Genomic DNA, 72,089 nt, shown 5'->3' on the forward strand with positions numbered 1-72,089 from the left:
AATCAAATAGTTGAAAATAGAAAAAAATTAACACCAGTTATTCAAACAATAATTTTGTGTGGTCGTCAAGAATTGGCTCTTCGTGGTACATCTGATTCTGGACCACTCACTTTAAATGAGCCAGTTCACAATGATGGTAATTTTAGAGCTCTTCTGCGAATGCGAATGAACTGCGGTGATAAAATGATGACTGATTGTATTGAAAATGACACATTTAAAGTTATGTATTTAAGTCCTACTATTCAAAATATTTAAATTGATATAATTGGAAAAATAATTCAAAATTGTTTAGTGGATAGAATCAATAGGGCAAAATCATTTTCAATTTTAGTAGACGAGACGACTGATATATCGCGAATTGAACAAATGTCACTTTGTATTCGATATATCGATGAAGATCCTGAACATCAATTCATTTTACGTGAAGATTTTTTAAAATTCGTGTCGGTAGAAAATACGACTGGTAAAAATTTAGCCAATATCATTTTAGATAGTATTAAATCTCTTGGAATAAATCCGAAGTATATGGTAGGACAAGGATACGACGGGGCGGCTGCAATGAGCGGAAATTTCAAAGGAGTGCAAGCAATTATTCGAAAAGAATATCCGGCCGCGCTTTACGTACACTGTAGTGCTCATTCTTTAAATTTGGCTCTCTCTCATTCCTGTAGTATTCAACATATTCGTAACTGTATTGGTACCATAAAATCGGTAGGAAATTTCATTAAAGGTTCAGCAATGCGAACCGAAATTTTAAAAAAATACATTAAAGAACAATTTCCTGAATCTAAGTGGACCAAACTTACATCAATGTGCGAGACACGTTGGGTAGAAAATCATGACGGACTAATAAGATTTACAGAAATTTATGGGGCAATTGTTAATACATTGGAAGAATTACAGTTCACTCGTGATATTGAAACGTCATCAAAAGCATTACAATTTGGAAAAACTATTATAACCAGTGATTTTGTAATAAGTATGGTCTCAGCATCTATACTTTTTTCCTTAACATTGCCACTGTGTAAGAATTTACAGTCTGTAAATTGTGATTTAACCGAAGCAATGGCGTATGTTGATATTGTACTACACGAAATAAATGATATGCGAAGTAATATGGATAATACATTTTCCAATATTTTTAAAAAAGCTGAGGCTCTTATAAAATCAATTGATGACGAAGAATGTATAAGAATACCTAGAATTGTTGGACATCAAAAAAATCGAAGTAATATTGTCGTGAATTCACCTGAAGAATACTACCGTATTACAATAGCTATTCCTTTTTTTGACGACTTCATTGAACAGCTTCAAACAAGGTTCAATAATCATAAAAAAATAATTTCTTCATTGCACAAGTTATTACCAAAAACATGCGATAAATTTGAAATTGATTTAAATGATTTTGAAATATATTCAGAATTTCTGGATTTAAAAGTACTGCCACAAGAAATTAAACTGTGGAAAAGAAAATGGACTGACGAACTAGATGTAGACCGTCCAAATTCGGCTATCGAAGCGTACATTAAATGTAATTATGAATATTTTCCAAATGTATCTTTTCTTTTGAAAATATTAGCTACATTACCAGTTTCGACTTCTACACCAGAGCGCTCATTTTCTACTATGAAAAGGCTAAAAAACTTTTTACGAAATTCATTTGGTCAAGAACGTCTTACAGGTCTAGCACTTTTGAGTGTGCATAGACAAATTAAAATAAATCCAGACGATGTGATCGACAGTTTTGCAAAAAGAAAAAAAAAGACTGATAGACTTTGTGCTATAAAAATGTATTATTTTAAAATTTAAACTGAAAAATGACTCATAAAATTTTGTATTGTATTGTATTTTAACTTTAGTATACTTCAAAAGGTAAATTTTGTAAAATAATGACAAAGGTAGGTCATAACATAAAGTATATCTTGTTGTATAACCTCACTTAATAGTAAGACAATTTTTTTTTGTTTATGTTATGTATTAGTATTTTTTTTAAATTATTTAAAAACATATAATTTGGTTAAAACCCCTCCCGAAAATTTGTTCCAGCTACGGCCTTGATATCATTCAGTCTTTTTTAAATTAACAGCCATCAGTACTTCTAACCAATGAACATAATTTATGATTTGGACACAGTCTTATTCTGAAACTATCATTTAGACTAGAAATTTTACATAAGTGTATGATTTTAACGAATTACATATCAACTGATCGTAATCATTTGATCGCATACTAATTACCAATGATCGATGATTTTTTTAAAGCTTCATTAAAATATATTTTCAAAGTAATTTAATAATAGTTCTAGAATATGTTCGTTTTCTATGTAATAATTAGTAAGTTATAATAAATCATAACATTTAATTACATCTTTATTATGAAATAAACACCAAACCTGGCAATTTGTTATAAAAATTTAAAATCTACGAATCATTTTTTTTAGAGACCTAACTCTTAGATTTGCTACCACATTTACTATAGCAGCAAAAAAAAAAACTCTTAATTACTATGTCAAAAAATACAGTATTTAAAACTCTTTTTCATAACCTATCATTATATATAATATTTGGATATAAAGTTTCTATTTTAGCTACATTTCCATCATGATTGTTGATAACTTATTCGTGAATGATACGAACACGACTTTTACATTAAAATTTTTTATATTCAGAGCACTTCCAATAAATTTTATCTTTATACTCTATTAATTAAATGTAATATCCATGATAGATTAACATTTTGTTTGCTGAAAACGTAGTTTAGAGACATGATAAAATAAAAGTTATTACTATTTGTAGTCAATATATACACTAAACCGACTCAGTATCTCACACAATGCAATGTAATTTTTGGTAAAATTACTTATGATAGTTCAAAAAATTCATTTTAAAGAAAACACCCTGTTTGAAAAATAAGTAAACAGCTTAAAACATTTAAAATGTCCCGTAAGACCAATGTAAATTTTGGTTTTAAACATAATAACTCTAATAAAACTACGAAACACCACAACATATTATGTAACGACTTTTACCTGAAGCAATAATTTTTCGATAAATTGATTTGGCAATAAACTGCTATTCGATCAATTAAGGGGACACTCGATGTATATTCATCGATGTATATTTATGATATTAATAAAATTACTTGACCGAAAATCATTAATTATTTATAAAATTGGTATCTACAATTAATATCATTATTAATAATGATATTAATCAATATCTATATTGATAAAATTATAAACTAGTGCAATTTATTTTTCTCTAAAAAAAAAACCGTTTTCTTACAAATATTTACAATGGTCAAAGTTTTATGGATGGAATTAGTAAAGAATACTAAAATTCTTTGTAGTTATTGTCCATTCTATTCAGATATTTAACTTGTCAATAAAAGTATAAAAAAGTTTTATATTAATATCCTATGTACTATCATTAATGGCCTTTTTTGTATACTAAAAATTTTAATTTTTAAATTAAACCAAACCTTAAAAATAATTACTTGACTAAAATAAAAAATCAAGTTTAAACATCAATTAAAAGGTTTTAATTCATTAAAAACTCATTAAAAATTATGTCCATTTTAGTTTGAATTGGATCTGAGTTCTTTACACAAAAAGAGATGCAAATATAAAAAAGTACTTTGTATTTCAATTAAGATTGTTGAAAAATTAATATTTTTTTTTATTGCAAATTTTCATCTATATTTAACTTTAATTTTTATAAAATCAAATGTTGTAAAAAAAAATATATATGATAATTATTATAAATGACAAATTTTTTTACTATATTGATTTCTCATAAATTTTTTTTAAGACATCATACAATATGTAGATAGAAAACCCTATTAAATAGTTATTGCAATAATAATTGTATGTTTAATGGTTTTAAAACATTGTAGTTATTGTAGCACATATTACTTATATTTGTATAGATTAAAAACTAACATAAAAAGAATTAAAAAACTATCATCAAATAAGTCAATTAAAAATAGTTAAAACAGGTAACAAACAGGTTTAAAAAAAAAACCTAAATAAAGCAAACATACAAATAATTTCATAATAAATAAACAAGAATACAAAACTTAAAAGTATAAAGTATAAATAAAAATAATAGTGAAACAATTAAGTTACTTTGATGGCATTACACCATCACTGAACTTGATCATTTTCATAACTGGTTCATATTCCCCAGCCAAATAGAATAGATCATTGTTCTCATAAATAGCATCAAGACGTTCTGGTTCCTTATTTATTATTTGTCTGAATTCTTTAAGGGAAATTACACGGCATCCATTCATAATACTTTGTACTTCATTTATATCATTGTGGGGAGATTTGAATAATGCTCCCTATTATTATACGACAACATATGTATAAATTTATAACCAATATACAATAACAATGAAAAATATAGTATATCTATTTATTACACTTACTGGATAGGGTAAATCGCCAGTAAAACCACAAGCAGTTTCTTCTGGATGATAAAACCAAAATACTTTAACTTGCATTTTTTCCAAGTGTGTTTCCCACATGCAATCTACTTTTCCAATAAATGGTCTATCGAGACAACCAGAGGATAAAAATACTGCACAATCTCCTACCTATTAGCATATCATTTTTCATATGTAAAAAAGAACAAGTAACTTTCATTTAGTTAATATGAAATCTGCAGACCTTAATAGTTTCATCTCCTCTGGTTATTGATTTGTAGAACGTTTTTTTATTGCCACCACGTCCAGGTCGCTTATAACTATCACCTAACCATTTCCAAGTTTGTTGATCAGATAGAAATTTGGACATCTCTCCACAATCAACTTCACTCGAGTCATTCTAATAAAAATTATAATAATTAGATTATATAAATAATATTGTTTTTGAAAAAAAAAAACAATAAATCATAGTAACTTCTAAAAATAAGAACTTTTAGAATATGTTTTTTTCGATTAAAAAAATTTTTTAATCGAATTAAGTTGCATAGGTTATTTTTACTTTAATCAGTTAACTTTACAAAAAATGTATTAGGTAGAAATCAAGTTTTCCTAAAGATCTTTCTAATATTTCATAGAATAATCTTTAATCATTATTAAAATAGTAGGACAATATAACATATTAAACTAGCTGTTATCTAGAAAGGACAGAAATAAACGGAGAACTTTCTACATTTTTTTACTCAAAGAAACAGACACTGTTAAGATACTCAAAAAAATAAAAATAAAATGAAAATTTTAATCCTCTCTTATGTTATCATTATTGAAATAAAGTTGATACCTTAATAACACATAATAGTTGGACCTAAAAATTCTTTAGTTGATAAATCAACAATCATAATACTAGAAAAAGCAAAAAAAAAATTCTTAACATTATTTTTATTTGGTGATTTGAGTGAGAGGTTAATGATTAATCCATTACTGAGTAATGATTACTCTATGTATAAGTAGTATGGCTATACCTCTTCATTAGACTTATCGTCATCGTCATCATCAATTTTTTCTTTTTCAAGAAGGGTTTGGGGTGACAATTTAGGTGGTTCAGATAAAGACAAATTAGTTTCATTTTCTCGATGACGCTTGTGCTTTTTATGATGTTTTTTATGATGTTTATGTTTATGTTTAATTCTAGGTTCATCATGACTATGCTTATGTTTCCTGTGTTTGCGCTTTTTCTTCAGTCTTTTCCTCTCATAATCGTCTTTCTACGTATAAATGAAATATTAATAAAAATCACTTAGAAATGTAATTAACAACACAACCATAAGACACTCACATCGGCGGTAGTCTTTTCTACATTCGGTCGACCCGGACTGACGGATGTGCACTGACATTCAGCAAGATCGACCGTTGTAGAACTATCCCTCTCTGAAACCACCAATGAAAACATATAATCTTTGCCAAACCCAAACAAAAAAAAAACATTAACTTACCTTCTCCTGTGCGTTCAGGAGATACTTCTGAATCAGTGCTTTCGCTTCTGATTGATAAACCATTATAAATATCTTTTTGAGAGGGTAATGGTAATTCATTTAAACTATCATCACTATCAAATGATGCACTAGAAAATTTCCTTTTTTTAGGAACTACTAATGATGGCTTAGAAATTGCATATGGTGGCTAAAAAAAAATTATTTGTTTAAATATAATACAGACAAAATTAAATAAATCTTCATAAAACTCCAAATAATGTTATTAGTATAATTATAAATTTTATAAATTATTTATAATGTTAAGTACTTAATTTATTTTAATACAATTAAAAGATTATATTTCAATTGAAATACCTATTGTACTTATAGGAACTTAATTTATAAGTTATTTGATAAAACAATATTCTTTGTAAGAGAATCAAGTTTTGAATAGTATGCAGTGTGATAATTTTATCATTGACCACTTAATTAATCAAAGTGTAATATTGAGAATTTTACTTTCTATTTCTTTTAGTTCTATATTTTTAGCTATTTTATTAATCAGTATTTTTCATGTACACAAATTATTTTATAAGAGTGTCAACTTTAATTACCTAATTCAGACTGTTCAATAACAACAAATAAACCAGTATTTTAGAAGTTATTAATAATTTAATGTAATGGCTGAAGAAATCGAGGTGAAAGTTTTGTTTCTTTTATCACTAGATATTTCCAGGCACACCTAACTCTCGTCTAGATATAAAATTTTAATAACTTTTGAATTACTCGTCAAACAGTTGCTAACGATCAGTTATTTATTAAACTAAATTACTTTTCATTTCATAAGCTAATTACATATGTATATTATTACTAAAAGAAATGAAAAGTAAAATTCTCATTGTTATATATATTTTTTTATTAATTAATTAATAAATGATAAAAGAATCACCTTGTATATGACATACCATACACTACATACAAGAATGACCTAACAACGTTAATCATAGGGACATTTTACATTATTATTGATTTAACAAGTCTATTTATAATAAAATAAACTCACAATTCTATTTAAAGCATCTGCCATTCTCCGCTTCTTACAAACAAACTCAGGAATATCTAATAAGTCATCTGGATCTTTAAATTCCTCATCCTCATCTTCGACATCCCAATGTTTGATCTATGAATATCAAAAAATTATCAATTATAATATTTAGGAGAAAAAGTTATTTCACTAACTGAATATCAAAACAAGTTATTTGTCAATGCATATCAATATATTATGTAAAGTACATAACAAAAAATTTTAATTTTAATTAAATCAACGAAGTTGTACTGTCTAAGTCAATAATAAGATTTCAGCAACAATTTAAATACTTTAATTTAATGAATTAAATTTATAAAATTTTCTTACGAGGTTATAGATTTTAGATAACTTATACTACTATTAAAATACTAAATAAAAGTATGTGTCTTAAAAATAATTATAACAATACAATAATATAAAAAAAAAAAATTAGAAATTTAAAATTATTTTGGAATTAAACTTACTTTAACCTCAGCTTTTAATTTAGGTTTGATTTTATATTGGTTCCCAGAAGAAATTTCTGATTTATTTGTTTTAATAGTCGCAACACTATTTACTATTCCAGATGATAAAGGAACTTGTTTTTCTTTATTTTGATTTTTAGATAAGTGTTTGCTTAAAATTTCATCAAATGGACTAGAGTTTTTTCGTGGACGACCTACTTTTCGTTTTTTTATTGGTGATCTGAAGTCATTTTCACTAGTCTGAAAAAAATTTAACATGCTTAAAAATGAAATGGAAAATTTTGTAAAAAAATAACATACTACAATTAAAGATGTAGATCTTTTTTTAGCCACTTTTCCTTCATAAGCTTTTTCTTCATCAGATGACTTAAAAGAATCTGATAATTTAGCAGCTGATGAAATAGGTGAAAGAGTAGGTGGAGTCCTTGTTGAATCTTTTCTAGATGAAAATGGACTACAAGGTTCTAATACAGGTGGGGAGAGATCAGATGATGAAGAAATTGAAATTTTTTGCTTTACTCTTGAATCACAATCTAATTTTAAGCTATTTCTTTTCATAATTTTATCATCATCTTTCTGAAATTTCTTAGGACGCCCAGGTCCACGTTTAAAAGTTTCACTAGTTTCACTTGAATCAGATAATTTTCTCTTTAATGGTTTATTATTATTTTCAGAATATTTTTTTAATTTATCTTGTGCAAGTTCTTTATCTCCTTTCAAATGTTCTCTTGACCAAAACAATTCACTGCTCGATGGTGATTTTTTAGTATATTCTTTTTTAGTCGTTATCTCATTACTTTCTTTGACAAGTGGACGTTTGCAAAGCTCATTTTTCCTTTCAGATTTTACTAAAAGAACACAAATATAGTTTAACTTTGATATAAATATAAACAAAAATAAATCTATAATATACTTACAAGCTATCTTTTTGTAGTTGGAATACGTTTTGTGAATATTTTTTTTTTGAACAATTGTGTCCATAGAGTTTTCAGTTTCTAAAAACTGTTCAGCTAACAACAGCAAGTCAATTTTGTTAACACCTTTTTCTTCATTTTCTTCCATTTTGTTGTAACTATTATCATTTGTCTTAGTATTTAATTCTTCAACTTTTTTTAGTTCTTCTTGTTTTTCTATTCGTTCTCGTTCAGCTGAATCACGCTTTTCAAACTGCTCGATACTATTTAATAATAATTCAAGGCCTGTGATATCTGGAGTAGATGCATTTTCAGCAATGGATAACATAACTGAACAGGTTTGAGTACCACCATCACTAATAAGACGCCCTTCTTGATTTGAATAATTTGTGGTATCTATAAAGTCAGTGTTCTTGATTTCTTCAGTAAGTGGCTGGCCTATATCATCTTCTGTTTGTAAATCTGTTTGATTACTCGCATCATGTAACATAATTGCATTAGAATCTAGTGTTTCAGTCATAGAAAAATCTGTTTTTACTTCTTTTTCAGGTTCAGTCAATGCAGTATTACAATAATCTAATGAAATGGATAGATTCTTTTCAGTATGACTTGAGATAGTACTCTTTTCAGTTATTGACTGTTGCACTAGTTTTGTTTGAACAGTAACAGATTCAGAAACAGTTTGAATATCATTTATTTGATTTGGACATCCCGTTTGCATTTGAGCTAGAGTTAACCCTGAGTGAGGTGATTGTATGTGACCAATTAATGGTTGTGCTACAATTGCAGATTGCTGTTGATTAAAAATAAACATTTGATTTTCAGGTGAAGACAATTGTAACAATGGCTGTTGGTGTCCTGTATTTTCAACTATTGGGTGATGAGTATTAATGAGAGCAGGTGGATTTGAAGAACTGACTTGTTGTATTAAGTATGAGCCTAAATTAATACCCATATTTTTAATGCTTTATTTAATAAAATTAATAATAAAATAAAATACCTGCACTAGCAATGGAAGTATATTGTGGATGATTTATAATAGGTGATATGGTGGCCATCTGTTGAGATGGTTGTTGAATAAGTGTAAAACCTTGATTAGTTTGGCTTTGTGTGTCCTGCTTACAATAATCAAATGGCATTGTCATCACACCTAGACAAATGAGAAACATGAACTTATTAGTAAAAAAATTAATAAATAAGTAACAATTTAAACTTTAATTAATACCAGTAATAGAATTTTGGGGTAGTAAGAAAAATTGTCCTGACTGATCCTGAACTAATTGATAATTACCCACAGGTTGTATAGGTGGCTGATCTATAGTGGGTGCTTTACAAAAAATAATTCTTTAATGCTGATACACATTAAATAAATTTAAATGATGAGCTATACTGATACCTCTAATTGTGGTGTTTTGATAATTCCATTGTCCACCGATAGTGTTCTGTGGAATAGCACATCCGTTGGAAGTTGGCCATCTGTTTAATGAAGTTGACGCACTAGTGGCCATTGAACAGTCATTATATGATAGAACTAAAATTCAAAAACAATAAGTAACTTTTGTAGTTCATTCAGATATACAACTATAACTTACCCATAGTTTGCACTGGTGTTTGTGAAATTACTTCAGGCATCGATACTGTTGTGGTAGTGGATGTTTCTCTTTGCCTTTGAATTTCTGTAGTACTCGAAGTACTTTGCGTAAATCGTTGTCTGGCTACAGCAATTCCAACAGGTATATTACCTCCACTAACTCCAGCTGGAAAATTAAATAAAGAAGAAAAAATATTTATGCAATGCATAAATACTATTTTTTAATTAAATAATGATTTTACTTTTTATAGTTGTTGTTTGACTACATTGAATATTAGTGGAATCGTTCTTTTTTAAACAAGATGATGGGTTTGTTTGCTGAGTTGTAAATGAGTACTTGATTGAATTAATTGAGTCTTCATTTTTAGAAGTCATGATTGGAGTTGGAGCCACTTAAAAATATATACTAATAAATATTGTCGTTAAAGTAAAAAAAAAATATTGAAACATAAAGGTATTCTCAAATAAAATATAACTTTGAAATTTTGACAGCATCAACTTGATAAGACTACAGCAGTGTAAAATTAACCAATCAGCAATTGTAAACAAAACTTTTGTAAACTAATGAAAATAATAATTACAACTTTCATATAATTAAGCTAACATACAAATTAGAGAAATACCATCAATTTACAAAATATGTTAATTAAAAGTATTGAGCAGGTGAACTATTTTATTATTTCAATTTAACTAAAGATGTATGTAATTTATAATAAAATAGACAAGACGCGCAAAAAAATCAAATCTCAAAAAGAAAAAAGTCAGTTCCAAGCGATTTTTATTATAATTATTTTATTTATTTTGTTATATTTATAGTAAAAAAAAAAAAACTAAATACTACAAATGTTAAGTGTAAATGATATGTCATAATGTATATAACTCTAAATTTATAATCCATAATAATTTACCTATGGTCAAAGGTTTACTAGTTGCCAAAGCGGGAGCTTTACCAATAGGCCTCTTTCGTTTTTTGGATTCTTGTTGTAGGACGGATCTTTCATGAGCTCCATTGGGCGCTAGTTTTACTAATTTTGGCATTTCTTTAACTATAAAAACAATTATAAATGAATGTAAAAATTTTTATTTCACAGTCTCAATTAGATTATTACATTTTGTCATAAACGTAATTTTAAATTTTAATCAGAAGAGATTTTTTTAATTATTTTTATTTAAATAAAATTATATTATACTTCACATTTCCTCATTGAAATCAAAATAATATTTTATTTAAAACCTTAAAATATTATGAAAAAATATTAGATCATCTAATATAATGTTTGTAGATAAAATGGCATAATTTGTCCTATTTCCTTAGATAATAAAATTAATTAATTTCTTAAATGAAATATTTGAGAAGAGACATTATATATATATATATATATATTTTTTTTTTAAATAATTCAACACAAATAATAGTAAGTCTTCTCTAATTTTGAATATTTCAAGTTCAATGTACGATAACTGCACAGTAATTCAACTAAATATATTTTCCCATGTTTTTGGTATTGTACCACAAAAAAAACAATAAACTAAAAATTTTAAAAATTAATTGACATTTTCAACTGTTTTTACTGAACTATAAAATCATTAAATTTTAATGTTTTATTTCAAAGCAACATAAATGTGAACTTTCCTAGGATCACAGAATTAAAATAAACTTGAACACTTTATACAAGTCAATTTGATGATCACATAATAATTATTTATCGTACTTACGAAAATATTAGGTCAATTATTAGACAGATTCAAATTTATTGGTTGAAAACTATTTTTGTCAATCTTATTATGATGTGTGAAAGAATATTATTTATAATAAATTTATTAAAAAGAAAGAACACTTTTTATTTATTAATCATTTTTATTTGACTGACCGTAGCGATAACAAAAAAACTATGCTATTGCTGTAGACTTGAGCTGTTTAATATGAAACGCAAATAAAAAAATGTGACTTGTATGAAAATTTTACAAAAGTATAGAAAAACTAATCTGCAGCATTGCCTCAGTCATTTCCTGTTAACTATGACATAAAAACAACACTTATAGTATAACATTGTCCACTATCTGCAGACAAAATAAAGTTTTTACATAATTTTGTTAATTATCATTACAATTTATTTACAATTGCCCTATTTTTCTGTTAATCCAAAATAAAATGGTCTTACAGAAAAAAAATGTTCAATCGAATAAAAATAAAAAAATTATTCATAAGAAAAATCAATAATAAATAGAGTAAGCAAATTGTCAATTGGAAAAAAATATTACATAGTTTAAAAACTACAATTACTTCAAATAAAAGTCATTAAATTTAGTATGATCATTGGGTGGGTAGCACGTGCCCCGTTGTCAACTCTAAATATGCCATTGTACTCGAACAAGCAAATTTAAAGAGAGACCAGTCATAGAGCCATAACAACAACATTTGTTTAAATTAAGATTCGAGTTTTATCTTCATTTTATAATCCAACAATTACGAATGAATAATTTCATTAACCAATATCATTAAATGATTCTAAAATATTTTTGTCTATAATAATGTCCGTGTACCACACAAATGTAAGGAAATATTAATAATAAATACTCGACGCGAATATTAATTTCGTTGTATTATTGATTTTGAAAAACGAAAAAATAGTCCGGGTCAACCCCAAGAAACTCGAAATTATTAAGGCGTCACGAATAAATGTCGAGACACAGATTTATAATGGTAATTTAATTTTCGCACCGTCTAGGGGTTAAAGAATATATAAGACAATTTACCGGCGGCAACAACAAATCGATGACTCGACGACGTTGTTATTGAACGGCGAGTGAAAACCGGAGGGACTCTCTTCGATGATGTTCACACGGAGATCTGATCTCGTGTGCATGTACTTTGCGTGCACCGATCGTACACAGAAGCCGCTCGGGCGTATACATACATAAAAAAAAATGATAACATATTTACTGCGATGGATTGACCGTTACCACTCGGCTCTATAGTTGTGTTTTTAACAGCAAAATGGCGTTACTTCTGGACATTTTCCCTGTAAACCGACAGGCTTATACACCTCAGTTGAACTAAAGTAAATGGATACTCTCCTTACGTACACGTTATAGTGATGTTTTACAATATTAATGAACGTTACACTACACAGTGATAAATTTTAATTTAATTATTTTAAATAAATAAATCATCAGACTGTAGAAGAGATCTGAACGTTTGCCAAAAGACATTGTGTTTTTTTTATCGGCTGACAACGAAATAATGTTTAAGCCACCAATTATTGTCGACGACTTCTGACGATAAACAATATGAGCTCGATCTCATTATCGCCAACACACAACATACAACTATTGTTCAAATAGAAAATAAAACAGAAAAAATATATATAAATGCTTAATGTTGCAAATAACGCAAAAAATAACAAATTTACTTTGAACGCAACAAAAAATACTATACAGTTATAATATCTGTTAGTGATCACTATAATATGCTTGTTTGCATGTTTTTTCGCGAAGATAAAAAAAGAAAAATGATAGTCTACACACTTTTAATTCTTCTTTGCTACAAATACACAATATGATATAATATTACACCACAGTTTGAAACATTTCTCTGCGGACTTTACAAATAAACACAAATTATCATCGTTATGTGCAGCTCGGGTATACCATGAAAAGAAGAGCTTCGCCTGTACCTGGCCGTGAATAGTGAGGTACACTCGAATATAAAAACGACAATTTCTCAAAGAACGTATTTTCTTCTTATATATTTTTTTGTTAGAAACCTTTTGATGAATGGGCTTATACAAAGAGAGTGGTGGTTCCGGTAGTATTGGTAGGTAACCCCTGTACAGTTATCTGCCGTTCCAAAATACTAAGTGTCATCGAGCCCTGCGGTGTGTTAAAAAATAACAGCTTGGTGTAACGAACAGAATAATTATTTCCTCTTTCTTCAGACACTAGAAAACACTATTAAGAATGAATCAAATTCTTTAGTATCGAAGTAAAAATTTAAATAATTAACGGTTTCGTTCAAAAGAAACGGTAATTAAACCTAAATAAATACGAAACATAATTATGCGAAATTGACCTAGAAATATTAGGAGTTGGGGAAAAAAGACAGCCGTAATCTGAGAACAATAGAACGAAGGTTAATTAAACACCAAATGTGAAAAAATTATTTACATTTAAAAAAGAGGCGAGGTGGAAAAATAGATTGCACAGTAGCAGACAAGAGCGATTTGCTAATGCTACATTTTTCAATTATACATAAAAACGTTAAATCAAATATTACCTAATATGTAATTGAACGTATTGAAAAAGTTTTAGGAATATAATATAATATTACTAAATATTTCATCTTACTGGATTTAAAACATATTAAATCCAAAAGCAACTATTGATTTTGTATTTACATTTTAAACACCACATTCAATACAACTTTACTAAATCTACCTCTCTAATCATTTGCCTATTCAAAATAGGCGTTCAAAATAATAATAAATGCAACGAACTTCCGTTTTGAACGCCCTAACTTTAACCATTAATAAATTATTAATAATATTCCAATACTCCAGTTAAAAAGACTAAATTTTAGCTCTTAATACACCCTGCAAGTGATAAATCAGTAAATATTTTTTAAAGTTATTTATAGGAAAAATAAAAAATTCTAAGAAATAAACTAGATTGATTTAATTTTCATCATAATGATTACAACTCTTATGTCAGTATTCTATGTTGCTATTATGTAAATCAAGTTAATTAGGAAAAAAACTCCAAAATAGTTCCAAAAACTTAATAATATAATAAAAATTATACTACTAGACCATCTGCACGTATTTCTTTGAAAAATAGCTCTTAAATTTTAGAATTTAATGCTTATAATTACTCGATAGACGAGGATAATTAAGGTGATTCAAGCAACCAAATTAAAATTTTAACAGAAAAATAGTGTTATTTACATTTTATAAAGTTCAAATAAGTTTAAAACGATCATATTAATAGGTCAATCGACAATTAAATTTATTGTTTTCGCGTATTTTTCAATAAAGTTAATTGGTACACTTTACTATTGTATTGTTCACTTCAAAGTTCTGAGAAATTCGATTTTTAACAGTTACATGTTATCATTTAAATAAATAAATTTCGTATTGATTTTCTACAACTGATATTCTAAGAAACAGGATAACATATAAAGGTTTCAGAAAAATATGTTAATCTAAAAATGCATTCCAACAGAATTATTTACTTTTGCCGGTTGATGATGTAACGGAGATATTAGCGGTCGATTGTACGGCCTGTGTGGACGACATGGACGACGGTGCCGTAGCAGCGGCAGCAATAGCACGAACCAAGGAACAATTGATAGTTGTGGAGACTGACTGCTGCTGCTGTTGTTGTTGTTGTTGCTGTTGATGGTGATGCGCCGGCTGGATGCCGGTAAAGTGCGCTTGCGCCACTACAGACTGATTGCCGCCGCACGAGGGCGCCACTGTGATGGTGCCGATGCCACCCGTACCCGTGCCACCAGTGGCCGTACTTGCGAAGTAAGAGTACATCTCGAAGCCGGCCGTTGACGTACCGACTCTATTAATGGCGGGTGGACAACCGTTGCCAATTCGGTCTGCGAACAAAACATTAAAATAGTTTCAAAATTCAACTATTATGATCATAATAATACATAAAACTCGACAATTAATAGAATAATTAAAAAAAAAAAAATTAAGAATGAAACTAAATCTAATAAGTGAAACAAATTAATAGTTTGAAGAAACATTAAATTTAAAAAATTTGTAAGATAAAAAGAATAATATTTATAATTGTTTACATTTAAGATAAATTTTGCACATAGTTAAATTTAACAGATAATCCAGGAAAATATTAATAGCTCCATTACTGATAACAGTAATGTAAACATGAAATGCCCTCATGGTTTTGCCAATTTGACCTTCTACTAAGCGAACGCGAGTAAACCAGATTATACACAATATAATAGGCATATTAAACAACAATATTCTACAAACCAATTTTAAGGTCAAAATCATTAATCCTTAAAAATATGTGTATAGTAAAACAATACAACGTGGTAATTGTTAACCTAAGTCTTATTAATATAAAAACGATTATTTAAGGAATAATTTCAATTCATACATTTCAAAAATTTTAATTTAATTTAATGTATTCAGAGGTTGCTCTCGAACACATTTCTGTTATAAATTGTACATTCTTAGACATTTAATACACATAAAATATAATTTTAAAAATAGCGTGAATTTTACTAAAATAAAACTTCAACTTGGATTTTATACAAAAAAATTACCTAAAAATAAGGTTGTACAATGCAATATCATATTTTCATTAGAGTGCACGAAAGAAGTGTTCATAGAAAGTTTTTCTATACACATTTATTTTATATATTTTTAATGGGTTTTGTACTGTAAACAACCAGAGCAATGCACGTACTAAGATAACCTTTTGGATATTCCAAGTTTTAACACAGTCCAGCGCTTTAGACGTCATATCTTTTTTTTGTTTATAAACAAATACACATGATGTCGTGACTCTTAACTAGTTTACACACGTTAAAGTGACTGCGAGATCGATCTAGTGGTCATAAAGAAACGGTAAAAATAATAGAACTTATCAATTAGATGCTGGCGCCTCCGAGTTTCGTGACCAAATAAAGAAATGTGTCAAACTCTATGTCGATTACAGAGAGGCGGTAATGAAAGAACCTTGAGCCCTCACCAAAAATATAGAGATGATACTAAGTTAAATATTTACAGATTTTTTAATTTTGTATTCCCTTCCCCCTATCAATTATTCACTAGATTTTAGCTAATAATTGCTCGCTTAAAGAATTTAAAACAAATTTCTGTAGTTTTATTAAACAATTAACCCCCTCGTGTTTTTTTCATCAATTAAAATACAAATTATCTAACCACCATTTTTTTAGTACACACCAATACTACACACTGCGTGACGTGTCATTGACATTGCACAGTTTATTATCAAACTGAAATATCAATTTCACGATTATAATTGACCAAAGCCTATTAAATGTCATATTTTTTCTAATAGAACACAGTTCTAAAATAAATATTACTAATATGATGCCTTCTTTATCCAACAAGGTTACAGTGATTAAAATAACTCGTGATATCCATGTCTTATCTCTTATTGACGAGCCAAAATACTTTGTTTAGTGTTGTATCGATTTCGACATGATCGTCACTGTTGAGAAAATTCTGAATTGAGAATATCTGTATTTAAAAGTTATTCCCTTTCAGATATAACATACATATGTATAACCCCCGACAATTACTGAGAAGTCGGGTTATAATAACAATGGTAACATTAATTTCATTCTAGACACAAAAATATTCCCATTCACAATGTTCATGTATTTTTTTAAGAATACCTGTTATACGCGAAATATACATTAGTGGACATCTCAGTAAACGACCAAACTGAAAATAAATAAATAAGTATATTGAAACAACAGTCGTTTAAGGGCATTTTCAATTAAATCACAGAATATTATTTTTAAAACGCTGTTTTGCATATAATTCTGATTTTTTTAGAAATTACTGGTTGGAAAAAGTGTAATTTGCTTTAACGTATTTAATATATTAAAGACAGAAAAATAAGTTACAACCGCACAGAATTGTAAAAAAGAAGGGTTAAAATTCTTCCTTTTCCTGCGCCTAAAGTGCCGGACGGTAATGACTTGGAAATCCTGCAAAAGTTGACGCGGGTCACGAAATATGGAATTTAATTAAAATAAATTACTTTTCCTTTTTTGAGTAATTTACCAAAAAATAAGCCGTAGATACGATTAAAATTTTGTTTGCATAACACAGTGTTTCGTTCCTTCTTCGGCTATTAAGGTTTTCCGACCGAGCTAATATAATCACTGCAGTCAAAAGTTCAATCGAATACGCCCTCGTTATTAAAAAAAAAAAGTGAACACTCGTAAAATGCTGATTTCTTTTAAAAAAAATTCCAAGTAGAAAAAACTTGCATGGATTGGCGTACAAGAACGTAGTGTTGTACATCAATGCATTAAAACAACAAACAGTTTATTGGTCATTGTGTTAATGAAACCAAGTAGTCTAGCAATTAATACACGAGCAAAAAATACAACGGTTATAAATAATTAAGAGGATACTATAATCACACAGGAAATGACCGGCCATCGGATGATAAAAAACTAATCTAGATACGTTTTAGATGTAATACGAGTTGTCATTTAACCAAACATCTACGTCATTCTACAATTGACATAAAATGTCACTAAGTACGCATACAATACATCTTGCTCAGAATTAATCAATAGAAAATTTGATAGCCGTTGCAACTAGAACTTCCTTAAACATTACAAATTATTAGTCGTCATACAATAATCATATTTGTATTGCTATTCATCTGATACTACTATGTTGATACCTTCAAATACAAATCGACAAGTCTTCAAAAAAGCTAGTAGATTAAATATATCCAGAAAAAATTATTTTAAAGTATTTTTATATAAAGCTTACAATGAGATATTATTGTTTATATTTGATCAAATTTATTTTCTTAACTAAAGAATTAAGTACATTACACATAAAATTCATTACTAATAAATGAATGAATCACACCTATTATTGAATTTTACGACGCTAATAAGTTATAAGGTGAAGTTATAAAGTAAAACTAAAATACAATACAAAGTATGAAATTATTAAAACGTAGAAATTAATAAAAAAAACAATTTGATGGGGGCACACGGAAAAAAAAGGGAGTCAATTTTTTCAAACTTGAGATTTTGGTGACAAAATATTTAATGTCATAATGTACCTTTTAAGTCGACAATTTAGTGGAAAAATTGAATTATTCGAAAGTAATAGCCCTCAAAAATTCTGATGTACTGTAAAAAAACATAACGTTTTAAAATTAAAAATTCCATTTTATTAGTTTACAAATAATTGTCTCACGTTTTTTTTCATTGACCCCTTATTTATTCATTTTATTATAAAAAATGTTTTTTATTTACTTTTTAAATTCAATAAATACTAATTAATATTACAAAATTTTATATTATTTATAAGGGTATGAGTTTTAAAGGCTGAAAAAGAAGTAGAAAATTCAATATTCATGAATAAAAACGGTAACACAGTGTGAACATGGCATAGTTGGGTCAAGTATAATGATATCTGACAGTCATTAAAATCACTATCATAAGAAACGCTTCGATGCAAATCTGTAGATAGTGTTTAATTTTATGAAATTGGTGGATTATTGAAAAGCAAAATTCTAACTCAAAAAGAATTACGGAAAAATTGCAAAAAAATCATTACTACGTAATAAAATCTGAAATCGTAAATTTTAAAAACAAAATTGCTCGTTTTTTGACTACGACAACCATTTTCACGTAGAAGATAAGTTGTCAGGGCAAATTTCTTTTTTTTTGAACTTATAGTACATAACATTAGCTTTATTTTAATATATGTTTGAAGCTCGGAGTGTTTCCGGAACATTTTCAAAATTTAAGTTGAAAAAATTAAATTGTTGTGCAGAACTTACTATTTTGAATCCCCCGTGTGGGCAGGATTGTTTGTAACAATTGTTTGTAACAATGAGAACAATAGAAACCCGTTCCTGACTTACTGAACACCCTGTATAAAAGAATTATTTTAAATTGTTCATTTTTCAAAAAATTATGACAATTTTTAGAAAAATATGTCGAAATTTACCGATTCTAAATATTTGTTGGGGGATTTTCACTATTTACGGGGAACGAGGGAAAAATTTTCAATTTTTGAGAGTAATGTCTTCAATTAGATATGATATGTTATTTTTTGCCGTATCGTTGAGAAAAATCGGTCCAGTGAGAGCTGAGAAAAAGTAGTGACAGACACAAAAAAATATAAATAAAAAAAACACATCATGGTAAAATTAATACCTTCTCAATTTCGCATTGAAGCTAAAAAAAATAGATTGTGTTCCAATTTTAATTTCCATCGATAATAAGTCCCAATTGCGAAGAAACAATTACAAAAATGATATATTATGGAGAGTTAATGAATAATCAAAATAAAAATAAATTATAATATAATAAACATTTTTTATCAATACATATTTAATAAACGTAAGATATTTACTAGAAAAAAATAACATATGATTGGAATTAATGCAATTTCGGTGGTTCATACTCTAAACAATCATAATAAAATATTTATAACATGCACTTATACACCAATAAATTTGACCTTCAAATAAAGAAAACGAATCAAATTGACTAATTAATAATAATTAAATTTATTGTTCTTATATATCTAATTAAAACTTAACCGGAATAATTAATGAAAAATAATTTTCTATTAATAAAATTATATCTTGATAAAGCAATTATAGTAATTATGGAATAAACTTTTTTTTAAATTTAAAATATGTTGCGCTATATGCTTAACATATAAAAGTTAAAAATAATAAATAATAATTTTTTTTATAATGTTCAACTGTATTAACTAAACTCATAATAAATACAATTAATAATCCAAAAAGGATTAAAATATAATTTAACTTCTTCTCATCGGTTAAAGTAAACACAAATTTAGGAAAAAAGTTTTCTGCAGGTACATAACTGTTGCACAGTCAGACTCGAATATAATTCGATATTCATTCTATTGCATTATTTTTAAGAAAACAAAAGGGATAAAATTTCTTCAACACGACGCCTTACAAATCGATGAGTTTTTAAATATAAAATACGACTAAAATATATATCTTTAACTAGAAAAAAAATAGGTGGTGTAATAACTCGAGATTTTTCTATTGACAATATTTTATATGTCTCTACGATAAATATTAATAATGTTATCTGTTTTTTTAGAAAAGCAATAAGTAAAACAATAATAATAATATCGCGATTAGACTTAATAAGTCAACTATAATGTAAAATATAAAATTAAATAGAAGTATTCAGGTGTGTTAAAAAATGTAAAGGAAATAAAGACACGCAATTATACGTGGCTATTCCAAAATTTTTCCTTGATCAAATTTTTTTTATATTCCATGATCTTTAATTTAGTATTTGGAAAATATTTCCCCAAAATAATATTCTTTTTGTTCTATACGTTAAATAAATTGCATAATGCCTTTCTTACGTTATTACACTCATTGGTGTTTTAGAACACTGAGAAAATTGGACCAAACTGATAACATACGCATGTACGGGAGGAGTGTTGATTCGTTATGACGACAACGTTTTATCATTCAAAATTCAAATATATGGGTTTTATTTAAAAACATTCAACCCTTTCCGGCTAACATAATCTATTCCCTGGTACGACAAGAGAATAATAAACTTGTTGACTTGTAAGAATGATGCACAGAATACAAACATGTAAATTATTCTAATCATGATATTAAGGTGACAACTCGTACCTGGTCCAAAGCTCTTAAGAAATTCTTATGGCTTTATGACGATTTAGCCATAAAAACTTTATTGCAACTCCAAATTTTTAATAATTATCTAATTTAATTAAGACGATTGTTGGTAGTAATATATTTTAAAGAGCCCGTTGTCTCAAAATAAAAATTATTTTCATTAATTTAAATTAAATTTCATATCCAACAAATATTGATTATATATCTATGAATAAATACATACATAGAAATGTATTTATTTACATTTCATTTTTTCTGGATCAAAACTGCTCACGAGATAAAAACAATTTATTATTTTTTCGTATACTTACATATATTTACACAACGTTCTTAATAGCAATTGAGTAATCCAAGATTAAAGACAGAACATTTTTTTTTGTAAAAACTCTACCAGTGTTATTATGGCACCGTTAATAGTTCTCAGAAACAAAGATTAAGGTTAATGATAAAAGTAAATGGAGTTACAAAAAAAAATTTCAACTAAAAAAATTAATACACATTTAACGATATCTACATAATACAAAAGCATATAAAATTTACTATTTGTTTAGTATTTAAATGTTGGAATAAATATTCCATTGTCAAAACCACGTATGTAAACACACCGCTAAGTTTTGTTAAAGGCGATTAACTACGCAACTAACAATCTACACCGTGCTCGCTATTGGCACCACTGAATGACGGGCCGGTGCATAATCCACTTTACAGAAGCAACGGCGGTCGTTTCGGCGCCTGTCCACCGGCGAACTTGGAGCGCGTTTTCCCATTTGTCGTTCGCAAAACGCAAAAACGTTGGTTTATTTTACCAAGAGACGATAAGCAATCCAAAAACGAAAAATATTTTAACATAAAAAATCTAAACTAAATTGTATGCTCCTAAGCAAATACTTCACAGAGTTTTTTGTTCTGAAACCGCATTCCGCAATGCGACCGGCCGGTCGATCAGTAATTCACTATACATAATATAATAATATGAAGTTTTATGATGCATATCCTCTAAAAATACAATGTTATAATACAATAAAACTATTCTTAACCTCTCGTTTAGTGTAAGCTGCTAGTGGTTAAACAGTGGCCTATGAAATAATTTTGTTTCTTTTTTACAAGTAGTAAATTTGTGATATTCAAAATAATTATATTTTTGGGTATACGGACTATGTCCCACTAGGTTTCAACATCTTCAATAATTTTCAATTCAGCCAATATTTGGCAGTACTTTATTTAAATTTTTTTTTTAGACACACAATACAGAGTGATCGGTTTGTCATAAACTATTCAATTACTCTCAAAATAAAAACAGTATGGTAAAAAAAAATGTTAATTTCTTTTGGTTATATATATATATATTTGTTGATTTACCAATTTTAATTATGTTAATTAAATTTTTACTTTTTAATTTAGCTATGATATTACTTTTTAGGATCATCCTTTATAACTTAATAGGGTGTCACTTTATTTTTGTTAATATAACAACATACATATTTAACTAGCTTACAAAATATAAAATAATCTAATTAAGAAAATTACTGTCGATAACAACTATTGGAACAGAATTTCAGAAGTTTTTAACAATAAAAAGTTATGGCGAGGAAGTGGGTGCTACTATTTTTATCACCAGTCATTTCTCGGTCGTACTCTTCGCCCCTTCTAGGTATAAAAATAAGAATAACTTACAAGGTAGTAAATAGGAATGATTCTAAAAAGTAGTTATTGATTGATAAATTAAGAAATATACGTAACTAAAAACAACATTTTTCTTCAATATTGTATTTTTTTGAAGTGTAAATGAGTGGTTTATGGTAAACCGATAATTCAGTATAGCTAAAATTATTTCACACTTAAAAATCAACATGGTTCAATTTCTACATTAAAATTTGATCGTAAGTTCTATATCAATTGTCCAATAATAAAAATATTGAAGGTGTACTATGATTAACAAACACTTATGAACATTTACACAACATAGGAATAAATATATAGAATATTACGCAGTACAGTTGTATAGACACTATAGTCATATACCAGCCGTCGACAACGTTATGAATGGAGTGGAGTGAATAACTTCACAATATCTTTTTACCCACTGATACTACAATATTAAAACTTTAGTACAGCCTCTATCCGGTAAACTACGTTACTATTTTTTCAGACATAAATTAAGAATACTTTATATAATACTTAGTTTATGATCATTATTAAAGGAATAAAATATAAAATTTTATACGAAAACTAGTACACATGTATTGTTTTTTTAATTATTTTCACAAACTAATTCTATGTTTATACAATAAAACGTTTTATTATTATAATTACTGTAGGGTTTCAGCGGATAGGAATTTCTTACAATCGGATATCAGTATTTTCCAAATAAACACCACCAAAAAAAAATTTGAATTTTAGTTTGTTTTTGCATGCAAAATATCAATTTTATCTATTGCTCTTTAGAAATGAAAATATCTAAGAAGAGAAGCATTCAATACAGTCCACATACTTAAGATAAAACCACTACAAAAAAAAAAATAATAATAATAATAAATAAAAAATAACATGACACAAATTTATCAAATAATTATTAGTAAATTCGTCCAAACAAAACTTTACATAAAAAATTTTTATACAAATTATAAACGAATTCAATAATGCACAAACGAGTGCAATGTACACCTAGTCGTATTATGTAGCAAGATAGAAAAATCGATTTTAGCTTAAAGACGGTGAGAAAAAACAGAGCATTCAAGATATAAGGTTTAAGCAATGTACGCATATTACTTAAGGGGTGCTGCATAAGGCGCATCTGTAAGTCAAACGCCCTTCTACTTTTTATTAACTCCGAGCACTAAGTTTCGGCTTTATAAATCACCTTTACTATTCACAGCAGAAAGAACAAGACGACGTTTTCCAATCATCCAGTAAAGTTAAACTTGCATAATAATAACATTCTATACATATTAGTTTTATAATTTTTTGTACCACAAAGATTCAAATCTCAATTTAGAACAAAACGATAAAATACTTGAAAAATATTTACTTAGATACGACCTCAATAAACGAGGTTACACGAACTTAACATTTTGGAAATGAATATTGGAGTATATTTTTTCTAAAAACTACGACATATATATATATATATTACTAAAATTTCGTACATTAATAATTTATAGAGTGTAATTATTAGAAAAACTTGTGTTTTTTTAGTTAAGACTTTATACTGCATGGGTAGAGCAGAAATAAACAATGTTATAGCGTGTGTCGTGAAAGTCAACACATTATCTAAGACCAAGGTTGTTGTTGGTATGAGATATTAATACAATTCTTTAACACTATATAAGCGAGTCGCGTCACCAGATTTCTCGGGCGCGCACATCACGAACATACTGTTCAAGCAAAAATAAAATTGCGAGTAAAAACAATACATTAATAATTAAGCGTGGGTTACCAAATCGAATAATACATTACTTAACTCATGCTTTTTAACGTTAGCATACTACTTTATGAGACATAATAATGAGACGTGCATTATTGAATTTAAGGATATTTATATGCTATAAAGAATATAACAGACAGTGTAGAATAAATATGAATTTTTAGTCAATAATTTGACTATTTGTTCAATTAGTTAATCGTCGAACACTGATTATGTAATAGAAATTAACATTGTTTAGCTTTTATTTATCATCACCAGTGCTCGAATTGTAGGGGGGGGGGTGCGCAGGNTTTTTTTTTTTTATTGTGCACCCCAACTACTTTTTGATGGGAGGACGGTGAAAAATACGACCGCATTTTTTTTTTTAAATATAGATTTAAATTGTGATCTATTTTACAATTTAAAATATTTTGTAATAAAATAATTTTTTATAATTTATATGATATCATATTTCATTATAGTATGATAATGAAATATGATTTATTAATAAATACCAAATAAAGTAATGAGTAAAAAAAAAAAAAAAAAGTCTTCAAAATCTAGGATCACAGTTTTCAAACTGATCACCCAATAACAATATAATTTTTTTTAACATTAAATAGAATCCGATTTACTTTATAGCATCTTTATCAAAATCACAAAGTAGCGACAATAATTAGGAAAAACATACATTACACATGCCCGTTTATTACTAAATAAATAATATAATAAAAAAAATTCTTTAACCACGAATAAAAAATTATACGTGGAATGATGTTATGCATAGACAATATTGTAAGATACTATAGTAACCCAGATATTTCACTTATAGACAAAAATACATCAATAACATATATAAATAACAATGATATCAAACCGCAAGTAAAAGCATTTAAGGTCTAAAAATATTTTGTTAGGCTCGCGTTTTTATTGTCTATTGCAGAATTCTTAATTTCAAATTCTTTATTTGGTTCGGACAAGGCTAAAATTTAATCGGACATACTTTTTTTATTTTGTTTAACAAAAAATATTGATTGAATTTTATTTTCTAACTGGGTAAATTAGGTTCCATAACGCTGAAAACGAATTGTTATGTATATTGAGTGAGTATTAATAAAACCTACTACGTGAATGTTTTTATTTTTTCACATTACTCATTTGTTTTTTCTGTATATAAAACTCATATTAAAAAATAAAAATAAAGTATGTTAATAGAACTATTTGTTTTATTCTAAAATTAAACTAAAATAGGATAAACAACAAAATACTTATTTGAAATTTAATATGTAATATTTTAGCCTACACTGAAAATTAACATTATTAGAACACATCGAGAGAATCAAAATACTTAATTGTCACATTAATATAAATGATGAATTACAAATCTTGTAGTAGTTCCATAATGTCATCATAAAACGAAAAGCTGTCATTCTGAAATTACCAATTAAAAAAAAAAGTCACCATCTTTATCTTAGTGTGTTGTTATTATTATTTATTATATAATATTGATAAAATTTTAAACAAAAGTCGCAATCATCACACCCGCATTTTGATCACCCGTATAATAATTAACAATATAAAACGGTCGTTCGTTACTATAAATGAGCTATTATTAAAACCATGGGGCGTATATATATGGCCTATAGTCCATAAAGAAATTCGCTTGAAATACTACCCGTCTGTCGCATACAGGCGGAACGACACCCTATGGATATTATTACACACCTCAGGCCACAATGTCCCGAGTGTACTGAAATAAAATATTGAGCAGAAAAAGCTATCCTTTTTAGTGCATTCATACACTATAAGAAAAAAACAATTGCAATTTGTACATCACATTCTACTTGTTGATCCCGATATAAATTTACTTAAAGACGTTTTTCATAGTAACTATACTTACTACATTTCCTAGACAAAAATTGTTTCAATCTAGATAACACAAGGGATGATTTTTTAACTTCGTGACCAACATTATTTTGGAAATCGTTGTAATATTTTGCATTCATTATATTAAATTGACAACAACAACAACAACAAATAAGACAATAACCTGTTAATTTGACGACTTCGGTGATGTAAAAAGTGTGTATTAGTGCAAGTGCCTCGACGGTGTAATGGCAATTGTCTTCATAGCAATAAAATATTAAAAATAATTACACGCGATGCACTAGCAGAAAACCAACTATGAACTAACATCACACACTACACAACTGAACGTCCGCTTAGCGAGTACTGAAGAGAATTATTTTGAGGCGGCGTTGTCTGTTTTTCGTTGTGGGCCCCTCGTATCATCGCTTCAGGCGGCGGACCACCCTCAGCCAGGGGTTCACAAACTCTAGAAACGTTCATGATTTATACAAAATATACAATATCACATTGCTCTTTTCATGGATTTTGTACAAGCGAAACACAGATCAATTTAAAAGATATGCTATCCACAGTAATAATACGTCACCAAAACTTGATATAAATTATTTATCTATTAACCTTGAGATAAGTAGCTAGAACCCAACATAATATTATTAATAGAAAATGTGCCAATTGTATACAAATCAAAATTGAGTTTTATAACCTCTTACATTTATAAAAAGTAAGCGCAATGGTTATAAAAAAGTAAAAGAATAAGTGAACATTAATTTTTTTGAATACCTAAACAAATCTTTAATGAGACGACAGTAAAGACGACGATAACACTGATTTTTCTAAAAACATTTACTTAAATACTATTTTAAAATAAATTTACATTGATTCATCATATTACCGCTTGGATTGTATTGATAATAACATTTTATTCTATTTAGTTGTTAATTTATGTTTTAAATTAACAAATTTATTAAAATATCTATTTTCAAAAAAGAAATTTATATAATTTATATAGAACAAATTTAAATTGCTACTATTTTGCATAAGAAAATGCTTTAGGTTAATCCATTCAAATAATGATGAACACAATAAATGCAAAAAAATACTTTTTACTAGATTATACACTTAATTGGTATTTCAATACTCAGAAATACAGTACATGTTTGATACGTAGGAGTTTCTAATATAGCTTTCTTATAAGTGCACACCGGACCTATTCATCAACCCTCACACAGCCGCCGATGAGGGGTATATTCATCAAGCCAGCAGACGACCACCCTCTCTTGAAGAGTGCGTGTGCGTGTATGCTGCACACTATGGCCTCTTCCTTACAGGATGTAACAATGGCATCGTATGTTGTTTGCTCAGCTGATTTCATTAGAGAGTTAATATAAATTTGAATTTGTATATCCTTCATGATAATTATACGGTATAAAATAATTAATAAATATTGAACATTTATTACTTATGAAAATATGACAAAAAAATTAAAAAAACAGTTACACAGAAGATGATTCAATAGCTTTATCGTACTTTTTTTAATAAGATTTAGGAAATTTTCACTTGAATTATCAAAGTTAAATAAGTGTATTTGAGGGCAAATTTGTAATTTTCCAAATAACAGCTTGTACTGGTCACCACAATGAACTGGGAAAATGTATTGCCATACAATGATGTGCTTAAAAAGTAAATATTCCATTACCATATGTTTAATTTAAATAAGCAANTATTTTTTAATGCTTTGAGCATGTCTCGGGGCCAAAGCCTTTTTATTATAAAACTTAAATTAATAATAAGTCACAAATCTAGAGACACTTTTATCATATGATGATTTTGTATTACGGATAAATATGAAATAAACAATGAAGATTTTTACTTTATTTAAATAACTAGTTTTTTCGTCAAATAATAATTTTTTTTTTAGAAAAACGTACAAATTTAATTTATAAGCAATGTAAGTATTTTCGTGTTTTACGAAAATTATTATTTAAGATGCATTGCAGGGGTAACTTTTGAAAGTTAAATAGAAACTATAATTTTTATACTAATAAATAAAACTGGTTTAGATAAAATTTTAACTTGGCGATAATCAGTTTTGTAATATTACTTTTTGAGCTAATATAATTTTTAGTTATTGCCAAAAAGAGTGCTCATAATGTATAATAATTATTATTTGTTCACTATAGTGGCTATCCCTTTTTTGGATCATAAAGTAAAATAAGTAAATAATTCGAAAAATAATGATTCAATATATCAATGGCAGAGCTAGAACATTGTTTTTGGTAAAAAACATGTCCCTCTTTATTTTAATATATTTATTAGATTAACATCGAAAGCTGCCAAAATTCTCCCTAAAAATATTTATAACTAATCTTTTTTATTTTTTTGCAATAAAAGGAGGCGAGGGGTAAAATGGAGGGTACATACCTTCCTCCTATATGACTATACAGTTTGACCTAAAATATTTTAAAATAATTTTGATATTACTTCAATACGATAAACTATAATTTTTTACACCAAAATAAATTTTTTTTGATTTCGGGGGCCGTATATATGCAGAAGAATACTTTTCTTTTTATAATATGCAACAGAAGCATTTTCGAAAAGTTATAGTTAAGATAAAGAAATACCTATGGTATTCATAAAAATAAAGTTCATTAAGTTTTTCAAATAGTTATGACAGTTTTAAACAAAAACAGTTTAAAAAAATCACAAATTTACCAGATTTTCAAAATAATTTCAATATTTTTTTGAAATACTTACGGAAAACGAAGGAAATTTTTTCAATTTTTGAGGGTTATGTTTTCAACTAGATACAATTTGTCATTTTTTGATGTATTGTTAAAATAATCGGTTCAATGAGACTAGAAAAAAGTAGTGACAGGCACAAATATTTGCTTCTAAGCATTGAAGCTAATATTATATTAATAACATTATACAGTTTTGAATACATATCCATGGACGTTATCTCGTTAAAATACCAAAAATAATCTATTTATATTTTTGGTACCTCATATAATAGAATATGGAGACTTGTTTTTGCATCTAAAAATACTATTTTAAACATGAGATCAGATACACAAAAATTATACACGTAAACAAATAATTTATTATATTATTTTTGGTTTATTTCTAATATGAGATGATCACCTTTTTGAAACCAGGTGAATATGTTTTTAACAAATGGTAAGGCATATGCAGGTAACGATCATAAAAAGCGCAGGGCTAATGCGGGACCACACTTCGCCCCTCCAGACAGTCCTGTTTTTGCTGTTTAATTGCTAAACTCTACCCCGATCCGAACGATTTCATTATCTATTAACATAATTTCAAAAAATAATATTACGAAACTGGTTTTTGATCAGTCAAAATTTTATTTAGACTATTCTGAATTCTAAAAATAAAAAAATAATAGGCTCTTATTTAACTTTCAACAGTTATCCCCCCTAAAATGTACCCTTAGAAGTAATTTTTTCTTAAAATGAATTTGACACATACTATGGTTCATAAAAATGAATTTAATTATTTTCTGTAACTTTTTATAAAAAAAATCATTATTTATCAAAAAAATGAACGTGAATACTTTTTTCTAATATATTTATAACTATTTATAAGGACTGGATATGGTACTGTGTACTATGTTATAAGCTTCAATTCTTCAAATGCACACTTATATCCGAAATCACTCAAGTAACATAACAAATTATCAATATTATAATTCATAAATTTGTTGCTTACTGTGTCGATTGAATAAATAAAAACATTAACATATTTTGTTATTATTCGTAAGTCATTATTAATTGATGGTATTTTTTTTTAGTAAGATATTAATAATGTAAATATATTGAAATATTATGCATGTATATTTATAATAAGTTAATAAGTCATTACAGTATGTTTTAATGGCAAATATAACAACATCTTGTCATGGTTTTAGATATTAAAAATAATTGATACTTTTAGTCAAACAGTGGAGTGCAATACGAATGGTATAGCAAATTCTACATTATGACGTTCTAAGAATGCAATAATTATTTATAGCGACATTTATAGAATGTACATGAAGTCTAGAAAAGTATGTAAAATAATTATTAATATTTTAACGTTCAACCTTACTGAATTTATACACTCAATGAATTACTTCATAGTTATTTACTATTAATAATAATTATCATATACGGAACTTTGAATAATTTTCTTAAAACAAGTTTTTGCTATTTCTTTAAATGCATTTAAGTTAACTAAATATCACTCTGTAGTTACTTTTTTGAATTCCCGTGAATATTCTTATGGTAAACTTAATACAGCTAATAAATATTCTAACAGCCAATTTTATGGCTATGATAATAGTTATTACATGAATCGTATTTCAACGGACACAAACGTTTCAATTAGCCAATAAAATTTTCAATTCTTTGTCTTCATACAATCAATATACAGAGCAATGTATTTTACAACACAAATAATTTGTTAATAATAAAAATATAAGATATATTTATATTCTCTTGTTAGATTTTGTTTATAAAAAATTTAATGATGGCCATGACCTAAAATAATCAAAATACATAACCTACATAAATCGGATTTTAGATTAACAAAATTAGTGATACTATAACGAATACTTTTAAAAAATGTTATCGCTCAACTGTCATAAGGTTTACTATCTATAATGTCCAAGAAATACAAGCAACCTATTTGGGGGGGGGGGATAAGAGGCAGCGATAAACTTAACACAGTGATAGTAGAAGATGAACTTTTCACTCATAAATACGATTCCCATAAGGAGTTTTTCGTACAAAAGAATATAAAAAATATAATTCAGCCAGTGTACAACATATGTGAATTTTTAATCAGCCGACCAAAGAACGCAAAAATAATCATATTGGAGAGAATTTGAGGGAAATTTTCAAAAAATCTTCTCTAGGAATGGTAATTATACTATAGTAAAAAAATTCACTTTAAAACATGAAATTCGCTCATATCAAAATTTCATGTGATGTTCTATAATGCCACGCCTAATAATAGTACACAAGGGCGATCCCAAGGATCTAATGGACGATGTAAAAGAGAGAGTGATAAACGATTATTCGTACTCAAAATCATTCTGAACAGAATAAATGAAAACGAGTTTACCGCAAAACTATAATTGACGCCCATTAGTGAATATTTTACGGCGCCCGTTGAATGAAAAACTACTATACTTTTTGTACGTTATACTACAGCACAATCAGTTGGGAAACTTAAGGGCAAAACATACACAGTAAGCTTTATCTTAAAATTGACAGTTAAGTTAGAAAACGGATATTTCTATAATTTTTATATTTTTAAAATTCTTATGTGGTTTATGGATATATTGTAAATTTGTAGTCAACATAAATTTAAAAAATACACGATTTATAATTTGAAATTAAACGATGTAACAAATGACCAGTACTACACAATAAAAACAGAGTTTTTCAATAAATGATAGCATGTTTAATTTCTAATCATGTCGGACATGTTTTTTTCATTTCTCATAAAAACTAATGTAAATTTGAATTACCCCTTCTGGATTATATAATATAAAAAAATAATTTTATATTGTAATAATTTAATTATTAGTTAAATGTTAATTTAAAGTATAAATTTTTTACAGAATTCTATTGTTTACAAAAAAAAATTATTAATTATTAAAGTAAATTTAATTTTTCAGTTTTAAGAATTTTTTGACACTTGGGGGGGCTAAATTGTTTTATAAAATTGGAAAATTCGTTCTCATCTAAACGTTGAAATTAAGGAATAACAATAATAAAAATAAAATAACAATTCATAAGCAACGTTAAATTACTTAAAGAATAAAAATATTATTCCAAGAAACTTATATTTAAATTGCTAATACACGTATAGTTTATTCTACTTGTTAATATAATTATATCAACAACTACTATCTTATAACGGATTCTCAGAGTTGCAAAAAAGGAATACCTTTATAATATTAAATATGTATATTAGTTATTATATTTTTTTATTTTCTATGTAAAATAATTTCCCTTATAAATATAATAATATTAATAATTTAATTTTTTTAAGAACAAAGTTTAATAATACATATAACATTACATATAATATATATATAACATTGGTAGACAGAATCCGAGTCTACTTAAGCCTTTTGTATTATTATTCTTGCTATAATAATTAATATGATAAATAAAGCATAACTTGCCTTATGTTTGTTTTTATATGATGGATCATATGATCAATGTTATTAAAAATAAATAGTCAATATAAATTAAATTTCATAGAATGCACTAATCACACTAATCGATTATTAAAATATATATTTCAAAAAAGGACAAAAAAAAGTATTAATAGAAAAATTAAACAAATTTGTTAAAATTAAAAATCGATATCTGACAAAATCTTTACTAAAACTAAATCTAATTTATGTTATAGATATTTAAAATGGGCACACGTTGTGAGGTAATTAAGCATTAAGCTTAACAAAAATTGAATTCAGCTTCTTTGGAAATAATAATTCAGTAATCACAACAAATAATTTTATTTTAACTAAAAACACAACATTATGCTTTTTACCTCAAATTCATAAAAATTAAAATGTTATTAATTTCAAGTTCTTATACGTACTATAAAACAATACATTACTCATACAATATCATTATAGTAATTTGTGTATATTTCTCGCAAAATATGACACTACACTATTAATGTTGAAATACAATAATTTCATTAAGAGTATGAAATAAGTCTAGTACCTAACATTCTACGACCCAACCATACGGGCAGGTGTGATCTTAGGTATACTACTTCTTCCCCTTTCACATATTCAGAATAATAATAAAGGAAACTGGGTTTAACCGACAACTATACAACGTCACCAAGAGGTACAACTAACAAGAGGTAGGAAATACTGAATAGAATTTAAAAGAATCGTAAGCAAATTAAAAATCCAATCATGTAATTTCTTCTTATGCTTGTTGGCATCAATTTATTATATATTTTTAATTATTAGTAAAAATTATATTTTAACACAATAAAATTATAATACAATAATGTTTTCATAGAATTTCTTCTAAAGAATATAATCCAATGTTTACAACTTAGACCAAAAACTAAATCAATAGCATATTCAAACTAATAATAAACTTTAGTTTTTCCAATGTATAGTCATTTATAGGAGTGATGTGCCTAGAAATAAAAGAAAATGAATTAAGAGAGAATGCTATTAAATGTAAAAAATTAAATTAAATAACCGTGCGAGTTCAAAAACACAAGATAAAAACTCAAAACCATTTTTTACCTTGTTTTCTACCCTCAATTGAATATGTCAAAAACACGTGGCAAAATTAATCGGTAAACCACACTCGTATGAAACCATTCCGTATATGTTTGCACAGACCACTCACTATGCACAATAAGTGTATGCACGTTAATGTATGTGTATATTTTCAACTGCCCCGGGTCAATAATTTTCATACACATTTCTATTATGATGGAGCTCAAAAGCGTTTAGATGAATAACTTAAAAGGAATATTTTCTTAACCAATAAATAAAAATATTAACATTTCGAAAATCTATTTCAACTGCTACCTATATTTGTAATGATAAACTAGCAAGTACAAAAATGAAATCTAACTATAATACAAAATAATAATAATAATAATAATCTAGTCATAAATCTATCGTTTTATTTTTGAAAATGTTTCAAAACTGTTAAATATTCCACTGTATACTGAAAAAACTATTAAAAACTACGAATAAAAGGTCCACTTTTATTTTTATACATAATACTTAAAGATAAAATAATAATTCAAATTTTGTTACTGTATACTTTAACGAAAATGTACAATATATGAATGTAAAAGTGATTTCTCCATAAAATTTGTCAATAAATATTTTTAAGAATAAAATGAAAATATTTTAAGTGAAGTAATAACTTTAGTCGTGATCATAACTATTCATAAAATATTGTAAAAATATATTCATATAAACATACATATTATATATATATATATATATATGTATATATAAAACTCATTTTTCCAAAACAATAAAAAATTTATTAGTCAAGTGCCAAATTCTTAAATAATTGAAGGCCAACTATGTCGAACGTTACATTAATAATAAAATTTAAAAATAATTTGGGGCTTTTTCTTAAAAAAAAAAACTGGAATAAATCGACATTTCATTAAAATATAAATGTATTAATAAACGATAAAGACAATAATAAAAAATTGACACGTCAACCAAAATGTGATTATACCAAAAATGATCAAGTATTGTGAAAAATGTAACTTTGATGATAATTAAATAAAAGATAGATTTTTAGAGTTTGAACGGGTTAGAAAAGATACATTTTTAACGAATGCTAATAGAACACAACTACGAAGCCGGCAGATGACTCCCACTACGCGAGACATCTTTGGTACTCACTTCCCATGGGATAAAGAAAAAAACCAATGTGTTGTAAATTACTACGGCGGCACAGCACGAGATCTTCTGCCGACGTATGCCACAGCTGTGGGGGGCGGCGTCGGTGGGGGTTGAAGAGCTCAACGTCTGCACAGCACACGCACCGGCTCACAACAATATTAATAATATAACAAACTAAATTATAGGACTTCTTCGAAAGGCTACTAGTTTCGCCATTCCAATAAACTTGAGCACTTTTGTTCAACGCGAGTATAGAATATTCATTACGTGGTGTTTCATAACACTCCAAGACTCTGACTAGAGTTTTAAGAACGGCGATGACCATTTTCTTGAGATAACCACTTAGAATTAAGAAAAATATATTCTGTTTTTAAACGTGTGAAAATATAACGTATAACAATATTTAGCATGATATACATTACGTACGCAAATTATTAGTGTCATTACTATTTTAAAGGAATACTATGTAAAATTGGATTTCAAAGCATTCAAGGACGACAATATCGCTAAAGAATATCGAATTTCACAAAACGCAAGTATTTATGTATGTAAATTTAAATGCTACGACATAATATTTATAAGATATTTTAAAGCATACAATTTTTATCTACAAAAATTATACCAGTCATCTTAGTACAGGTTATCACGGACAACTGTTATTATGTAGTCGTTTATTGATCAGATCTGTGTACACCAGAGGTCGTTTATCACGAAGTTTGCTTATCTAAATTAAGTAAACCTTATTTGATAAATATTTTGAAACTAGTTACATTAATTAAAAAAAAAAAGTGAATTTAACAGATTCACTCTTTTAATAGTTGGTCAAAATATCCGTTTTTTCAAAATATCGTCTACCATTAATTAAGACATGTTAACGCCTATATAGTCAATAAAATATTTTTTACATTATTCTAATTATTAAACAATTCAAATTTTAATCATCAACAACATTAGTCGAAATATTAAAATAAGGAAATAACAATTGAAAAAAAATCAATTAATTTGTCTCTGGACACACAAAGTTTCCATAGTTTTATTTATATAAAATATATATTTGAACTAATCTAATAATCTAGAAAGTTACTATTACATACGTTACTTGTTGGCGAGAGCTCAGACGATTCGACCAAAATAATCCTTATCGGCTTTAAATTTATTTTTACACTTTTATACGTTAAGATGAATATAAAACCACAAAATGCTTTATTTTTATTCTTATCAGTATTCAATAAAATATATAAATAGACCTACCCTTCAACGGTCTATTAGTTACCTTATTACAAATTTAGACAGTTCCAAACAATAAATTAAATATAACTATTATTGTTAATCATTGTGCATAGTAATATACTAATAAACATGTTATATTTTCATACCAATAGCTAGCAAAACACTGTTATATTTGATAAAATCTCAATGAACATTCATAAAACACAAAAGGTTTACAAAAATTCTACAATTCAATAGAATATTCTAGGAAAGTATAATTTTGTTTATATAAACGAAAAAACTTTCAAATGTAAAAATTCCGTAACACTTGTTAAAATTCAATAAGAAAAACATTCATTCTGGTTTAAGTTAGAAAATAAACAATTGTTTTTATTTTATCGCATTGATTGAAGTATTTTTTTTTTTTTTGGGATGTGTGTGGCCGAGTGAAGAATAATCGTCGCTACCGAGGAATCTCAATTAAAAATCGTGTGGAAGTATAATGGTTGATAATGTTGATTGTTACTAGATGATCGTGTGTTCTAAAAAGACCGACAAAACCCGTAGAGCGACCGAAATTTTTACTTTGCATAAATAAATACAATGCGTACATTTTACTGATCTTAACATCAAAGAAATGCTATAAAGATATTATCGGACAACAGAGTATAACTAGTGAGGAGCTAGCTGGCATTCCTCTGAAAGGATTACAAAAATTGCGGTTTAAATCCGGCCTCATACACAACCATCAAATTAAAATGAATAATTGATTTAATAAATATCGCAATAGAGTTAAATCAATTGAAAATTATGTACTAGACTATTAATATTGTATTGTATTAAAATGTTAGTCAAACATTAAGGTTTTCTCGGAACTTTTAACAAAACTTCTTAATATATAACTACCAACTTTTATAAATCGTAAACACTTAATGAATTCTCAGAAAAATTCATTAAAACTTCACTCGCGTAATATATAATTTAGTTTCATATAGACAAAGTATAATTCCAAGTATTTGACTAATAATCCCATTAAGGCAAGCTCATTGGTAAGAACATGAGAAAACAAAATCAAAATATGGCTCACAATTAACTCACGATATATATTTGGGTCAATATTAATTCCACTTTTATTAGAAAATTCTCATGAATTATGATTCGAGAAAAATGTTGAAGTGTAAAAAATACAACCACAGCTTAAAGTCAAAATAATATTACATACAATATCACGAAAGCGAGGAATCGTAAACAGTACAACAACGATAAAATTAAGATAGACGGCTGGACCCATGACATATTTGAGTACATAAATTTTATTTTCAAGTTCTGGCTTCAACAGATTGGTCAAAGTCTGGTATAGGTCAGACAAGATGAACCTAGACCCCGATAGGTTCTACGTATATAAGCGTAGGCAGAGTCTACTTCGTATGTCAATACCAGCTTAGGTCATAAGTATTGCGATTATAAAATCAATATAAGCAGCAGATTACACAAAATTATTTGAATACTAATGACTTTTCCTCATTTGAAATATAAAAACGGGAATCTTATTAATTTTACTAGTACAACCAGTGCAGGAATTTCATAAATGTATGTCTAATGTAAATATTTTGTTTACAGCTAGATGATAAAGGAAAAAAATATGGATGAAAATGACTTATGCCTGAATAAAATTCATTTAAGATTGTAAAAAACCTGTTTTATACAGAACACGGTTACAGTAGGTTTTGATATTATCTTGACGTGGGGTATATATTTTTCTATTTTTTTTTTTTTTTTTTGTTTTGATATTATCTTGACGTGGGGTATATATTTTTCTATTTTTTTTTTTTTTTGTGTCCCTTTGGGTCATCACTTGTTTGCTCATCGACGATAACGCCGCCAACTATATGACATACATATATATCTATATACAATTTTATTGTTTACTTCGGCATACAGAGTGCAGTGCAGAGAAGACGACCTTTACATATTTGAATTAGATTAGAGTGATGCATTCAGAAACGGAATGTTAACAACCGGCAGTTTAGTAGTGTATACCGCAGGCATCAACACTTTAACTAGATGTAGACAACTCTGTCATTGCAAAACATATACACGATTAATACTTTGTAGTGACTTAACAACTAACAAAAGACACGAAATTAATTAATCAAATTAACAAAACTTTTCAAACAAAATACGTATTTTAATTAACACGAACCTACCTGTTTTTAATCATCCAATTTATTCAATGTTTACAGAATTTAAAAAAAACCGAAGAAAATAATAATCAATTGGCAGCTGATATTGGCACTCTGCGTGCGAGACTGTGATATAATTTACAATAAGTCTAGTCATGTACCACGTTAGTTTTAATAAAACTCAAATGCAGTAAGACGGTTAAAAAACACGGCCCTTGGGTAGCCAGATGTGACGCGCTCCTCGCTCCCTCCACATTTTCCTTAATGGTACTGTGCTAATTCTAATTTCATGTGTATCTCTACTTTAGGGAGAGCTACACATAATAAAGTACAAACGATTGCAATCAAACGCTTATTATATTGTCACTACAGATTACAAATTTCTATCTACCCACAATAACAACAATTTTGTACACGAAGTATAGGAAAAATCTGGAAGGTCTCAAAAAACACTGCACATTTTTTTTGGCTTCAGCCGTTATTGTATATTGCGCTATACAATAACATAATTTGCATTCATTTAAAATAATATCGGAAAAAAAAGAAGGGAATATTAATATAATCATGTCAATTACGCGTGATTAAAAACGAATATCAAAAGGCCTCTTCTAAAAGAGGGCTACAAAAAAAACAGCGGTTCGCGACAATCGAGGGACTGCGTATATCGAGAATAATTAGCACTTCACCTGTCCAAGACAGAGTGATATCATCGCTGCATGAGTTATGCGAGTTACACATTAGTATTAAAATAATGATGATATAATGCACAGTAGTGTAAAGGTTGTTAATTTTACGGTCAGTCTTTATGGGCCTCAACGACAGTGGAGGTGAGGTGTTAAGATAGGACGAGGAGAAGGGATAAATCTTTTTCCGTGCATCACGTTATTAAAGGGTAGGCGGCCGTGGAATATACAATATATTATTATACACACAGTTCATACGATGCCCACAACACGCCGTATGTATACTGTAGGTACGCAGCACACATGACTCATGGACCACACCCTATACACGACGCTTTTTGTGCGCCCGCATGTGTTGTGGACGCACAGTATACCGTAAGTGAACACTGCACAGTGCAATGTGTACAAGTATACGATAGAAAAATAATAACAATCCTGTCAACTTAAATGAAATGATTAAAAACTGAAAACGCGTTGACAAGATTCTTCAGATTCAGCGAATAAACTCTGTGTAAATTTTATTGAATATTAAAAATACTGAAATGCTTTCAATAAGTAAAAAAATTAACTACTCACTGTTTACATCCGTTGTGGTCTGGAGAACAGGACCAATCTGCCCCGTTCGCATTTTGAATGCCGCTCCTTGTGTCATTAGCTCTGTTGTGTTGCCGGAAGCTATAAAAAACAAAATAAAAGTATTCCTTATTGGTTATTTTTAATCCAAAAAGACAAAACTAACTCATTCATGTAGATTTTTAATTTATCTACAACTAACATTAAGTCAATATAAATAATTCATTTCAGACTTCATTTTGAATTATTAAAATGTTTAAAATTAATACAAATTATTATACTTTGTATAATCATATAGAAACACATAAGGAAAATAAATCAACAACATTATAGAGTAAATATTCCGAAGGGTTACTGGCAACAATACAATTGAAAAACGATCAATTTTTCAGGAGCTGAATTAATATATTATTAAACAATTATTAATTTTTTAATTTATTTATGTATTTTTTTTTTTATGAGAAGTTATTTAGGATATTTTATGAAAATATAAAAAATTGTTTTTTTTCTTTAACATATGTGTAATTGACGTCTTTTGATTCTAAATTAGAACCATGTTATCCCTAACATAATACTTTAATATAAAATATAGTTAATTATATTCTTTATAAAAATATGAATTCAGTGATACCAAAATGACAGTTATGACTTGTGGCCAAATCAGTATCAAAATATTAAACAGGAAATGTAACCCTTTAATTTTATTCTTAATCGAATGTAATTACTACCATGCATTTATATAATAAAAAAATTAATTTATATATTTTTTTTAATATAAAATAAGGCGATAAAATTTCAGTAGTTTACCGGACTAACATTGTTTATTACCATAATGACATAAAATATATAAGCAAATTAACACTAAGCTTAGCGGTACCAGACTACTAAGGTTTTCAGAAATATTTCATAAAAGAAATTCTAACTTAATAAAGTTACATTCATTTGAACTTGATAAATTCATTTTAATAACAATACATTCATACATATAATTGAATAATGTTGTTACCTTTTATCTAAAAATTAATATTTAGATAAAATTAATGTTTCAGATTATTCAACTAAGAGAGCAGATAAATTACAATAACATTTTACCGGAAACGATTTAAAATAAGAAAACTTCATAATAATTAAAATATCAGTAATTTCAAGACCAAAAATGAGATTGAAAAATGTATGCCAATTTGATTAATAAGAATAATTTTGTAAAAAAGAAAACAGGATTTTCCCATGATGAAAGTTTTAATGTTAAAAGCTATTTTTCTACTTGACTAATCAAATAACTGGTTTAATATAAAATAGTCGTTAACAGCCAATGTATGTAGGACTTTATTAAATCAGTAATACATTAGTGGGCGCATAAAATTAAATGAATTATTTAAAATAAGTAACATACACACACAGATATAAACTGTAAAAACTCTTCACAAACTATTTTATAAATTAATATATTTTCGTAAAAAAAGATATATTTATCAAATGTCTTATTATTTGAATATTTTATAGCTCTTTAGTACTGAACTGAAAAAAATATATTGATATTTAATAATAATTATTTTATTATATATTATTAATGACTCATAAAATAGAAATATATAATTTATGTAATTGTCTACAACACGTATATAAGTAACTATATTAACATTCAATAAAAATTTGGTTTTTTAGCTAAACGTTTTAAAGTATTACATGAGGTTTAATGTAGTAGGTTGGTAAGTTGAACACATAGTAAACTTACCAAACCAGACGTAGAAGTCTTAATTTACAAGATATTAATTGAGTTCCAATAACAGACAGTAAATAAATATTTTAAAATGCATTATTACTTGATTTTTCATTTGTTATTTCATAACATAGTACATCGATTTCAAATAAAACAAGTTGACGGACAAATACATTTAAGATGTAATAAGAAATAATACGATATTTCAAAACTCTTAACCTGATTCTTTTTCCCTAATCATGAATATCTAAAAAAGTTTTAAAATGTCCATTTACATTTATATTAAAAATACATTGCGAATAGCTTCCTCTAATTAATTAAAGCCCATGGACTGGGTGTAAATACTATATATTCCTTTAAACGGGAGAGCTATACAACAAACATTATTACTATAAAGAAATGTATGTCTAAATAACAATTATTTTAGAGAGGAATTAATTTCTTTCTTGGTACAGAGTATATATATGTTGATAAAATTTTAATTGACCAATCGCAAAGTAGTGATAACAATATAAATTAACCGCATACTAGCTTTAATCACTTAATTTTAAATATAACAGCTGTTCCAACTTATATAAAAGAGTAAAATTATAACACAAAATCTTAAGTATATTCTTTGCAAATATACTTATTAAAAACTATTTTCTGAGAAATTGTTCAAATAACGTTAAAATATGAATAAAATAATTTCTTAACATTTTAAAGTAACTTTATGCTGTAACTAAAAATAAAAACCCTTACATTACGGGAATAATAATAAAAAGAACCATAATAGGTCACTAATTCAAGTGGATATCAAATGATAATATTAATAACAAAAGCTATTTAACATTTGACCTCGATAAAATCACATTTACAAAAGGACGCACTTATTTTGTATATTTTCATAGAATACTTCACAGATTCCACAGGATTTCTGCCTAAAGATATTTTACTAAATTGTTAAATTTTAATGTTAATCATTATTATTGACCCAACCTATACCACTATAATAATTACAATTAACGTCAAGCTGCTAATTTACTCAGAAATAAAAAATTGTTTTATTAAGTTAATTAAAATGAAAGAAATTATATTCATGTGTAATATTCAAGCAAAATGACAGACAGACCGCTGAAAATTTTAACATATTAACGAATGGTCGATGGATTTTAGATAAACTGCTAGTGATAAGATATACATGAAAAAACCGTATAAAACCGGCGTCACTTATGTAATGATATATTTTGTTTGAATGACCAAGTTAAAAACGGAAAAATTAATCTTTGGAGAATTTAACAGGTATATTTATTTAAAAGTTAATAATAAACAAACACAATATAACTCCCAAAATTTATAATATTAACATATACCGAGTACTATATAAAAATTTTGCCAAAGCAAAAAAACTTAAAATATTTATAGATATAGGGGAGATAAACTAGCATATGAAATCGTATTGGTGTATCTAAACAAGTATAAGCAATAGCGAGCGAAGGCAAAAAAAAACTAGTACACAGTCGTATTTACGTAACACGTAGTAGTAAGCAGCCAACTCGTTCGGTATGAAAACCACGTAGTACAAAATAATATTAAAAATTGGTAATAACTATTGAAATTTCATTATAACTTAATTTATAAGAAAAAAATAGAAAAATTTAAAGTAAGATAAGTGAAAAAATACAATACCACAAAAGAAGAACGCCATCACTTCTGGATGTAGAATGTCGTTAGAAACGTACTTTAAAAATCAGTCAATGGCTCATTATAGCCGCTCTGAGGTCATTGATAACTGTTATCATGGTAGCTAACTGTTTAACCAGATTTAAACCTTAATTTAATACAAATATACATTAAACATTACTTATCTTAACGTCAAAAAAACACTAACAGAAAAAATTATAAAATGAAAGACGGTAGAAAAGCGACCGAATAACAAGAACACGCAACACGAAACGAACGAAGGTTCACTTCTAACTGACTTGCTCAAAAGACAATGGGTAGGCGGCGGGCGGACGGACGGCAAACGAAGTGACGATAAACAACGATTCAAACCGAACTAAGCCGATGGTCGTCGAGTGTTAAACAGGCGGGCATCACAGGCGCCGCCTAATGCAGGCGTGGTTATGTCCAGCCATTCGTTCTAAACTTGGCACATCGATCGTCGCGTTCTAATGACCGCGCCCGTCATAGCCGTTGCTGATTACGTCTACTTGATAATACTATCCTAAACATTGAGTAGTCGTCAAGGAAGAGAATGTGTGTTAATAATATTGGCTTAGTCAAATGAGATACCAAGTACGTCTGTCCATAAACCCACGAAATGTTACTACGTATGTATCGTTTTATGGACACTCAAATGTTGATAAATCAACAGAACTCGACATCAGGTACCTAACTGCTGATAATTCTAGTAAAACCATTGTTATGATCCCGTTATCAAGTGTTGGTCAAGTACCAACTATAAATTAGTCACCTTTCATAAGGTCCTTCATAGAATAACTAGAGGTTTTCTACGATGGTCTCAAATTCGCAGAATTTACAACGATAATAAATCGTTACATGGTTCCTATTACTTGATTGGAAATTCAGCTAGTTATATTTAACAAAACGATGATTTTTATTATACGAATGGCTATTCAAATACCAAAATATTCTACTGCGAAAAATTCGATTTTTCAATAAAGCATTTATAAAATTTAAGAGACAGCTGAGTTGGTTATGAGGCAACGTCAGAAAAAAGTTAAAGAAATGTGATAATATTTACAAACATTTAATCGAATAACACAATATCAAATATATCTTACTACGTTAATAATTTTATAGAACAAAAATTTGAGTTACAAGTAAAAAAATATTACTAACCTAGAAATTATAAAAAGTTGAAAAGTAATATGAAAATTAGATTAAATTTTAATAAATTCAAATTTAATTTAATTTAATTGTGGCTAAGTTTTAATAGTAAACTCGGTAAATTAAAATTTAATTTAAAAATTAATATTAACTTTTTAACTCATCGAGTCTGATCTTAGACGCAAGTCTAAAATTTTAAACTTGTAAAAAACATTTAAAAAAATATTACCATTAATGTGTTGCGTTGAAATTAAGTTAGCTAAATGAATGTATTATATGAAATAAATCAAGTTAAATACAAAAAAAAATAAAAATTACCTTAATGTAACTCAAGATAAAGCGGTTAAATGCTCTGGACCTGCGTTTTTATACAATATATGATTTTCTGCAATATATACGAGTACAAATTATTACGATTAGTTCGCTCCTAGAATCTTCATTACACACCGAATACATGTTTATCTTTTTATACAATAAAATATCCTCCGGTATAATCAACAAAAGCTTTATAAAATACGTTCAATAAACTTCTTGTTAAATAGATCATTTGATAATTTCAGCATTATTTTTGTTATAAGAATAAAAAGTTAATCAAATTAACAAGTATTTTATTAAATCAAATAAAAAAAAATGGTTTAGCTAATAAAAAAAAATATCTCCTATAGATATATTGAAAAACATTTGTTGACTTCACCAGGGAGCTTTTTCAATATGTACATGTGTTATTTTAAAATTTGTTTTAAAAAGTTTGTTCGGAAAACATTTGTAATTATTGAGTTTTTCATTTATTAAATATTTTCAAAAATTATGCATATTTCTGTTTATGAAAAACATTTCTTTAAAATTTCGTTTTTCAAATTTTGTAACTGACTTCATTCTTTAATAATTGGGTCAGTTGGTACAATCTATTTAAATATATTATATAATTATTACCCATAAAAATAATTAGTATAATTTATTCCATTTAGAAATGAAAATTATAGAGTCTAAGAAAGATTGTTCACATTCTCTCTTTGACATTTTACATTTATTTATAGATCTATAAATAAATGTAAAATAGTCGTAAGTGAGATATTTTTCAAAAAGAATACGATATATTTTTTATGATTTTATCAAAAAAAAATTATTTTATTTTAGTACAATTCTAAATAGAATACCAATCGCAATTATTGAACACTACCTTAAATTATAAAAAATGAAAACAAAGTCATTTATTGTGTTTAAGTTACTTAGTGAAAAGCCTACAATAAGTTACCAATTAAGTTAACGTGAACTAAATAGATAAATTTAAAATTTATAACTTAACTTATTAACTGAACTTTTAACACGTTAGCACAGAACTTTGCTATATAACATAGAATTATGACAGATGAGTCTTACAAGTACATCCGGGGTAGGAGGGGGCGATTGCATTTAGTGCTATTGACCTTCTTTTTTCTTATCGCATTTATTTCATCTCTATTAATATAGTAAGAGTAACATCGAAAGGATATATAGATATTTGATGATCGCAAATGATTTAATACGATGATATATGGTTTATCATGTAAGTTAAATGAATAATATTTTAAATGAAATATATATAGCTGCATTTTCAGAAGGTGATTGTTCATGATTACGATTTTAGGTTGCCCCCTAAAATACGCCCCTAAGTTATAATGAACCAGTCATTTTAATGTGTAAAGAAATACGTTTTATTTATTTTTTATTTTATTTACTTCCTAAAAAAATACGAATGTATTTTTTAATATATGATCTCCGATCTCTGTTGAATAATTAATAAAGTATATTTTTGAAAAAACCAACAATTGATAACAGTAAAAAGATCAGCTGTAGCTAATTTATGTCGGACAACATATTGAAATACAGGGTTATCCCTAAAGGAATCGTAGACGATGATACCCCCCATTTGTCAATATTTATTTATTTTAGTCGCCAATTATTCAATAAATGCGTACTTAAAAAAAATGTCCCAATTTTCACATACATGGACTGGAAATTTTAACATACAATGTTTGATAAATAGTAATAAAAATGTTATAACTATGCAGAAATTTTTGCTACTTATGTTAAAATTACACCACTTGTCTGTAAAAGTAATGTGTATATTAAAAGTATTACAATGACGTATGGAAATCATTGAATCATTTCTTACAGTATAATACAAAATACGTAAAACTAATAATTAAAAAAAAACATTCAGTCAGTTATCCAAATCTAAAATATAAATTTATTTGAAAATTTTAGAATTTATAATTTTTTAGATTTGGTTTAATAATTATAAATCAATATTTTTACAATTAGTAGTAAAAATTTGACAAAGCTTTCAATAATTCAGAAAACCGAATTTTTCTTTTAAATTAATTATTTATGTGGTAATGTATAAGTAATTAAAAAATGTAATCGTATATGTAGTCTCCTATATTTTTTGATGTTAAAATCAACGGTGTTCTTAAAATTTGTATACCATGATTATTTTCCTATTGTTTATATAACATTATGGTTAATTTAGATATTTTACTATTTTCATGAGCTAAATAGTACTATTAAAATGAAATATATTATGTATTTAAGGTATACATAGTAATTTCTACTAACTACTTAAAAAATAATGTGAAATTTCAACGTTTCATGTATTTTTTAAAAATCTGTTGTTTCCTCTTTTTTGCACACCGAGTTAAATTAAACTTCGTATATGAAAATCATGGAAAATTTTGTTTAAAATTACAACTATAAATATAACTTAAATTATACAGAAATACGTACAATAATTTTTTATGTATCTTTGTTGAATTATATACCACATAGTTAAAATGTGTGTCATTTCTAATGTGATTTAAATGAGTTTTAAAAGATCAAAGAAGGACTGTAGCCCCCTCGGGTTATACATGTCCTACGCTACGATCAGTATTAAAGAATAAGTGTCTTTCCACTAATTTCATGAAACTACTTACTTATTGACACTTAATTTTTTCATATTTTATTTTAAAATTACATTTAAAAAGTTCATGGTATTATTTAAACAAAATGTATAGTTCTTATACTATGTATGTACAATAATATCAGTTATTCATTAAATTTAATTATAGTGGTTGATAAAATTTAACTTAAAGGAAACTAAGCATGCCGAAAAAAAACTTTAAAATAGATTGCGAGTTTGTTGATTTACTTTGAAAAGGTTTTGAAATTACTTAAATAGGATTTTCACTATTAATCTATTTGCGTACTTTTTTTATAATGTACTGTTTTTTACCATTGAACAAAATTAGTACACCATGTACGCTATATAAACTTTTTCACTTGTATTCTGGTTATTATTAGCTATCGGCATAAATATAGAAGGTTATAGTGTAATTATGTAACAGCTTTAAAAGTATTAAACATAATATAGATTTTTTATTTTATTTTTATTCAAAAGTATCCTAGGTTTTATAATTCTTAAAAGAAGTTTGGTTTTATCCTTCCTATCTCTACATTAATTGTTGTTAACAATGAATTCACAAGAGTTATTAGTTAGTTGCACAATACTTCTTTACGGAAATAGTTGTATTTAAGTGCTCTGTCGTACTTTGTGGACGCTTGAAATATCACAAAGTTACTCATTAATATAATAATAATATTATTACATTAATCATCGATGTAATAATAATATTATTATATTGTGATGATTGCGCAGGGCGCCCTCTCTCGCTTGTTTTTGATCTTTAATTTTGTGCCGCTGTTTGTTGTCCGTTACCCATTCAGTATCATTGGCAACGACGCGTTGCAAGTACGCCAATTTCGTACGCTAGCGACAGGTGTTTTTCGGCGCTCCGAGTTCGTACTTTCTACGACTATAATTCGTCCAAACCTGTTGTGAGTATAGTTACTTTTTTACTAATATACGAGTGTTAATATAATATGTTAATATTATTAAAATATATCTTAATCCACAATCAATTATGGACAAGTCAAGTGTATTACTACACGGAAATGGTTCGTTCAGCCAACACGATAACGTTCACCAGTGAACACTGTGTAGATACTAAACTTGTGTGAACAGCGCGTGATGGTCCGTTGCTAATATCATAATGGTGGGGTTTAACACTGGTTGGTTGGGGTGAAGGGAATCAGCTGATCGTAGTGCAATGCTCTGTCGGTCGGTCGGTCAACGTTTCTCTTCGCAAAATAGAAATTTTGATTACGTGAATCAGATTTTATATTCTATATAATTAAATAAATTAACACTTTACACGTGTAAAAATCTTACTGAATCTTTTTTTTAGTATTAGGATGCTTAATTTCAGTGTTAATCGATGAATTTAATTTATCACAATGTATATTGTTAAAAAAAAAAAATAGTAATTTTAATTATCCAACTATTTATGAATTTTAATTTATATCATGAAAATAGTAAATAAAAAATTAAATTAAATAAAAAATATCAATTGGTCTCCTAAACTCCTTCGATTAATTTATTAATCGACATTCGAGTATACTAAATTATAGATATCGATTTACGAATTGTACGTGGCTATTATATTTTATTAACAGCATATTCAACAATTTAAAAATACTTCACCACTTTTTTACAATTAAATAATTTTATGTAAAAATAAACCTCTATCTCTGCTCTACATAAGTATATAAAGTTGTTCATCAGCTTAAAATTAAATAACATTTATTTATTTTGAAACATAAGTATCAATAAATATAAACTTTGGTGTCGTCTTAAAGAATATTATTAGTATATTTAATTCTAAAACATGATTATTATTAGTATTATAAATTGCTTTTGTTAAGTATTAATAAGTATTTATTATAATAATTTAATAACTATCCAATTTAAGACAGAAAAAATTTCACATAAATATATTTACCTATTAAGTTTTAAATATATTATACACGGATCAAGTCAGGTTATAATAGAAAATGTTAGATGTAACCTTTTTTTTATAAGTATCACTTGAAAGTGATTGATTTGTCACTTGAAATCAAGTTTAATTTTAAAAGATATTTTTTTTTTCAAAGATTTTAAACATTTCACAATAGTAGGTCATTTTTTTTTTTTTTTATTGACCGAAAATTCAACGATAGCTAATTTTAAACAATTATTTAGCGATATAAAAATACTTAAACAATTAGATTTATTTAATGGTATGAAATAAATGCTTTAAAAGGCTCATTATAAATTTAATGCCGTTTACCAGTTTTAAGTATTCAAATTCTTTTAAAAGTTATAATTTTAATGAGTAGTGGTAGTTAATGTCATAGAATATTTTCCCGGAAGTAACAAACAAATCATTATATATTTTTGGAGGAAAAATATTCAATAACCTAATTTGAATTTGAAAAATCAAAAATATATATTATAATAAAAAATTATTTAAATTAGTATTAACGTTTTCTTGATAATCAAAACAATTTTAATTCTATAATCTGATTTTTAATTAGGTGAAATTTCTTAACATTGCACAATCAAATGTAAACGTGTTATTGCTTAATGATCAAATCAAAATAACAATAAGATAAAATAAAAATATGTTGGACTAGGGTTATCAGCATTTTTGATTTGCCATGTTATTTTAAAATCCGATTTTGGCAGTTTACATAGTATAAACCAGCACACTTTATCTCGTTTAATAACTTTAACTAACTTAACTTCCTAGTTTACAAATAAACCTATACCTTTTAGGCTAGAAAACGTAACCCTCCCTGTCCCAAAACTTATGCGTCAACCTAAGTTATTTACTGAAAATGGTTTTTCAGAAAAATTATGATCAAGGAAAAAAGGTCATAATAAAAAAATTTATGTTTACTTATAACAAATATCTATTTAAATTTAATAAAAATGTCCAACCCTCCGCCCTAAAAAAAAGTTATATACGTGCCTACTACACCATTAATTACACCCAAAGAAAAACCTCAATCAAAATTGAAAGAGAAATTTTATCAAGGGTTTATGATAATGTTTTATTAATACGAACAAAATAACTATTCTTATAAATAATTATTGTTCAAGACAAGAAAAAAAAATATCATATTGATAAATATATCATTGATTCAATAGTAATGATATATTTATCAAATTGAACAATGAATTTATTATATAGATCGAGGTTTTTCTCTGGGTGTACGATATAATATCAATTAATATACCTACATAACACAACATATACCTGAACATTAATAACTCTATTATTAATATTAACTATATGAAATTAACCTAGAAATAACACAATAAATTTTATTTCTGCTATCCGTGACCCGACGGCACAAAGCCAACATGCCTCCCCTTAAATAACGTTTCTGATATTTAGAATTTTGTTAGTATCAGTTGCTGCAGAGTTTATTTTTCATCGACCAATAGCTCATATTCAAATAAAAAGATTTAATCTAGGATTGTATATTTTGCATTAGTTTTCTGTTAGTAACACAAAAAATCTCACGAGATGAAACGAGACCTCCCTCCTGGCCACCTCCAAGCACCACTGGTGTTATTTAATATTTTAACTATTAATTAGAAATTAATTTTAGTACACATTATGATAACTCTATTTCAACTTTCAATTAAATTATTTAGACATTAATTATTAACTATTGTTTTTAGGTTTAAATCGTCTTTGATGGAGTCGTTATCTTCACATAAGGCAACAATCGATTGGATTGAAGTCAATGGAGTTGCCACTCGAGTGTTGTGTTGTGGTCAAAGAATTACCGAAACTGGAAAGAAACCAGATAAATTGGTTTTGTTTATATGCGGAAATCCTGGCGTTACGTTATTCTATAAACGATTTTTAGAAAAACTGTACAGAACTACTGGAATTACATGTTGGGTTTTGTCCCATGCTGGTATATGCTCAACTTTTTAGTTAATTGTATTATACTTGGTTAGATTTATGAAAAATAAAACTCAATTTCACTCCTCGTTTTCTTAAATATTCTTGTTCATTTTTATTTAATGGGAAATAGTATATTGTCCAACAATTTTTCAAATACAAATATTTTAAAGAAAGGTAAGTTGCCCTATATTGCGACAAAATCCTTATAATATTATATTTTGGGATATTATTATACAACTAATAAACTTTGTGATACTTTTCCGTGAATTAAGAAATATTATTTTGTTTTTATAAAATAGTACAACATAATAACAGTAGTATTTTGTTTATAAATGTAAAATAATAAAAATTGAAATTAAAAAAATATACACTATTAATTTTATAAAATTAATTTAAGTCTTTTAATGTGACATAACTTAAAAATTCTTATAACAAAAAGAACCAGAACAGTGGGAACAGACAGATGATAACTGAGTGATTAACATCATTAATACCAAAAATCGCTTCGATTTTAAATCTGCTCAACTTCACAATAATTTGTAAAGTGATGAATTTTTACAGAACATTTTGCGAATTTCAGCTTGAAAGTCAATTACCTCATAGAAAAAATATTGTAAATTTTTCTTTGTTTTGTCCATCCTAAAGTACTCTTAAAATTCTTTAATTTGATATAGATTAGATTAACAAAGTCGTCCCGGAACATTTTTTAAAATCAAAAATTATGTAAATTTTACAAACTACTTTTTTTTGTTTTGTCGCCAATTATTTTATAAAAGAACAAATATGAGATAGATTTTTTAGCTTCGGTGCGAATCGAATTAATTTTACTATGATATGTTTTTTTTTTGTGTCTATTACCACTTTTTCTCAGTTCTCACCGAGCCGATTTCTTTCAACGATACATCAAAAGATCACAAATTGTATCTAATTGAAGATATTACCCTCAAAAATTGAAAAAATTCCCCTCGATCTCCGTAAATGGGGGAAATATATGTTTGATATAATAAATTGGAACTTAAAAGTGATAAATTTATTGATTTTAAATATACAAGTGTACTTTGTAAAACATAGTATTATAAAATTTAAATAAGTAACTACTAAGTTCCGGTTTATTTAAAAATATTTTATAACTTACTTTTGTATTTAAAAGTAAGTGTTAATTTAAAAAAAATAAAATTAATTACATACTATAAAATCACTAATCAAATGAAATAATCATATTTTTTTTATACAATCTAAATTAATAAAAATATTGTTATGTATATAAATAATGTAAATCAGACAATGGTAAAAACTACTACAGATAAAATGGCTAAAGCAGAATGACTAATGTAGAAAATGATCATTATAACCAGTTACCTTTGGCTTAAAAATATGAATCTTTTTTTTCTGCTATCTACCTTTTAATTTTAGCTTCGATGCGAAGCTGAGAAGGTATTAGTTTTACTATAATGTGTTTTTTTTGTGTCTGTTACCTCTTTTTCTCAGATCTCACCGAACCGATTTCTTTCATCGATACGTCAAAAGATCACAAATTGTATCTAATCGAAGATATTACCCTCAAAAATTGAATATATCTCCCTCGTTCCCCGTATATGGGGGAAATCTTTAAAAAAAATCTTAACTTAAATGAAAAAGTGGTCAATAACAACTTTTGAACCAATACTTAGAAAAATTATTGACATTTTTATTATTAGACGGAAGAAAAATTGCGGCCAATTTTTAAAATCACAAAATCCTGAAAGACGATAAATTGCTGTACAATAAGTTAAAAAGTAGAACCTTTAAACTTTTTTTTAGCTCAAGTGTTAAATTGTTATCGTTAAATAGAAGATTTTATGAGATATATTTTAGATTGATATATATTCAGAAACTTTTATAATTACTATTAATAGTACATTTACGAAGAAAAGATTAATAATAGTGTTTTATTATAGTGATTTTTAAGATTCTTGACCCAGTTATGGCACGTTTTCACTGTGCCGCGACCCAACTGTGCTGGTTTTTTTTTTTAATATTGCAGTACATTTTAAAAGATTTCATTTTTTATAGGTTAAAAAACGCAGTCGTTTCGAAATATTGATACAAATTTACATATTTGTGATGTCTCTTTCAAACCCTTTCCGTTCTTAGGTTTTTCATTAAATATTTTATAAAAAGGACACCCAATAAATCATATTGTCTCTTATATACTCTGTTAAAATTTCACAAGGATCAGTGTTTTTTTTTTTGAAAATTTAAAAATGCAGAAAAACATTTTTTACATTTTAATTTTTGCTACGACCTTCTGATTGTGTTCACTATTTTGATTAAAAATATTATATTTTTTAAAAAAGGGTCTATCTGTACGAATTTTTCATACACGTTAATATAAAAAAACAATGAATTATACTATGTATATACTACAAACATAAAGCATAAAGTTACTGAAGTATAGTTTTACACTAGACTACTAATTAGTAATAAGCACAACCCTCAGATAAAATAATATAAACATACAATATCAATTTGGTCACAAACTTATAGTGACTTATGAATACTTAAATACTTTTACAATGTGACTTTTCTATGTATTAAAGATTTTTTATTTTTCCTTATTATCTAGTTCAATATACTGCTTATATAAGAATATATCGGAGTATTTTTTTTAATTACGTTTTGATAAAAGCTACGTTTTTTTAGGATTATTTTATTGCTTATAGGAAAAAAACAGAAAATTCCCGTGCACTAAGTAATATGTCAAGGTTGTTAGACAATTAATTTCTTACTGAGAAAAAATTTAAATAATAGTTAAATAGTACTAATATTTGTTGTTTAATATTTTGAAGAAACACTTGCTGAATGTTTAAATAGAAATGTGTAAAATATATCAAAATTAAAAACCTATTTTAGTCACATTCTTGGGTAGTTAAAAAAAAAATACAGACAAGATTTTATGAGATTTATAATTTTAATGAAATAGAATGTGTTGTAAAAAAAAATTTTGTGAGATTTTTTTTATCTCTAAAACTTAGAATATTTAATAAGAGTGTATCTATAAACTAAGTTGAACATTTGATACAATTATTGTGTAAAAATATGTATTTAAAGACTATATAACAATGTAAATTTTCAATGTAGAACCGGCTATTATTTTTAATATTAACATATAAAGAATATTTATTTTACATTGTGTTTTCTTTGCCTACTTATTGCTTAGGATTTGTTCGTATTTTTCAGATAACAAATACTTATGAATTCTATAGGGTTAAAATAAAAATGACAATTACTAGCGCCGTGTTACTTATAAATTCAAATGTATGAAAATCAAATTTATACTTACAGTAGTTTTGCTCCTGTTTTTTTTATTTAATTACATTTCTTAAAATTACCACACATGATACTTTTGAGGAATTTCATATACAGGTGGTTTCTAATATTTATTTGTATGCAATATAAATTTTTTAGATGCAGAGAAATCGGCACCACTGTTATTAATTAAATTAATCTTTTATAGGTCACGAAACTCCACCAAAAAACTCAGGATTCTATATTCCTAATCTTAAAACTCATCCAGAATTATATACCGTAAAAGGCCAAGTAGAACATAAGCTAAAATTCGTTGAGAAGTACGTGCCGGACAAATGTAATGTTTATTTTGGAGGTCATTCTATAGGTTCTAAAGTTATATCCGAAATGCTTAAGGACACAATAATGATTTCTAGAATTAATGTAAAAAAAGTTCTATTCTTTTTCCCAGCCTTGCAAAAAATGCGTGAAACACCTAATGGTCAAAAATTAATAAGAACCACTACTTACCTTTTAAGTACAATTTTGTTCTTTTCTTGGGTAAGATATATTCTATTACAATATAAATAGTCTTGATTATAATTTGGTTATTGCAATAAAATTGTTTAATAACAATTAATTTCATAGGCGTAACTTAAGCAACCCTCCAAAAATTTGTTTTTAGTATTACATTTGTTTTTCAAGAAAAACTCAATTTTATTTGCACCTAATATCAGTTTATATTAAACAATATTAATTAAATTCTGTGATCAACATACATAAGTATTTAAAAAGTCATTAATAATTGATAGCAAAATTATTAATTTCATAATGGCAAATTTAAATACAATGTAATAATTTGAATAATAATCATCAGCATTCCATTAATTAAGGTATAAAAACATAACATTTTTATTTCTTATTCGAATTACTTTGATTTTAGCTTTATAGAACGTTGTTAACTGGTTTAGTATCTATTGAGATTAAAAATGTTATGTATTCGCATTAGTAGCTTTGAGTTTTTTAACTAAAAAATTTAGTTGGCTTACAGAAATATGTTACTATCAGTGTTTTTAAACATTGCTTAATATATAAGACAGTATACTTCTTGACCATAAAATATACCACCTGTTGTATTAAAACTCTGCGAATTTTTATCGTATATAATTTAATTTTCTTTGAGGTTTTATCTTAATTTTATAAAAAATTTCAGTTTTTCAGATTCTACAACACGATAATTTTTTTAAATTAACTAAACATATAACATTAAATTTATAGTATGACAGGATATATATCGTATTTATCCATTCTTAAACTAATAAGAAACTGGAAGTTAAAATTAATAAATTATAGCGTTGGTGCAATAACCAGATAAGTCTAACTTTTTTAGAACTTACTTTTTGTTAGTTTTGAATAAATATGATATTTCTATGAAATTCAGTACAAAAACGAATTCTATCTTCCTATTTTTATAAAATTTCTTCTCTAAAAATTTAATTAAAAATGGACTTATCTGGTTGTTGCGCTATGCTCTTCAATTATGACTTGTAAATACTTGTCTTTTTTCATTTTTTTGTAGATATTTACATTATTTCCTAAATTTATCAAAAATTTCCTTGTCAAAGTTACTCTCTTAATAATGGAAGGTAGAATAGTCGATGACTTTGTTATACAATCAGCTGTTGTTTTAGTACATCCTACTGTTTTACAAAATGTCTTTTCGATGGCGCTAGACGAGATGGACAATGTTTACCATTTGGACACGAAGGTTTGTTTGTTTCTTTTAATTAATAATTTAACCTTTAAGGTGAAAATAACATAAATAAGATAATTAAAACCTAAAAGTTAATTTTGTTAATTGAAGATGGTTATAATAACTTATGGTTTTATTTGAAAGGAGATATAAAAAAGAAAAAAGTTTACTATTGCCTCTAACAAAAAAAAAAATGTTTCTTAACAACGTAATTAATTTTGTTCTATCTCCCTACCTTACTCTCTCTCATAATTACACCTCTGGATAAACATAGTTAGATTATTTAAATTTATCCTTTCTTACAGTTACAATTTTTGTTTTCTTTATATTTACAGCCCCTGAACGAACATGCTTCAAAATTGCATATGTATTTTGGAAATTGCGACAACTGGGCGCCGATATCGTTTTATCATGAGATTCATGAAAATGTGCCGGAGGCTGATGCTGTTTTGTGTGACAAAGGATACTTACATGCATTTGTACTCAACCATTCGGATGAGATAGCAGCTATAGCTGCCGAATGGATTAATGCAGATTTAAAAAAATGACGGATTTATTCTTTTTTTAATTTTTTTTTTAACTTGTTGTTTAATACTAACTTTTATATTTGTTAACTCTAGTGTAAGAAAATGTTATTTAAAAAAAGTGATTTTTTTCTACGAATACAATGTAATGGTTTATTGCACGTATTGGTCTTATCTTACTTCAATTTCATTTCTTACTGTTCCTCTATACCTGCTATTGAAATAAACAAACAATTTACAACCCTTTTTTTATTATTTAGAGTTAGAAACACCTTGACGTGTTAAAACATAAGCACAGGTGTGTCTTCAGGTTTTCGAGTTTTAACCGTTGTTCGTTCGACTTATTCAGATACCAACTCCCCTTCTTTACTTAAGTAATACATATTTGGTTGATCGCAATTAGTGAATCCAAAAGAGTGCAGGGCACATTATATTCATCGGGCATATATGCATATTACAATAGTAGTAAGTATAGATAATAATATTAACAACGATAGATTGGTGTGCGTTTAGAAAACAAAAAACAAGGTCATAAGCAAACGAATCGATTGATTCCCTGCGTGTAAGTCGTAGTCATTTTTATGACTACTACTAACACGATATACTGCAAACATATCCATGTAGAATTGTATGGCGTGTTACTATTATACGCAAAAGTTATTTAGTTAATGTCCGTCGACCGTTAAACAATTTCTTCGCACGTTTACAAGTTCTTAATGCACAATATATGATATATGTTTTTTTAAACACATCAGATATTTAACACCCCAACGGGTAAGAATGATTGCTAATATCACATAAAATTAAAAAACTAATTAATTAATTATTTTGATACAATAATAAAACAAAATATTAAGTATAGTTATGAAAATTATTATAGTAATTACCTATCTTACAAAATATGGTCAAAAAATCTACAGAGCGATTGATTAACTATGCCTCACAAATCTCTGAAAATATAAGAGTTATCTTTTTTTTTTCTTTATGAAATATTATGTTTCTATCTTGGGCTGCTCATTGAGTAAAATTACATTTTTATGATCATCCCGTATGCTTTAAATCAGTATCAACTTTCAATTTTCAAACGGTAACCCTAATTTTTTTTATATATATAATCAGATTAGATTTAGTTTTAAAAAAATTGTTCGTAAACATTTTTTTTTTATGTAATTATTAGTGAGCTATGATTCATTTAAATTTTGAGGATGTCAATATTACTCATGTTGATTTATAAAAGACGCACAAATTTTACGTCGCGGTACAATACACCGATAGTTCTAATTTGTACACTAAATATTAATGTTACTGTATTTACCCAACTACTGTTTTATTTGTTAAATCCCATCAACTTAAAATAGTGATACCTCGTTTAGAATTTATTAAAATTTATTTTTTTTTTAATTTTTCTTTTTTATTCAATAAAATATTAATAAAAAAAAAAACTAGGTTTCTATTTGAAAAACTAAAGTAGATATTGATTTCAGGGTTAAGGGATGAAGATGGAATTTTTATTTTTCTTGTCAAGTAGCTCAACAAAGATCTATTACAAATAAAATAATTACATATATGATAACACTAATATTTTTAAAAGTAATTCGTGAGGCATAGTTAGTCAATCACTCTGTATAATGATGACTCTTTTTTGTTATAGTATAACATACAAAGAAACATAATATGTTTTTAAAAAATCTTTTTCATTTTCATTGAATTAAATAATAGTAATAGTCAGTACAATTCTAAATTCTCCATTGATTTCTGAATGTTACTCTAGTACAGGATTTTTCAAACTTTAAAGAAAAATAGTCGCAGATCCGATTGCTCAAGTGTAAAATCTGGCTTTATTTTAATCGCAATCAGTAAAAATAGGTATTGTTTAAAGTATAACTAGTTCCCTCAGATTAAAAGTTAACTGACTCCTCGTTATTCTCTATTCTTTATAAATTTAAAATTCTGATATAGTATCTTTTTTTTAAACAACTTTTCAATATAAAAATCAATTTTACATCCTTCTATTTCCTGAATTTAACATGCTAGAACCCTCTTTCACATGTTAGAGAGTCAAAGATGGTTTTTGGCTAGGCTAATGATGGACAGGGCGAATATTATGGCCGGCTTGCAACAGATACAAGCTAATACGAATGAAAAAATCTTGTGGAATTCTGGGGATCGAACCCGAAACCCCGTGCGCCGAAACATAAGTTTATACCCACTAGACCAGGTTAATCCCCTAAAGAACTTTTCATTATAAATTAAGTAAAATAATTTGATATAAAAAAATTCATGAAGTTAAATGATTGGTTAATAAATAAAACTAGCAAAAAATTTAAATTATATTTCATAAACTGTGTGATATTTCTATCAGCTTATGTCTGTACGCAACGGTGATATTTATTGGGACGAACCGTCGTGGAAAACATCAAGAAGAGCAGTATGTATGGTAATGAAAGGGGACTTATCCGGAGCTCAAAGGGTTTTAGCGAAAAAAGAGGAAGACATATATATTGCCAACTGCAAGTGTTTCATATCTACTATAACAGTTAGTCGTCTTACTTTTTTAAAAAAATTTAAATATATTTAAAAATAAATAAAATAATAGCCAAAATAAATCAATAAAATACAAATTGACTTTATATGTATAATACTCTATACTTAATTTGTCCTAGTAATAAACATAACATATTCAACATTTATTATAATAATTAAATTTTATCACTTTTGTCTAATATTATTTTAAATTAATACTATATTAAAAATATTATAAATTTAAAACTAAAAAACCTAGCACAGTGAGGTGGTGGCATAGTTGGGTCCAGTATAAATGATATCTGACAGTGATTAAAATCACTATCATAAAAAACGCTTCGATGCAAATCTGTAGATAGTGTTTAATTAAAAAAAGAAAATTTGATAAAATAGCATGTTTTTGAATATGGTAGCTATTTGCGCATAGAAGATAGGTCGTCGGGACAAAGTATAGTACATAAAATAAGCTTTAATTTGATATATCTTTAAAAGACGCAGTATTTTCGGAACATTTTAAAAAATTAAGTTGAAAAAGTTACTATTTTAAATCCCCCCAGTGAGCAGAATAAGTGTTAGATTTTCAAAAAAAATTATATCAAATGAAAGGGAAATATCTAAGGTTTCAATACAAAAGAATATTATTTTTATTTGTTCATTTTTGAAAAAGTTATGGCAGTTTTAAGTACAAAAAACATTCCGATAAAAGGTAATTATTATCGCAAACATTACATTTTTTTTTAATTTTCGAAAGCCATTTGCGTATAGAAGATAAGATGTCGGGATGAATTTTTTTTTTCATTTGATAGTATATAACATAACCTTTGATTTGATATATGTTTAAAGGACGCAGTATTTCCGAAACATTTTCAAAAGTTCAGTTGAAAAAGATCTATGTTTTTTACAATATTTCAAGTTTTGAACGCCCCCTATATAAGGCGAAATTGTCCAATTTTAATAAAAAGTATGTCAAATGAAAGATGTACTTATAATGTATTTAGAAAAAAAAAATTTGTGCTGATATATACATTTTTCAAAAAGTTATAGCATTGTTAAGTTGAAAATTTAAAATTGAAAATCGAAAATTGTAACACAAAAATAGTGTTTTTTTAACTATGGCAGCCGTTTAAATGTAGAAGAAAAAGTGTCGGGAAAAATTTTTTTTTTCATTTTATAGTACATAAAATAAGCTTTAATTTGATATATGTTTGAAGGACGCAGTATTTCCGGAACATTTTCAAAAATTAGTTGAAAAATTTAATTTTTGTAAAAAAGTTACTATTTTAAATTCCCCCCAATGAGCAAGTTAAGTGATAGATTTTCAAAAAAATAATATCAAATGAAAAGGAAATATCTAAGGTTTTAGTATAAAAAAAATTATGTTGATTTGTTGATTTTTCAAAAAGTTATGGAAGTTTTAAGAAAAAAAAGTGAACAAATTTCGAAAATTAGCGATTTTTAAATTTGTAATTTTTTTGGATATTTCCCCCATTTGCGGTGAACGAGGGAAATTTTTTCAATTTTTAAGGTTAATATCTCCAACTAGATACGATTTGTGATCTTTTGACGTATTTTTGAAAGAAATCGGTCCAGTGAGAGCAGAGAAAAAGTGGCAACAGACAAAAAAAAAACACATCATAGTAAAATTAATACCTTCTCAGCTTTGCATCGAAGCTAAAATATTAATTTTAAATCAACATTCATTATTACTCAAATTTATATAGTTTTATTATGAGATAAAAATTTCTACCATTCAACTGATTTTTTTTTTTATAATCAGAATTTGATTTTGGAGGCTCCAGATTATACGAACAGACAAAATGTTCTTTCAAGTTGTCGTCAATTGGAAGAGCGATGTGCGACTGATAATACAAAAAGCTGGATGTCTGCAGTAAAAAATAGAGTTTTTCGCGGAATTGACAATATGAGTTTTAGCGACTATGACAAACAAATCATTCATGTAGATGCTTTAGTATACATAGGATGTCTAACCGCTGCTACAATCGAAACTATATCAGTTGGAACAGCAGCAAAAGCTGTTTATGGTATGAGCCGAGCTTGGAAAATGTACCAACAAAGTTACTCGGAAATTCTGAAAATTTATTGTACTATGTTTGAAGTCGGTAATTATCATAAAAACGTTTTAATAGTACAATATCTCAACTTAAAATTTGTTTATAAATAAACAATACATAAATATATGAGCACACAATTATAAAATGGTTTTAATTAAGTATGTCTATTTATGAACATTAATTTATTTTAGAAAAAAAATACGTAGCATAGAATTATTTCCACTCAAATAATAACTTTGCAACCTTTAACTAGATGATGATGTTCCAAAATGGCCACCTGTATTGAAATGTAAATTATCTGCATCCAAAATCAATAATCAAGTTAATAAACGAATGATTCGGTCATCAACTACATCATTTGAATTTTTCAGAAAACCGGAGTGAGTATTCCAAACATTATAAAAAAGAAAAAACTAACGTAACAAAATTAAATATTTCTATTTGTACGATCTATATACATATTATAGTATGACAGTAAAGATGACTCCTGAAGAAGCCATCAGATTGATGACAGCGGTAAGCACTGGTTACGGCGGTATAAATCTTTTCCTGTCACTTCTACCCGCGAAAATAGCTTCCATGACGTTAAATATGTTGGGATTTCGAGGAAATCGTCAAACAGGTTTGGATGCTTTATCATTCGCAAAAAATGGACCAGACATGCATGCACCTATAGCATGGTACAATTATTTTTGTATTGTATACATCATTGTGTAGTATTACTTAATTAATGACTTGGCCATTGAACATTACCTCCAAAAAAGTATAGAAATAATCACATATAAAAAATGTATATGAATATCGTACAAACAGAAGATGTTTATTTTAATGACTTGGTTGGTTTGTTCATGAACAGGTTGATCATATCATGGTACCACATGAACGTCACAAATTCGGGAATTGAATTTGACGAACCACTATTTCGAGAGAATAGGGAATTGTGTTTAAATGAAATTAAGAACTTAGCCCACAATCCGCCATTAGAGTTACGCGGCAGTTGGCTTCAAAAATTTTTCATTGGACGTTATGCTTATTTCAAAGTATGTATTAGGTTTGTGATTAAGTAGAATTAATAGTCATAAAAAGTAATTATTACCCTTGTTTCATCGCTGATTCTTTCTCTTCTTCTTGCAGGGTCAAGTAGCAAAATCCATTAAAGCTTTCGAAGCTGCATCAAGAATAAATATTTACGAGAATTGGAATGCCATGTGTAAACAGGAGTTAGGATTCATGTACGCTATGTGCTTAAAATGGGATGCTTCTTTCCAATGTTTTTTAAATGCAGCTGAAAGCAGTTCATCAATGAGATCTTATCATTACTTTTTAGCTGCCGGTAAGTTGGTTCCAATAAAATATATATACAGAGTGAACTGTTTATCATAATTCATCTAATTACTTTCAATATAAATATAATAGTGAAAAATAATGTTTTGATTCCTTTTACTCGTAATTGTATATATTTCTTGATCTATCAATTATTAATTACTTTTTAACGTGGTCGTTTATAACTTGTAGAGGTATCAACTTAATTCTTTTAAATAACTATATATACATACAGAAATGTATAAGAGACGTTTTTTTTATTTTTAATGAATAATGACTGTATTGACGGTTGAAAAACAAATAAAATGTTTAGTTTTAAATATTATAGTAACAGCACTTGTTAAGCAGGAGCGAAGTAAGAGGACTGGGGAAACTTCGACTTCAGTTTACAATTAAGCCTCCTCAGAAATATAACAGGATTATATGTATTGCCATGTAGAAATTATTTTTTGGAGGGAGAAGATTTAATTTAGCTCCCCCTCCAAAAAATAAAAGATTACCCTACGCCTATGATAACAACTATCCAAAAATGGTACAAAATTGAACGAGCATATAGAAAAATGTTCAAAATGGCTTGAATCTAGTACATTATTTTTCAAAAAAAGGAAATTAGTTGATATATAGACTGTTCAGCAAGTAAGAAAACTGGTATCTATTGTTCTCATTATTTGTAACAATTGACTTGTTTCCTAACTTTTGAGCACTTTGTATAATTAGTTTATTTTTTAGTTTCAATTTATAAAAGACTTATTTATGAGTATAAATTATAAACTAAACAAAATGTATAATAAAACAGTAATTAGAGCATCTGAATTCAGTTTTAATTTAAATTGTTGCAATAGACCTTAACTATCAAAACGTGTGATCTAGGAAAATTTATGATTTTGCAGTCTAAACAAATTATAGAAACTATAGCAAGCTGAGAAGGTATTAATTTTATCATGATGCATGTATTTATTTAGTTAACGCTTTGTTTGATATTATATATTTTAAACCATTAACTAACTAAATTATTAGAAATTTTAAAGGATTTTAACATTTGTTGAAAAAATTTCGTTTAGAAAAAAAACCAAAACTAAAAAATAAATCAAAGTTTTTATTCTGTTTAAATCTATACATATATATTTATATAATCAATATAATAAGAAATTATCGAAATAGGATAATCATTAGTCGATAATAACTTTTGAACCGTTATTTAAAAAGATATAAATATTTGTATCATAACGGTAGGAGAAGAGCGGTTTAGAAATTTCCTGAATATTATTTTTTGTTAATTGGAGTTTTAAAGATGCTAATAACTTCTAAAAAGTAAATATTTTTGAAATTACGCAAATGGAATCACTGTGTATGTTGCCATCTAAAATATAGTTGACACCCCTATAAGTTATGAAGGATGGTTCTAAAAAGTAATTAGTAAAATTTACTTTTTAATATTTAAAAATTTAATATTTATGTTTTTTGTGTGTAAATGTATGAGTTATGATAAACGTGTCACTCTTTATACTGGATAACAAAAAAAATTAAGTTAATTATTATCTATACTATTTCATAGCTTGCGCCGGAACATTGGGTTTGAGTAATAAAGTGAAGCTTATGTTAAAATATGTAGTAAAAACTATGAGAGAAGAAACGAAAGTAGAATTTTATTCTAGTTTTGTGGGTAAGAAATCAACAGACATCATAAAACAATTAAAAAAACGTATGGATGTCAATAAGAGCTATTATAAGTTAATTATTTATGAAGTCTTGTATGTAATTTATGGCGTATCAATGTTGTCTACCGATACTCTTAACACGATCATCACAGGTATGTGTATCGTTTTACTAAAAAGGCTACTCAGAATTGAAACAATACTCATAGGATTCCTTTGAAAATAAATAATATAAACTTGAAGAACATCTTTTGAGATAAGACTTATGTTCACAGATTGTAAGGAGGCGATCGACGACAACGAAGTAAATGAATCGTATCGATATATAAAAAAACTTTTAACTGTAGTGTGTCGTCGACAAATGATGGAATGCGACAGTTGTCATGGGAATCTGCTTCATGAACTGATAACTTATATGAACATTCACAATTACCAGGACCACGTGTACGCATATGCATTATATGAATTGGCTATAGAGCAGATTAATTGCCCGGAAGTTAGTACATAATTTTACAAACTTATTATTGAAAGTGATTACTTTCATAATTATTCTTATGAAATAATTAAAGTATTTCTAAGTATTGGCTACAATAAAAGGAGATACGTCCATATTTTTTCACTGGTTCTTCATTTATCTATCTTGTATTCTAAACATTAATGTACTAGGATTAAAAATTTTGTATTAAATTTGGCTCACAAATAAGTCAAATATATATCATAAATTATTAAATTTATACAAATTATTCAAAAATTGTTAAAAATACTATTTAGTAAAATATTTCAACTATTATTATGATAATCAGTTTTATAAAGCTGATAAAAAATATATTTTTATAAATCATATTTTTCCCACAATTAATTTTTAAAATTATTATTAAAATTATTTTTTTAATTAAAGCTAATTCATAAAAAGTAATTAAAAGAGTAATTATTGACTCTATGATAAGTGGTTTTATTTTTTATTCTCACACTCTTTTGAGGATTTGTTTTATTTTCACATAAAAATCACTTATCATCAAAGTTACGTTTATTGCATTATTAGTATTATCAAAACAATAAAATTAATTTAATTGTCCTTGAAATAATCAATGCATAATAAATTATTTTTATTTATTTAGACACTCCAAGAAGGTAAAAAGACCATACAAAAAATGCAATATTTCAAACGTCTATGTTATTTTAGAAATTTCTTCGAAAAACGTTGTGATGCATTGGAAGCTTATGTTAAGAAATTTAATGAATCATAGTTATCAATATGATTGTAATAACTTCAAGATATGCTAGTCACAATTATTAAGTTTTTTGGAATGATTATTATTTTAATAAATATTTTTTCTATTTATTAAGAGACAAAATTGTCAATATTTTTACCATATAATAAAAGTTATGAATTATAATTTGTATTATATTTTATTATAATAAGTTTGAAAGAATATTAAAATAAATATTGTTTATTGATAATTATACAAAATTTGAAGCAACAATGTGACCTTAACTGACTTATTTTGAACTAAAAAACCCAGCACAGAGGGGTCGCAGGCATAGTTGGGTCAAGTATAATGATATCTGACAGTGATTAAAATCACTATCATAAAAAACGCTTTGATGCAAATCTGTAGATAGTGTTTAAATTTAAAAAATTGGTGGATTATTCCAAAAGCTACATGATTACAAGTTTTATCATTTATAAATGTAATATAAGAATATATATATATATATATATAATATATAATTTTATTTAAAAAAAAAAGTATGTCAAATGAAAGAGGTATATAAATAATATTTATCATACAAAAATTATATTGTTCCAAATAATTTTTAAAAATGTATAGCAATATAAAAAAGAATTTTTTTACAAAAATATTATTTTTTTATTAACTTTAATGATAGTTTTCACCATAATAACAAACTAAAGTTTAAAATTTTTCTTTTCCATATTAAAGTATATTACATAAGTTTTAATTTAAGATATATATAAAAGTGACAGTATTTCCGGAACACTTTCAAAAGTTAAGTTGAAAAAGATAATTTTTTATGAAAAAGTTGTCATTTTTAATCACCCCTGTATTAAGGGAAATGGTCCAATTTAAAAAATCAGTATGTTGAATGAAAGAGGTATTAACGATCAAATTTATAAAAAAAAATATACCAAATGATAAGTAAGATATCATGCATCTATAGAAAAATTTTTATTGTTTTGGTTATTTTTGATACAGTTATGGCAGTTTTAAATAAAAAAAATTGAAAAAATTTCTTAAATTAGCGATTTTTAAATTTTGTAATTTTTTTGAAGATTTCCCCCATTAACTCCCTCGTTCCCTACGAGGGAATTTTTTCAAATTTTGAGGGTAATATCTTTGACTAGATACAATTTGTGATCTTTTGACGTATCGTTGAAAGAAATCGGTTTGGTGAGAGCTGAAAAAAAGTGGTAACAGACAAAAAAAAAAAATAAATAAAATAATAAAAAAAACACATCATAGTAAAATTAATACCTTCCAGCTTCGCATTAAAGCTAAAAAAATTGTAAATTTTGATATTAATTGTTTAAGTTTTTATGTGCATATCGTGTATAAAAGAATTGTAGTTCGTCAATTATATAATTTTATTAATCTCATATTTAAGTGATTAACAAATATTTTTTAATTATATTCTTAGAGTCCAATTTATTAAACTTAAAAAATAGATAAACTAAGGCCTTATTGAATAAAATTGTATTTTTAACTATTAATAAGTACAAAAATCAAACCTATCTTGTAAATAAATAAATTTCGTTATTAATAAAATTTCATAAAAATAATAAAAAATGAAAATATATTTATATATTGAAAATTGTATCAATCTCTTTGCATATGAATTTATACCTACATGATTCATTTCGATTCTGTAATTTTTTTTTGTTAATCTGATTGGTTTAAAACTGTAACAGTTTTAAGAAAATTAATATTTTTGATTTATGATTTTATTAACAATTTATGGCCAATTATAAAAAGTAATGTTTGTATCTAACCATATGTGGCTAATTTCGCGAAAAAATAATTGATCATAATGAGATTAATTTCCTTTTTATATAATAAAAGGGTCATTTTCATACAAGTATAGAAGATTAACTTACCTATATGTATGTATTGTTTTACTCTCTCTATAGTTTTATAAATAAAAAAAATTATATTAATACCATGTTAATAACTAGCAACAAAAATAGTATAACGAAATTATACTAAACTTGGTATAGTTGAAACCTAATATATACCTAAATACTGTTAATAACCATAAGTTAAATAAATACATGAATTTGATGAAATTATTTCTCAACAAATTTCATAGTGTAACATTGTTAATTGGTAAACTACGTGTATTTTACATTATTTAATATTTTCTTTTTGTATCAAAGTGTTTGTATAATTTATTATAGAGTAATGTCATTGTTAACTTTACTTACAATTCTTTCATTGTACATACAGAGCTCTCTAGTGGACTATTCGCTATTTGAAAATACATCCTATACATTTATTTACAATATTTATTTGTATTATTAAACAATAATAATTTATATATAAATATACTAAAATACAAAAATTAAATTGATATTATATTTATTATTTTATTAATTAACTTTATTAGTTAAGATTCAAAGTACAATTAAAATTAACAAAATTATAAATATGAAATTAATTTAATTTAAATATAAATAACTATATTAAATAATAAAAAATTATAGTAAATAAAAATCTTATTGTTTATTTCAAATATAAACCAAGTTTTATTATTAAGGATTTGTTAATCTGTTGAAAATATTCTAGTTTTATAGCATATCCATATATTCAATTTAAACTAATTCATTTACCAAAATAATTACTGCAATTCAAATTATCAATGGTGCAATTTAAGTCCAATACATCTTTAAAGACTATCCTTTATTCACCCTTTCGTATAAATGCATTATTAAATCTACCATCTAGTCACTTAAAACCCCTTTATGTAAATGAAAAATGAAGATGAGTTACATTATAGTCAACATGGACTATTTATCAAGATTTCCATTTTAAAAATGTATTTATCATTTTTAAATCTCTTAAAACTATTGCGTAATTGAATTGTAATGCTTTTTCAATTGTATTGAAATCTAAATTTTTAAGAAAAAATATTTTTAAAACTCTATTATGTGCTATATTATAAGTAATCCAGTCTGTTAATGTATTTCTTAGTTAAATTAAAAAAAAATCGATTATATGAAATTAATATAGGGCTCAATACTAATATGTAAAAAAAATACAATAGTATTACAGTAACCCTCATAAAAACATCATATAGACTCAAAATACATTGGCGTTTTAATATGTATTTTTACGAATCACTAGTCTTAGAACGTTAGATTTCAATAAATTCGCAAACCGGTCGTCAATTCTATATGGATGTTTTTTTGTTCATCTACAAATTTTAGGACATTCTGCGTATTAACTTCACTTAACATTTAAAACTAAAATAATTTTAAAGGGTCGTTTCGAAAAGATTCATCTAAGTCAGTTTTATTTTTAACAATTTTATCGAATGACCAGCGTTCAAGTAATACATGGAATTAGTAAAAATAACAACACATACGTTGGCAATTATTAATTGCAAGACTAATTTGAATCTCAAATTATACAAAATAAGATTGTAAGTAGACATGGGAATTATCCAATAGTAACTATCGAACTAGTCGATAGTCATTCAAAAAATATTCGATAGTTTATGTTAAAAATAAACTATTCGTTAATTATCTTCTTATTATAATTAAGTGTACTAAATAAAAATTTTAGGTAGAACTAATCGAATATTTTTTAAAACCATTCGGTAGCACATTCGAATAGTTATTCAATAGTTTTAAAAAACTATCGAATAGTATAAAATATTCGAAAATGCCCATCACTAATTGTATGTCATCAAAGAGATAGGTGGCTTATCTACTGCGCCGTTTCCACCTGTTGCGACTGATTCTGTGAAATAACTGTTCGCCAAAGATAACAACGTTTACTGGTGTGTTGTGATTTTTATTAGGTTCACCATGTTCTCCTTCCAAATCGGATCTCGGTTATCTCTCGTAACCCCTCCCCCCCACGTTTGGAATGCACACGTACGGCAAGGAACAGCACAAAGCCGCTAACATATTAAGGCGCTGTACATTACCTACTGCAAGCAGCCATGCCCACGTACACATAGACCGCACACTCATTATTGTTGTTATTATTATACACTGAGCCGGCGAGTACGGCCGAGTACCGAACAGCACACATTTCTGCCGCCATCGTCTTCGGCCGTCGTCGCCGCCACATGTACATATGAATGTGTGTGCGTACGAGAAGCCGACCGTCCTACTGAATTCCAACGTTTCTTAATCTCTCATACGTATTGCCGACTGTTCGATGCTCTGGACGCGTTCCGGTTATTTTCACTAGTGCCGTTCATGTCTGATAAAAAAAAATACCAAAATCCGTTTTATGTGTTTGTGACGTATGAGAATTTTATACTTACAGCAACGTTTTGTTCGCTCCGTTAACGACTTGCACAAGGATAAAGAAATACTACTGTTGAGATTTCCTAATATTTTTATTAATCTGACATTTATTTTTCAACACCCTCGTCCTAGGTAAGAATTACTATTTATATATAAATACTATGATAATATTTGCTTTTATGCGCATCAACGATCACGCTAATTCGTAGAAAAATAATGTTTTTTTTTTTTTAACTCGTGTATCGTATAGACTGTATTTCAAACTGAATTCGGTTAATTCATATTGAAATTTAACGATAAACTGTTCTGCTTTATGACAATTTAGGTAAACTGTTTAATGCTATCATGATTTTCCAACTTTCAAAGTAATTCATTAGCCAATTTAAAAATTAACTCGAACAAAAACTTCAATTTCCTGTCAATATCACCAGGCTATATTTTTCTAAAATGATTTTGTGTTTATTTATTCATACGCTGTATAATAAACTTTAAACTCGACAAACATTCATAAGTTATTCACTTTCAGCTCAGCGTGTGTTATCGGTGTAAAGTAATTATGTATTCCCAGTATGCGTTTTGATTGTAACTTGACTATCGTTTTCTGTGATACGGTTAGTAAAAGGTTAGATATAAAATATTTTCTGAATTTTTACACGTATCGAGTAATAATTGAACACGCTAATCGGAGATTTCTAAGTAAATCGAGTACATAATGTTTCTTACTTTAAACAAGCCTTCCAATTAAGTTTATCAATCGATAACTCACACTAAGTAGTAAACTATTTTGTTACACTCGTTCTCATGTGTGTGACCCCCTGACCTTCACTATAAATACCAAAGTACAATTTTATCTGTAGCTTTCAAAACACGCGTCTGCCCGTCTCCCTTTCTCCACCGTGTATCTCGATTAAGGTCTTTCTAAGTAGAATTTTAAACGTTTTCTATTAACGCCATTGGTTGGACTTCAATTATAAAAATAACTGTACGTACGTGCCAAAGACGGTTTTTCAGTGAAAAGAAAAAAGAGTGCGTTTCATTTGGCAAGTACGTGTACAATCATATTGTGAACTCTGCAAAAAAATGTTCGAGAGCTCATTGGACTTGTGTAAAGAACTTCATGACAATCAATAATTGAGATAGCGTAAAAAAAAACATGTACCACTACAATACTTTGTCGATGTTGTTTCAGATTTTTAAACAATGTATTTTTATCTCGTCCACATGACCGTTAGTCATTTCTCGATTACAACACCGGTGCAATTTTACTTAGTCCGCGTTAAGGGCCGTCACCGTTGGAAATGAAATTTTTTCCACTCCATGCGTTACAAAAGCCAGTGTTGTTCCATCGCCCTTAAAATATTTTGCCCCGTATACAATAAAACGTACTCACTGACCTTACAGGCCATTCCGTCCGGGCCTCGCACACATGTAGTGTCACACAGCGATGTTGGTGTGTACCCCGTTGTGTTCGCTCCTGCCGTAGGAGGGACCAAGGAAATTGCTGTTAGACGGGATTTTGTATTATATTCGTTTGGTACATAATGGGACACCTTTCCAGATGTTTTACCATTTACAATAATAATGAATACACTGAGGGATTCATTGTCCACGTGTGGTGCTGCTGCCGCCGCCGCCGCCGACGTGATGCACAAAAAGGACGACGCCGAGTATGCATTTGTTTTCTAAAAATTTTCAACGGCCAATCATCAGCGTAAGCCAGAACTATTCGTCCGCCGGCTAATCGTGTGAACCGAATCGTGTCGGATGTAATAATGACTCCTCTGACGCTGAAAAGAATGAAATTATATTATTGTCGAGTGTCGACACTCGGATTGGGAGCTCCTTGATAATGTTACGTGTTCCTTGTACCATCTATTCGTTCGACTGATATCCATGTGGACATTTTTTTGTCATTCGATTCGCTTTTAACAGAAGCTGTTGTCACAATTGACACGCCGCCAGTTCTTTCGAAATTGGTTTAGTATATATTCACCAATTTGTGTCGCCGAAGACTATTTTCATGTCTGTTTGTATTACACGGACGATTGAAATCAATTGGTAATTAGTAATTAATTAACTATAATTTATCGCGATTCCGTTTTTGCCGTTGGTTTCGAATTGGTCCACGGAATTTTTCGCGATAGTTAATAGCAATTACTATATTGTATTTCACTGCAACACGTCAACGACCGTCTGTTTTGCAACAATAATAGGAAATATGATTAGCGGGACCCCAACGAACTAATAACACAACAATAGTGGTAAAAAGTAGAACTAATGTTTTTTATTAATCAGAAACTGTTTTCGTTGGTAATTACCGAGCAATCGAAGCAACCATTAAATAAATCATTATTTCATTTCTATTCTAAAATATATACAATGAAGT

General features: G+C 27.0%; 5 protein-coding genes across 10 annotated transcripts in view; 4 read left to right on the plus strand and 1 right to left on the minus strand.

Annotated features, from left to right (window-relative positions):
• Positions 1–1,890, plus strand: part of LOC126904958 (52 kDa repressor of the inhibitor of the protein kinase-like) — a 2,466-nt gene extending 576 nt beyond the window's left edge. The window contains exons 2-4 of the mRNA XM_050684363.1: positions 38–196; positions 293–1,790; positions 1,860–1,890. Of these exons, the coding sequence (XP_050540320.1) occupies positions 38–196; positions 293–1,790; positions 1,860–1,890 (1,688 nt within the window). The remainder of the gene's footprint in view (positions 1–37; positions 197–292; positions 1,791–1,859) is intronic.
• A 1,957-nt stretch (positions 1,891–3,847) lies between these two features.
• LOC126905686 (uncharacterized) lies at positions 3,848–43,398 on the minus strand. Of its 5 annotated transcripts, XM_050685644.1 has the most exons (19): positions 43,105–43,398; positions 39,720–39,818; positions 15,184–15,558; positions 10,862–10,999; positions 10,196–10,345; positions 9,955–10,119; positions 9,759–9,893; positions 9,588–9,689; positions 9,363–9,512; positions 8,366–9,301; positions 7,749–8,296; positions 7,449–7,688; positions 6,961–7,077; positions 5,919–6,105; positions 5,762–5,853; positions 5,448–5,690; positions 4,673–4,828; positions 4,432–4,599; positions 3,848–4,344 (listed from the first exon to the last, which is right to left on the minus strand). In XM_050685644.1, the coding sequence occupies exons 1-19, from the start codon at positions 43,121–43,123 to the stop codon at positions 4,123–4,125; spliced, it is 4,242 nt and encodes a 1,413-aa protein (XP_050541601.1). In that variant the 5' UTR covers positions 43,124–43,398; the 3' UTR covers positions 3,848–4,122. The 5 variants fall into 5 exon arrangements, with proteins under 5 accessions (XP_050541601.1, XP_050541606.1, XP_050541603.1 ...); XM_050685649.1 differs by lacking the exon at positions 15,184–15,558; XM_050685646.1 differs by lacking the exons at positions 39,720–39,818; positions 43,105–43,398 and adding an exon at positions 26,822–27,009.
• Positions 43,399–47,983: 4,585 nt separating this feature from the next.
• LOC126905699 (lipid droplet-associated hydrolase) lies at positions 47,984–56,676 on the plus strand. Its single transcript, XM_050685674.1, has 5 exons — positions 47,984–48,123; positions 50,858–51,099; positions 54,586–54,917; positions 55,936–56,124; positions 56,445–56,676. The coding sequence occupies exons 2-5, from the start codon at positions 50,874–50,876 to the stop codon at positions 56,655–56,657; spliced, it is 960 nt and encodes a 319-aa protein (XP_050541631.1). The 5' UTR covers positions 47,984–48,123; positions 50,858–50,873; the 3' UTR covers positions 56,658–56,676.
• Positions 56,677–56,965: 289 nt separating this feature from the next.
• LOC126905689 (tetratricopeptide repeat protein 39C-like) lies at positions 56,966–65,584 on the plus strand. Of its 2 annotated transcripts, none has more exons than XM_050685653.1 (10): positions 56,966–57,098; positions 58,996–59,169; positions 60,934–61,276; positions 61,482–61,608; positions 61,696–61,908; positions 62,085–62,268; positions 62,363–62,561; positions 64,107–64,361; positions 64,482–64,702; positions 65,325–65,584. In XM_050685653.1, the coding sequence occupies exons 1-10, from the start codon at positions 57,081–57,083 to the stop codon at positions 65,451–65,453; spliced, it is 1,863 nt and encodes a 620-aa protein (XP_050541610.1). In that variant the 5' UTR covers positions 56,966–57,080; the 3' UTR covers positions 65,454–65,584. The 2 variants fall into 2 exon arrangements, with proteins under 2 accessions (XP_050541610.1, XP_050541611.1); XM_050685654.1 differs by lacking the exon at positions 56,966–57,098 and adding an exon at positions 57,137–57,407.
• Positions 65,585–69,442: 3,858 nt separating this feature from the next.
• The window catches only part of LOC126905698 (uncharacterized), a 9,552-nt gene continuing 6,905 nt past the window's right edge, over positions 69,443–72,089 (plus strand). Inside the window, exon 1 of the mRNA XM_050685673.1 lies at positions 69,443–69,835. The gene's annotated coding sequence lies outside the window, so the exon portion shown is untranslated. The remainder of the gene's footprint in view (positions 69,836–72,089) is intronic.

The sequence above is a fragment of the Daktulosphaira vitifoliae genome, unplaced genomic scaffold (genome assembly GCF_025091365.1).
Source record: "Daktulosphaira vitifoliae isolate Bord-2020 unplaced genomic scaffold, ASM2509136v1 Scaffold_4, whole genome shotgun sequence".
In the NCBI taxonomy this organism is placed as follows: Eukaryota; Metazoa; Arthropoda; class Insecta; order Hemiptera; family Phylloxeridae; genus Daktulosphaira; species Daktulosphaira vitifoliae.

Excerpts from the sequence above, each read along its gene's own strand:
- LOC126905699 (XM_050685674.1), top strand. The coding sequence starts at position 50,874 with ATGGAGTCGTTATCTTCACATAAGGCAACAATCGATTGGATTGAAGTC. Across the intron at positions 54,918-55,935 it reads CAATTTTGTTCTTTTCTTGG|ATATTTACATTATTTCCTAA; the intron begins GTAAGATATATT and ends ATTTTTTTGTAG. Across the intron at positions 56,125-56,444 it reads TTTACCATTTGGACACGAAG|CCCCTGAACGAACATGCTTC; the intron begins GTTTGTTTGTTT and ends TTATATTTACAG.
- LOC126905689 (XM_050685653.1), top strand. Across the intron at positions 61,909-62,084 it reads ATGCATGCACCTATAGCATG|GTTGATCATATCATGGTACC; the intron begins GTACAATTATTT and ends GTTCATGAACAG. Across the intron at positions 64,362-64,481 it reads TCTTAACACGATCATCACAG|ATTGTAAGGAGGCGATCGAC; the intron begins GTATGTGTATCG and ends TTATGTTCACAG.
- LOC126905686 (XM_050685644.1), bottom strand. Across the intron at positions 7,689-7,748 it reads GATCTACATCTTTAATTGTA|ACTAGTGAAAATGACTTCAG; the intron begins GTATGTTATTTT and ends AATTTTTTTCAG. Across the intron at positions 4,600-4,672 it reads GAGGAGATGAAACTATTAAG|GTAGGAGATTGTGCAGTATT; the intron begins GTCTGCAGATTT and ends ATATGCTAATAG.